General features: G+C 28.1%; 2 protein-coding genes across 2 annotated transcripts in view; one reads left to right on the top strand and one right to left on the bottom strand.

Moving 5' to 3' along the window:
• The window catches only part of LOC113366864 (NF-kappa-B essential modulator-like), a 5917-nt gene extending 3934 nt beyond the window's left edge, over positions 1-1983 (top strand). The window contains exons 2-6 of the mRNA XM_026608513.1: positions 321-420; positions 505-656; positions 731-785; positions 1278-1408; positions 1576-1983. Of these exons, the coding sequence (XP_026464298.1) occupies positions 321-420; positions 505-656; positions 731-785; positions 1278-1397 (427 nt within the window). The 3' untranslated portion in view covers positions 1398-1408; positions 1576-1983. The remainder of the gene's footprint in view (positions 1-320; positions 421-504; positions 657-730; positions 786-1277; positions 1409-1575) is intronic.
• A 3299-nt stretch (positions 1984-5282) lies between these two features.
• LOC113366251 (ion transport peptide-like) lies at positions 5283-46144 on the bottom strand. The gene is made up of 6 exons (XM_026607826.1): positions 46068-46144; positions 44445-44600; positions 10837-10945; positions 9755-9914; positions 7793-8059; positions 5283-5410 (listed from the first exon to the last, which is right to left on the bottom strand). Exons 3-5 carry the CDS (start codon positions 10943-10945, stop codon positions 7939-7941), a joined length of 390 nt encoding a protein of 129 aa, XP_026463611.1. The 5' UTR covers positions 44445-44600; positions 46068-46144; the 3' UTR covers positions 5283-5410; positions 7793-7938.
• Between the last annotated feature and the right edge of the window lie 9251 nt (positions 46145-55395).

Below are 55395 nucleotides of genomic sequence, written 5' to 3'. Positions count from 1 at the left end.
TCAAAAGAATGGTCAGTTTATATATAGTTTGTTTTTGTTTGTAATAACATTTCCTTACTTTAATTTATTTTTAGGATTCTCTCAAAACTTTGCTCAATCAATTTTTCCAAACAATATATAATGATATAATAATTTATTAAAAGAAATGCGTCTATTATACTCCTGTATAATAAACTTAATGAAGATGTTCATCAAAAAGAAATTGAGAAAATGGTAAATTGGTTAAAATTAATTATATTTAATTGAAATTTATGCATAAGTTTTAAGTAGATCAATTCTATTTTGCATAAATTTTCAGAATGCTGACATGTTGAAAAAAGACGACTTCTTCAATTGAAAAGTGATGAAATACTTAAAAAGCAAGAAGAAATAGATAACTTAAAGAAGGATCAACCTGAAATTGATGTTTTAAAACAACAGGTTTATTCAGAGAATATTTTTAAACTGATTATGGGAAGATTTTTTGTTAATTGAAAGGTTTTAATCTATTTATGTTTGATTTAGTTGGATATTTACAAAGAAGACTTTGAAACTGAAAGAAAAGCTAGAGCAACATTGGCTGGAGAAAAAGACAATGCTGTTTCTGACTTACGTAAGCTTCAGCAACGTAATGAAGAACTTCTACAGCGCTTGAAAAATATAGCAGAGCAAAATAAGTTAATGTTCAATCTGATATTTTTGTGTTGTAACATTTCTTTGTTCTTTTTTTGAGAGTGGTAATATTTTTCAGATCAACTGCTGCACCTACTGCACCTCCAAATGACAATTCTTCTTCCTCCACACAGGTGAGATAGCTTACAATAGCTTTAAATAAAATTTTAATGTTTTACAATTAACATGTTATGCACATATGTATTGTATCCTTTATGAAAATGAAAATTATTCTGGAAATTGCTCATTGTCACAAAACTAATTTAACATTTTTTTTCATTTATGGGTGTTCACACATGCTCACAATTTTTCATTAATAATTATTGATTTATAGTTTAAATTTGAATTTTGTTTGATTATATTATGGGAGATAGTATAATGCAAATAACGCCTTGCTGAATAAAAGCCATCTAGAATAAAAGCACTTAATAATCTGAAATCAATCTGTATCTAATACCATCGTGAATTACATGATTAAAATAAGTGTTCATTTTCAATCTTGACTAGCATGAAAAACCACAGAAGCATGCTGAATTAGTTAAACATTTTTGTGAATGTTGTTTCATCTCATTTTATTTTATTTAACATTTATGTTTCTATACAAAATATTTTATTTTCAAACACAGGACAATAAAACTATGTCACCGTCAAACTCTAGTTCTTATAGTTGTCCAATGTGCTTCAATCAGTTTAAAAATTATCACACCCTCCAGAGACATGTAGAAGACTGCGGGGAAGTAGTTTGAACTATAACGAAGTAGGTTCAAATTATTTTAATATACATATGTGCTTGACATGTTTAATAACAGAGTGTAAACTTTATAACTTATCTAGGAATTAGGAATGATAATTTTCTATTGCAAAAGTTAATTATTTTTACATACTTAATATTTATTAATCATTTTTTCATGTTATTTTTGTTAGTTTCAGATGGTTTATCCATGCCCTATATGCCAGTTTGCGTTTTACACAATTCAGGCACTTGAGAATCATGTTGAACGTTGTCTCAATGCTCAAGTGTGAATGTAATCTTAAATCAGCTAACATCAAAATTATCATTTAGTATTAGAGGTAATTAAGAAATATTATATATTTTTATCTTTGTTTTTATATGAATTTGTCAAATGCTGCACTGTTTTATCTAATTCTTTATATTCTTGACTTTTATTCTTTCGTATAAATTATTTGATGGCTGGAAATAATTATGAGAGTAATATTGCTTTTTTTTGAAAGTTGGAAAAGACTTTTTTGATAATTTGGTATGACAGACTTAATGAGAGTGTTTGTGTACTTTTAAAATCAATAATACATATATTTAATTAATCTACAATATGCAGCATATAAAATATCTTTATAAATATATAAATACAGAAAATTGCATAATTGCAATTACCACTTAGAACACATGCATTGAAAATCTAGTTATGTAACATAAAATGATTTCATGTATGTGAGATATTTCTGTAGATAAATTATATTAAATATATTATAATTGATTATATATATATTCTTGTTCCTTTTTTCTTTTTCACTGTCTATAATCTGTTCCTTCAGTATGATTTTACACGTATCTTCAAAAGCTGTTTTTCAAATTTCATGTATTTAATGATATTTTAGGGTTTTTCATTAAGAAGGAAAATTACTACTTACTTTAAGAGGGAAATTTACTTTTCTTCGTTTTTCAAAATTCAATTTCATGCAGAGAATTGGCCTTGGTTTTGAAGAGAATAAGAACAATAGAGTAATGATGTTTTGTTATTTGTGATTGATCATATTTTTTTTTATTTTAAAGACAATTCAATTTTTAATCCGTCTGAGAAAATTTTAAACACGAGGAATGTCTTAAAACAAATGTATTGTGTAACTATCACTATAAAACAAACTGAAATTCAAGGAAGGACCTAAATCTAACTACCTTGGTAGGAAGGGATTGAATCAAGCCGTATCAGTAGGCGATTTGGAGGCAGTTGTAATTCTTTAAGGCTCGAATGAAAGAAGATCATACTTTTTCTATCTATTTTTGAAATTGGAAGGATGGCAAAAACTTTGTAGATAGATATCTTTGAATATTACATAAAAATAAAACGGCAAAAGCTTTTAAAAAATGGATATATATCTTTGAATATTTATAATATTTATAAAATTTATAAAAAATTTGAAGTATATATCCATGAATTTTTAAATATATATAATACCACAACATAGTAATTTGAGTGATTTAATCCCGTCCATTATTCTAAATTTAAATGAATTAAGCCACTTTTAGACGGCCTATAATTTTTTAGGATTATTGTTAAGATCACCAGACAAAGTTTCATCAATCATTTTTTTTTTAACAATTAAGTGAAAAATGGCTTAATTAACTTCCCTTAGAGTAAGTTATAGTAATCGCAAAAAAATCGAAAATAAATTTTTTTTATATATATTTACGTTTCAAAGGTTTCTGAACATTTTGGCATACCTTAGAAAAAATTGATGTATGTGTGTGTGTGTGTATGAGTGTGCGGATACAAATTTTCGTCGACGATTTTGGGAACACCGATCAACCGATTTGAATAATTCAAAAACATTCGATTCGTGTTGATATGGAGACGTGCTGATTAGTTTTTTGGGGAGGCAGATCTAGCCGTTCCGAAGATACGGGGCAAAAAGTGCCAAAAACGGTAACTCGGTTTTAAGAGAACGGTTTGTCCGATTTTAATAATTTAAAAAGCATTTTAATTGTATTGAGAAGATGAAGAAGTCCAGCGGCTACGGACTCTCAATAAAATATAATAAAAATAAGTTAAAAAAATGCCATTTGGCAGTCAAAATGGTTATTGGACATATGTACATCAAATTATTAGATATTTCATAGATTTTAATAATGTGTACACATTTTGTGTAAATTTGTTTGGGTTCCGTACCAAGATTTTAATTACGGTACGGGAAGTTCCAGCAATTTGCTCTAAGGCACGATGCCATGCACCCCACTAGTTTTTTTTTAATTAAGGAAAAAATGGTTAATGATTTTTGGCTAAAGCGGCGGCGTACCTTTTGCACTTTTTGTCAATTATAAAGAAACGGCTCAGCCAATCGCCTTTATATTTCTCTCCAGTTGGTAACAGCACTAAACCGAGTAAATTTTTACGTTATTTAAGAATATTTAAATAGTTTTGTTTCAAATAAAACATCAGTACATGCTCTACCATCCATTGTTGTATATATTTCCAGTATTTAATAGTAATACATAACTTTCTGATCAATACAAATATTTTCGTCTATTTGTAAACTTTATACAAAATACTGATTAAGTGGAATGCTAATAATAAATAATATTACAAAAACCTTATGCAAATAAATATAATAAAATAACGTTTTTATAATAAATCGTAATTCTGTGCATTTAAAATAGATGAGATAGTACAGTGGCGAAATTTTCATTTAAAATTATCTTACATGATTGCCTTTTAAAATACAAAATTTTCGTTTGGAAGATATTTTAATATCTGACAAATAATAATGAATAAAATTACATTTTTGCATCTTTATTTAAAAAAAACTGAATTTTGTGAAATATATAGACTAGTTGTACTGCCTACGATAGGCATTACTGGCTTAGTAGCATTGTGATAGGAGAGAGAACCGTTTTGTTAGTTTAATATGAAGATTTACATAAATTTATTTAATATTTTATGATAATATATTTCTATCTAAATAAATATTATTAAAACTAATCTAAAAGATTAATAAAAAATATAATACAACATATTTACACAATACGCGGAGTGGACTTACTGATCATAAAAGATTCAAAATGTGAATAATAATATAATCGAATACTGCATAAAATTTAGAAAAAATATTTTTTATTAAAATCATAAATCAATAAATATAATTTGTAATTAATCACTAAAAAATGTTATATAAAAATAATAATTTACTGATTATTTTCTTCTTAGTAAATGCACGGAAAATTTCTTATGCTTATAAATAGTTCTCATTAAATACTTGATAATAAATAATTTATAGCGAAGTGAATTGTTCAAATCATGATTAAATGAATGAATTTATTTTAAATGATGTTAATAAATGACCACAATTAAATTTGTTACTGTGGCATTAGTTTTAAAATAATATAAATAGATACTTTAATTTAAATTTTTTAAATATACATATGTTTTGTAAATTAGTGGTTATAGGTATATTTTTATGCATATTTTAGCGTTGATTTTATCAAAAATATTATGAAATTTACCAGGTCAATTATGTTGAAGCTTTTGCACTAATATGATTTAATTAAATATTAATTTTAGTTAATATGATAAATATATAGATATAACCACAAAGCGACTAGAATTTTGAATGCAAATTACAACGATACAAAACGGCAGCATGGCACTATAAATATCTCATTTAAATTTAAAATAATCGAAAGATACATTATATAACTTAGTAAATTATTAAACAAATTGAACTTGGTTGACAGCATGAATTGAACTATTAAGACAATAACAAATATTCCTCGACGACTGTACAAGATTGCACTATTCTATAAAGTTAAATTTAAATTAAAAAAAAAAGACTTGGTCCGATTTTTGTGTATTTTAATAGTGACATGTCCGTGAGTATTTTTAGTTGTTGCATTTGAATATCTTTTTCTTAAACTTATTTTTTCTTCCCAACGTATTGCACCATTTTTGAAAATCTTTCGTCTTCCTCCGTCAGCATCAAAGCTTCCAGGCATCCTTTGAAAAAGCCACTCCCGAAACAGTTCGATCTAATTAATAAAAATACAATTAATATATAATAGACAATATAATTTCCTTGAAAAAGGTCCTGATAAAATTTCTTGAAGGCATCTTTTAAAAATCTTACTGCAAACCATATATTTTTGTAGTCTGACACACAATAAATAATTCAAATGATTTTATTTTTAACGTTATGGAAATAATTTTATTAACTCTAGTCATTTTCTTTTTCAGATACTTTGAAGATTAGAATTGAAGAAATGCTGGTACTAATATAACTTAACCAGTTAACTGTGGTGCGCACACTTTTGTGTCGTCGCAAAAAATCGAGGAAAATTTTGTTTTGAGGTAAGCCACATACAACTATTCAACTTCCCGTAGAATTTTTTTTTTGAAAATGAAAATTTTTGCATTTTCCACATTTTGAAGGTTTCTGAACATTTTGGCATACCTCAGAAAAAATCGATGTGTGTGTGTGTTTATGTATGTATGGATACAATTTTTTATCCACGTTTTCGGGCGCACGGATTAACCGATTTGAATGGTTCAAAAAACATTCGATTCCTATTGATAGGGAAATGTGCTGATTAGCTTTCGGCAAAGGCAGGTCCAGCCGTTACGGAGATACGGAGCAAAGAGTGCAGAAAATAGAAATCGAGTTTTTGAGAGAACGAGCATCTGATTTGAATGATCTAAAATACATTCGATTTGTAATGATTGGGAGAAGTGGTGATTAGTTTTTGGCAAATGCAGGTCTAGTCATTTAGAAGATACAGAGTTAAATGTATAAAAAATGGCAGTTTTTGAGAGAAATAATCATCCGATTTGAATGATTCGAAGAACTTTCTGCTTGTGTTGATGAAATAATTACTTTTGGAAAAAAAATTCGTTTTAAAATTTTTTTTTTGAATATTTGAATTTTAATTCTGGTTAAAGTTCTAAAGCTCACTGATAAACTTTAAGTAAATAATTTTAAATTTTGTAATTCAGTTTATATAATTCTTATAAATATTAGACGATATTACATAATTCAAAATAATCTGTTTGAAAACATTTAATATTCCTCGAACATTTCGTTACGGTACGGGAAGTTCCAGCAATTTGCCTTAAAGCACGATGCCATACACCACTAGTTATTTCATAAATGTTGTAAATTTATTAAAATTTGAGTATATGATCAAAACAAATGCCATCCGAATAGACAATAGCCAAGTAGGTTTTAATTTTAAATAGGCCAATTGGCCAAAATGGACAATAGATTTATGCGTATTGTCATTATACAAAATTCTGCTACTTTTCCATGACGAGTATACTCGTCTATATGCAAAAATCTGGCACTTCTTCATGACGAGTTTATATGTCGATCTCAGTAGAAAATTGGTTGAATTTCAAGCTTAAGAGAAATAATTTTTGGGGAATTAAAAAACAAAGAACAAATTTTGAAAATCTAGCATTATGATCAGACTACATAGTTCTGAAAATATTTTTTTATTGATTTGTTATTTGAAGTTTCAGAGTTTTAAAAAATGCCTTAAATTTTTGAACTTTTTTTCTAAAAACTACATGCAAAAATAGGTAAAAAAGTGCAATCTCTGTGCATTGCAGCAGTCTCCAAAAATATGAGCTGAAAAAATATATTAGCTCTAAAAATTCTTCTCAGTGCGTTAGTCAAAAATACTAAAAACACAAAATTATTTTTAAAAAAACAAAATTTGTGATTTTGTAAAAAAATCGTGTGCAACAAAATCAAAAAGTAATAAAATTTAAAAAAAAACGTGAGTGGTAAAAAAGTAAAATTGTATAAAAAAAATTTTCACAAAAACAAAGTTAGCACCATATAAAATAACACTATTTTAAACATAAGTGTAATTAAAATTTAAAAAAATAAAAGTAAAAATAATATTAATTTATGATGAAGTATTGTGCTAATAAAATTAAAAAAAAAATGTATATAGACCAGTTATTGTAGTAAGTTCACCTCGGAATTCGAGATACCCAGCTGTAAGTCTGTAAATACTTGTATATTGACACCTAAAAGTTGTCTCAAAACCTACATATGGTATTGACCATATCATATGTAGGTTTTGAGAAAACTTTAGTGTGTCAATATACAAGTATTAAAAGACTTGCAGCTGGGTATCTTGAATTCCGAGATTCTTACCTAATTTAAGCTTAATTGACTGGACTAATAAGTAAAACTGCATAAAAATCGACGAAATTTAAAAAAATAGATTACCACAAAAAAGTGGTAGTGTTAGTAATAAATTATGTGGCATCAAAATCAAAAATTGTTGTTATAATTTAAAAAAATTCATTAAAATGGATCAAACTTAAAAATACTAGTTTACTACAGAAATATAATAATAAGTGTAACTATAACTAAAAATAATAATAATAAAAATAATACAAACTTATAAAGAAAACAATACTGATGTCCTTCGTTCATTGTTTTGGTATTGTATGATGATGAGAGTTTGTATTGATTGTGATGATGTGTAAATAATATTTTCTTGGAATCTGGTTTCGGACACATTTGAATTAGTATTTTGAACGTGTCTTAGAAGTCCGGCTCTGCTCCGTGCAATTGCTTAATGTACGTTTGTATCAATTCGATCTCATCGTTGAGTTGAAGTGACTCCATGCATCCTTTGAAGTAATCCGTTGTGAAACATTCTTTCCTGTTCAAATATCACTAAATTAAAGCTATCTTATACAATGTTATAAAGTCAAAAGGAATACGGAGGTATTGCAAATTTTTGTACACCAACAACTCACTTTGAAATTGGTTCCCTACTTAAAAAGTACCTAATTTTCACTGCCTGATTATCTAGGTTGGCTGTTTTAAGTCGAACAAATTATTTTACCCCGTAGGGTAAGTTATAGTAATCGCAAAAAAATCGAAAATGAAATTTTTTATATATCTTTACGTTTCAAAGGTTTCTGAACATTTTTGCATGCCTTAGAAAAAATGGATGTATGTGTGTGTATGCGGTTACAAATTTTCGTCGACGATTTTGCAAACACGATTTAACCGATTTGAATAATTCAAGAAACATTCGATTCCTACTGATAAGCAGACATGCTGATCAAAGGCAGGTATGACAGTTTCTGAGATACGGAGCAAAAAGTGTCAAAAGTTTTTTTTTAATAATTTAGTTTTCGGTATGGGAAGTTCCAGCAATTTGACTTAAGGCATGGTGCCATGCACCACTAGTTAGTACATGTATTTGATTGATGGAACTATGCAAATTAAAAAAAAAACAATTCTGCTTGCAGAAATATCACTTATAACAAAGTAAGTTCATTTTACGTTTAAAAAGAAACTGTTGGAAAAATATTTGGATCAATTTGTATGACAACAGTCTCTAACGGTTAGAGAGAACAACTTCTAATATAATCACTGGTTAGAGTCTAACCAGTGATTATATTAGAAGTTGTTCTCCAGAAATTATTTGAACAGTCTATTTGAATTTAATACTTTTTTGTGTCTTGTATGCAAGGATTAAAATTGTATATTTATTTTGTGCTTTGAAACGCTTACTTTGTTCATTTTTTTTCACAAAAACAGGCATCTTCGTGAATTTGATACCTAACTTCAATCTTTAGGTGCTTTCCTATAGACAAACTTAATATGTGTTGTATTTTAATCTTTATTTTTTAAATATTATTAAATGATTTTTGTATTAATATAATGAAATGTTATATTATTTTTTACTTTACTTGCTTTGATGTAAAAAATCATAATTTACATTGCGTCGTTTCAATTTGCATTGTTTAGGAACTTAAATCGACTCAAAATGAGGTATGGGTGTACATCATTTTCAAGTTACTGCATTTTATAATGCAATATTTTCATTTCTCTTGCCATAAAAACCTAAATTAAATATTTTTTTGTTAATGTAAGCTTTTGCGTGAATCATTGAACTACCTTAAGTCCTCGTAAACTAAATGGGATTAAAAGCATTTTTAAAACTTAAGAAATATATCATGTATTATTAAAATTCATCAAAATTATATAGTAAATTTCTGATAGAAATACTTCTAATTACATGTCTTGTTAATTTATGGATTTCTCCTAATGATTATTATCATATTTTCTCTATTTCAAAACTTCTTTTAATGAAGCAAATGAAATAGATTTGGTAAACAACTAGGAAACTAGATTTAAAAGAGTTAAACAGTGGTGCTTGATTTTTGGTATACTAGTAAAGCACCAATTAAGTTTATATTATCATATGAATTAGGTTGATTCCTCTGTTGTACTTTCTTCAATTCATTCAAAAGGACTTTTCCTAAATCATCCAATTTTTTTTAGTCTTTCACTAAATTTAGGTAGCAAATCTATGGTCGAATTTTTTTTTATTATTACTTACTTGCAAAGGGCATGGAGTTGTGGTTCTCTGAATAAATTGTAGCAATCCTCACATATTCTATCGAGACGAGCGAAGATTCTTTTGTCGTACACGCCTTTGCATTGAATGTCAAAGAACGAACGCTTTAAGATGCTGTGCGGTGAAAAGTCAGATGTCAATGCTGAAAATTATAACAAATTGTAATTAATCATAGACAAGATCGTAGAAATTTATGGACCGATTCTGCCGCATAACAGATAAATGTTATGGCAAGGCTATAAAAAACTTTCCCTACAAATTCGTTCTGGATATTGACAAAAGCCATGTGGTTGCTGTGCAGTCAGGCCGTCAGATAGAAAACCTAACCTAGAAACCGAACAAATGTCAAACAAACGATCTTTGTTAACAGGGTCTTTCCGACTCAGCTTCATAACATGCGAGTGACGTTGCAGTTTGTGTAAAACGTCTGAATGAACAGCAAATACATGGCGTTTTGACGGTATTCAGTACGATTCAATGTATGGAAGTTGGAGCGTAACATGGCCTTGCTATAACATTGGGTTGTTATGAGGCAGAATCGGCCCATTAGTTGGTTCACGTATACAAGTTCTTGAAAAATTGTTAAGCGTTTAGCAAAGTCAAGATGTGTAAATGGAATGCAATGCTACATATTGGTGATGGAAGTAATAAAAAATGGTCGGACCATAAATAGAACTTGATAGCACCAGCGGATGGAAACAAGTTTAGCATTCTTTACTAACTTTGTCATAAATGCACACATTTATGTGGTTGCCTTTAGGTTGGTTGTCTTTAAGTTGGTTGCCTTTAAGTAGGTTGCCTTTAAGTTGCCTGTCTTTAAGTTGGTTGCCTAAATATGCTTCTTGAAATCAACCAAAGTAAATTTCTCGCTGCGCAGATATAGATTTCTAATGTGACTTAACAACTTTTTGTTCTGATTGTTAGACGTCAACAAGACATGCAAATCTTTTAGTATGAGTATGAATGAACTTAGTCGATTATTTAATTAGTGCATAAACACATATTTTGATATTCATCTATTTATAAATATATATTATAAATAGTGTTTCTTCTATTCCAGTTACCTGACTGTTGATAAATTGGTGCATCCTGTGACAAAGGACCTCCGGAAGAATAACGTACCAGAGCGAGGAGCAGTAAGAGCACCCAATAATGCTGACGACCCTGGACCATCTGGAAAAAATTGGACGATTAGTTAAAGGTTTGGCTAGATATAATTTTTTTTTTCCATAATATCGTATTGGCTTTTGTGGATACTCGATATAAAGGGATCAGTTTATCTAGATACAGTTTTATCCAGACAAACCGATTTGATTAGGAAAGGACTGATGTGTTATAAATTTGTTGAGAAATATCATATATTGTATCTACATATTTAGTACAGGTAACCCCCTTATAACACGGGAGTTTCGTTCCCAAAAACGACCGTGTTATATAAAACAAAGGACAAGAACAGGATTTAAAGCAATATTACTGTAACTTTCACCAGATTTTTCAAAAGAGTGTAATTGCATTGTAATTTCTAACAAAAATATTCTCATTATATATTTTCTTGCAATGGTTATTATCATTTACCCTATTTCGAGAGGTATTTCCTAATTTTTGAATTTTTGTTTGTACTTGCTCAAAATTTAGGAAGCGAATCTGTAGTTGAAGATTTTTTTAAGGAGTTTTTTGAAGTATAACTATAATATTTATACTATTAAGATAGATATGTTTGATAATTGTTTTTGAGAAGTAATGGGTGTTAAATGAAATAAATAATGTTTCGTACTTATAACTACGTTTTCAACACAAGAGTTGAAACGAGAGTTTTTTGTCGGCAAAATATCCTCATCTTCTGAGCATCTTCCTGAATTACCTTCAGATCCATGATCTGCTTTTTTGTTTTAAATTGTTTTCGATTGCTTGTTTTATAAATTGTGAACTTTTCTTCTATATTTTAAGCTCATTTCATTTGAAGGATCCTTTTTTAAGAAATATGACCAAAAGTTTGGGTAAGCCTAGGCTTTCATTCTGATAGATCGTAGACGCTCAAATGAAGGATGGTGAATGATGTATCATGGTGAATGATGTAAGCTTTTATTATATTGTTCGGACTTTTTTTCGTTTTATTATATTGGCCAAGAAGGTGACAAACTTCAGGGCCTTAAGCTTTACACGGAATGGTTGCTACCCCTGGTAGAGGAGGTATCGGAGTGTTTTAATTGAACTAGTTGTTCACTTCTAAATAACCAATAATAATCAACCAAGTTTTTTAAATAATCTTTCATTATAACTTAGTAACAAATCAGTGATTGTAATTAGAACTGCAACAAATACATAATATACAAACAAATCAGTGTTTAATACAGTCCACAGCTACAAGGGTTAAATTATAACCCAACAACCTGAAGGAGAGTTTTAATAAATTCTATAACTACGTAGCATATATTTTATATTTTATTAGGGTTCAGCTCAATTCTTAAACCTTTGTAAAGTGAAACCGTGCTAAAGGGGATAGACCCTTAGAGAATGTCCTTCCTTAGCACGGTTTCACTTTAACACGGTTCGCTTGATAAGGGGAATATTTTCAATTTTTGAACCGTGTTATAGCAGTACCGTGTTATACGGAAATTATCTATAATTGACTATGCTTTTGCTGTTTTGCGTTCCTAAGTACATTATATGCATTACTCAGCCTTTCACTCCAATTCTTTGTCTCACAATGTATTTTCCAAAGGGAATTTTTCTCCTAGTTAACCTTGTCCGAAAATCCCGCACGTTGCCTTCCAATCATATTAATCACGATCTATTAATGTCGATTAAAAGTACTTGGCCATAAAACCTAAAGAGTTGATATGTTGCCATTCGCGACTCGTATAAAATGCGACAATAACACATTTTTCAATCCGACAGTAAACAATTATAAATCACATTATAATTATATATCTCTATCTGGTCTATGGTAACATATTTATTTTTAGCATAACTATCGAGAAACGCTCAAATGGGACTTAACGAGCCATTTGAATTCATAATTGATTCGCATTCTGAACTTTGGAGTCACGATAAATGATTGAAAGGATAATGATAGAGTATATGTATTATTTTCTTTCTTGGCGCCTATAATGTCCTATTGTTAACGTCACTATCTCAATTACCTATAATCATAAAATCTTACGTATGGTTTATAAAAAGAATATTTACTCATTCATTATCAATTGCATAATTCACTTGTATTGGCAGTAGTTCGTGTCTTTATTTGAAATGACGGATATGAGAGATGTCTTTGACAATGTGGTTTGGCATGCTAATTTTTTTGAAGTTATTTTATGTATGCCGAGCATGTCCTCGTTACACGAATGTTTTTATATTTACACAGCGATAATAATAAACTTTTTGTAGGACAATAGTTTTCTCTACAAATTGGCTTGAAGTTTTTCGAAAGTATTGTTGATAAACAAGTAAGCAAATGCGCAAATTTGTCAATGTTTCATAGCAAATATGTATGTACATTTATATGTATATATATAGGTAGGGTGCCCCAGATCAGGGTAATAGTATTGATTGTCCTAAAAAAATTAGAAAAAAATTAACTCACTTTGTTTGAAAATTGTGAGCTTTTAAGTGCAACTTAAAGCTTTGGTGATATTATGACCATTTTTCGGTTATTGTAATAAACTTTTAATAATTTTGTTCATTTAAACCGTGGAACCGTGATTGTGAATAACATTTCTAGGACCAAAGTAAAAAAAATACCACAATTGCCCCACAGTTTTCAGAAATTAAGAGTTTGTGTTGAACAATGAATTTAAAATTTTCAAAATCGGTTGACTATGTGAGATGACAAGTATTTGAACTAATTGTGACTAAAATATACTAGTAAAAACATGCCATTTTTAGGTTTTTATTTTTTTATTCGAAATATTTCAATAATAAAATTATAGTATAATTTTACCATTTTACAAACTTGCCAACATACTTTAGTACATTTTATTTTAAAGGAGGGCATCTCTAAGTGGAAGTCTTTTAAGTTTATTTTAATTATTATCTAACAATATGCTAAATATTAGTTAAAATTTCCTAATAAAGAGTAAATTCATTAGATTGCTTACTCTATTTAGATAGTAATTTTAAAGAACTATTTTCGATTGGTTTTGTACCAAATTTATTTATTAATTATTATATTTTCTTCTGCTAAATGGGAATGTCCTTCTGATAATGCAGCTGCATCCAAACAACTTGCTTATACATATATTTATAATAATTTAATCACTTTGATAATGTTTATACAACGACTTTTTACTTCATTCTTTCAATAACTTAACTTAACATCATTATTTCGATAACTTAAGAAAATGTCTAGTAAAATTTTGATGTGGGATATGCACTATTAAATGGCTTAAAATGTTGAAAGCTTTTTACACACATTGTGCCAAGTTCTTAAATTTTGCTTAATTTAAATATAATTTACTCCTACAATTTCTTAAAAAAATGACTTAATTAACAATATGTTTTACTTTAGAGAAATTTCTTTCCATTAAATTTTACTATTAGTACTTTTACAGTACAGGATTTGAAAAGAGTATGGTTTGCGGAAATAAAGTACAAAATCCAGTAAATGATTAATTACAAGTAATTTTACTATTTAGAAGGGTCCCTTATTTGCATAAATGAGTACTATTATTACATTACAGTACAAATAGAGTACAGAACTCAGTAAATTATTAATTACAAGGAATCATATATAGAAGGGTCCTCTTATTTGCATAAAATTATACAAATGAGTACTATAACAGTACAGTACAAATTGAGTACAGAACTCAGTAAATGATTAATTACAAGAAATTATATTATGTACAAGAGTCCACTTATTTGCATAAAATTATACAAATGAGTACTATTACAGTACAGTACAAATAGAGTACAGTATTCAATAAATGAATAATTGCAAGGAATTATATATAGATGGGTCCACCGGCAAAAAAAATATACAAATTAGTACTATTACAGTACAGTACAAATAGAGTACAGAACTCAGTAAATGATTAATTACAAGTAATTTTACTATTTAGAAGGGTCCACTTATTTGCAAAAAGTTATACGAATTAGTACTATTACAGTATAGGATTTGAAAAAAGTACAGTTTGCAGAAATAGGGAACAAAACTCAGTAAATTAAAATAGTTGGTCATTTTGCTCTATAGTCACAATTTGTATTTATATATATATATATATATATATATATATATATATATATATATGAGTGAGTTCTTGAGGGCGATACATCAAACAAAGAAAAGCCAAAGATTTATAAAATAATCTTTATTTCCAAACGTTTCGACATTCAATTTAATGTCATCATCAGTGGATATTACGTTGGTTGGTTAAGGAAATAAAGATTATTTTATAAATCTTTGGCTTTTCTTTGTTTGATGTATCGCCCTCAAGAACTCACTCATATATTTCAACATCAAAATTAACTACTAAATCATATATATATATATATATATATATATATATATATATTATTTTTGAACAGCAATCAGAACCTAATAGTCATAACAAGCTGTTGTGCTGATTTTGACTTTACTAGTCTATTTGGCAGATGGCAACCCAATCAGTTGTTACATCTCTGTATGATATATTATTATTACAATTTCTGTAATAGCAATTCCGGGTAAGGACTATTTTCACTTGGAAACATATTGCTATCTATATGTATTTCCAAGTGAAAATCGTTGTCACTGTTGGCTGACAACAGGCTGCTCGAAGTGGGTATCGAACCCGGAACCTCTGAAACAAGTCCCGTCGCTCTTAATCGCTTACCTACGGGCGAGCTCTTTTATATAAATAATGTTATTATGTTAACCAAAAAGTGAAATTTAGTGGTAGAATTTTGAATTTTGTAAAATAAACCCATATTTTTTATCCAATATCTAACCAGAGCATCTTATTCTTCAACTGACGATTATACTCGTCATTACTCGATTCTGACGACGCAAAACAGTGTGCACATTTTAATGAGTTGGCCATAGTTCACTGGTCAATGATCAAAGTAAAATATGTAATTTTGCCTAAGTTCATCAATAAATATTTTAGAAATAATTCTTTTATGATTCGATTTTGTAAGCCCTGTTCCCAGCGTGGCGAGCCACTAGTCGCCTCTCTCATGATCACACGTGATCGGCCTAGCCGAACTGCTCAATCGGCGCGGAGCAGCGCCAAGCTGTCTGTTGATGAGAATGAACCCAACTCTCGACGTTTTAAACCAGTCAGTCATCCATTAATACATGGCACTGAGACTGCCTTTACATCTATACTACACCATCTACTATCTAGATCTACTTCTACTACATCATGCTAATAATCTCATTGAACATAACGAAGTCCATATGTTTTGCAATTTAGATAAATAATTCCTTTGCTAACACTTCGCAGCTTGTCAGCGTTATGATGTTCTTTAGATCTCTGATGGAATAAATTGATTTTTGCTATTCGCTAATTGATGTCATTGCTTTATACATGCTGTAAAAGGACTGACTAACTTTGAACAGCTTCTCATGGTCTTTAAATAAATTGTATTCTAATTCTTTTTTGGTACGACACGAGCTTGGGTCTTGGCGAAAATTATTTTCTGGTATGTCATGATACAAATTTTTGTCATTTTGTAACGTTCTAAGTTTTTTGGCACAGGCTATTCTAGCTAATTCAAAGATACGGGGCAAAAAGTTCATAAATGGCAACTCAGTTTTTGAGTGAACGGAGCGTCCGGTTTGAATGTTTCAAAAAATATTTCACTTGCATTGATAGAATGAAGAATAGATTAAATTTTTGGGAAGACAGGTCTAGCGGTTTCGGAGATCCAATCAAAAAAGTTAAGAAAAAAACTATTTAGCGGTCAAAATAGTTCACTAAGATTAGCAATGTTTAACCGTTAGACTTTGACGCTGCGAAATCGAATTGGAATAATAAAATTCTAATTTTAAAAACTTGAAATTAAGGTAGGAAAAGTTTCAGTACATTTGCCTTAAGGCACGATGCCATGCATCACTAGTTTATTTTATTTTTTTCTGTGTATAATTATATGAAGTGAACGTCTTCATAAATTGTTATATTAAATTAACAGATGACTTTTAAAAGACTTTTCAGTATTTGTGATACAATTTTAACCTGCTTAATTAGAACTTGTCACATTAGTACTTTTGCAGAAATGCCTAAAAGCTATTTTTACTTGAGATCTTTGTTTTTTAAAGATTTATTTATTTTTACTATTCTACATACTTTACATACATATTTTACGCGGGTTATTGAAGCCATAAATTGTACTGTAACAATTCATGTAATTGATTTCAAAGTTTTTTCTACTTCTTTAATTTTTCAAATATTTTTTCTTTTTTTTCTCATTATATCGATTGTTAATCAAAATATAAATTGGGACTTTGGGGAGTTTTATATACAATAAGATACCATTGTTTTTTTTACATTTTTCATTTTAAACCAGATGTCCATTTTTTAGACTTCGAGTTGGCAATTCTTAACTTACATCAAAGAAAAATTTGTCTCCATTTCTCTCAAAATTGTGCAATTCAGGATTATATGTTCAACTGATTAAATCCCTTCTCCATATTTGAGATATATAATTTCAAATGATAATTCATTATAACTACTGCTTGATATAAAGCTGGCTGAATATTCGAATTAGCAATTCTTAACTCAATTCAAATAAACATATGTCTCTAATTTTCTCATAATTTTGCAATTCATTATTATATGTTCAACTGATTGAATTCCTTCTTCATATATAATTGCGAATAAAAATCCTATGTTATTACTGCTTGATATCAAGTTGGCCTAGGTGGGTATCGAACTTGGAACTAATGGTTTCTGGACGAAGTTTTTAGGGGGAGTCCATTAATCACGTGAGGGGGAGTGGGGTTTGACTAAAAATCTTGAAATATCACGAGGGGGGGGGCAGGGGTATAGTATGATGTCACGTGTATTTATTTGATTTTTCTTTTAAATCAAACATTTTACAATTTTACAATTTTTTCTCGTAACTAAAAATACACGTGATGTTGGTGGGAGGAGGAGGGGGTTTAATTTTGAATATCACCAAGTTACACCAAGGGTTAAGAAGGGGTCAAAAAATCCTTAAAAAATCGATCACTTGATTAATGAACGCTCAAGAAAAATATTGTTTAAAATAAAGTTTATTTTTAAGTATTAGAAAGTCCTGAATATCGCTGACAATAATTGGCGATTGAATTACAGTATTCTTATATACGTACATGGATATAGTAAAAATGAGCTATCTAATAAGTTTTTGTATGAACCTAGATTATTAAACCTAAATTTCAATATTTGCCTCTGTTTACCGCTTTTAATTTACGAAAGCAGTAGGTTGATTACCCAAGCAAAATCTTAATGTGTATTTAAGTAGTTTGTTTTTGCTTTGATGTATATTTAAATACTCTGTTTGGCAAATAAACAGAATAAAGTGTTTTATGGCGATTTAGATGTGTTCGTCGATATAATGGAATGTTGTAGAGTGCCTAGTACGACAAATAAGTCTTTTTTTCGAGTTCATGCTTATGAAGAGTTGATCTGAATTATTGCACAACTTTATAATGATGGTTTCCCACGCTCGGCGTACTCGGTCTTATGCGAGTTTCACATTTCGCTTTTTTTCCATGCGTGATGCTTCGATTTTCATTCCCGATGGAGTAATCATTCCTTTTTGACCAACAATAAATGGTAATAAATTGATTTTATAACAAAGAATTCACTAGAAATTAAATGATTATAAAACATTTCTTCAACAGGGAAAAACGTACATTTCCATATATTTTGGGTAGCTAGTTAGAAAACACTTCCAAGCAATGTAGACAATTTTAATACAATGATTTCACTTTCATACAGTATTGACATATGTTAGTTGATCATATTGAAAACAAAAATAACTACATATTATAGATTTATATAACAGTTATATCAATTTTTTGACAAACAGGCATTTGTAATTGTTGTGATTTTTTTGTTTTCACAGGTTATTTCTTTCAAGGTTTCAAGTCATTTTGAATAGTTTGACTTCAAAATGTCTCTATAAGTGCGTATATGTGAGTCAAAATTTGATCTCAAGTCGACTCTTTCTCAAAAACGGCTGTACTGATTTAAAAACATTTAAAAGCCATTTGATGAAATTCGATAAAAACTCGTTTTGATTGCAGTTAAGGCTAACTTTTCCATCCATTTGTAAAATGAACATTTAAAAATCGTTTGAAAGATATCGTACTCATTAGTTTTGGGTAAAGATCGCCTGAGCCGTTTTGTTGAAATTATTTGTTCATTTTTTGAAAAGATTTTGATGAAACTTTGTATGACGATAGAGTTGGTTTTAACAAACAACCTAAAATATTATAGGCCTACGAAAAGTGGTTTAATTATACAAAATTATCATTGTGTTCAAATTTCAGAACTTCTTCTCCAAAGTTGTTAAAGCTTAATTCTGATCAATTAAATCAATTATTTATTGGGGAAATTTACTATATCAGAAAGTTTTTGCTAGCCTCGTGATAAAAAACCTCTTACCCAATGTTTTCCTCAATTAAAAATGATTTTCTTTGGTATGATTCATATGCATGTGATAGTAATTATTGATTGAAAATGATTAAATAATCATTTAAATGATTAATAGAATATAATTTTTTTCATATAAATGTATAAGTTTCATAAAAAATATCATTTAAATAATCTTTGTAAAAATATAATATAATAGTATATAAGAAATAATAACATGATCAAGAAAATTTAAGAATTTTAAGTGAATATAATTTGGATGAAGACGTTTCACTTTTTAATTCATTGATTATCAATATAATAATTACAATTATCGAATTTTTACTATCTATTTTAAACTCAATCTGTTATATTTTTCCCTAATTTTACATTTATTGTGGATAAAACTATGATCGCTACAATATTTAATTACCATAATTTTATTATTAATAACAGCAATATATAAATAAGATATGAGACAAAATAATGTAATGAATTTGAACAAAGACGTTTTATCTTTTTAGTTCAGAAAGATCTCATTTCGAGTTGACGCTTGTTGGCTCAATTCAAATAAAAATTTGTCTCTATTTTATCCAAAATTTGCAAACTAGTATAAAGCAATCCATAATCTCCTATACCAGGCACCCCTATCTGACTAAGATATGGAAATGTATATATTGCTAAATAAATAAATAGAAAAAAAAAACAGGATTATATGTTCAACTGATTGAATAAGGAATTCACCTCTGTATATCTGAGATGTATAATCCTAAGTGCTAAGTCTATACAACTACTGCTTGATATAAGGCTGACTTTGATATAGGGCTGGTATCCAACCTAGAATCAGATGTAACGTTGGTAGACGAAGTGCTATTTTATAGAAAGTTTTATCTTTTTAATTCTAAAATTTCTTATTTATTAAACTTTATTATATAGTTTGAATTCATTTTGGTATATTTTTTATGTGTTCAATCATATCAAGAATATTGAACACATAAATAAAAATATACCCAAATGAATTTACTATATTATAAAGATTAATGAATAAAAATTAATAAGAACTTTCAGATCGTATTTAATATATAAATTTTACTATAAGGAATAGCAAATATGAAATATTAAGCATAATAACGTTATAACCAAGAATGTTAAAATTTTTAGAGTAGATAGAATTACATAGAATTAGGACAAAGACATTTTACCTCCTTCCTACGGAAAGTTCCCAGTCCATTACTACGTATCATTTAAAATGTTGCTAATAAATCTTTTACCGGTTTATGTATCTATATCCCCATAATGATTTTCTTTGCCGGTCGGCTTTGACAGTTTGTTGGAGAGTCGCAGTTCCTTGGCGAAAATCCAAATAAAACGTTTACTGACAATTCTGGGATAGACGAGATTTTGCTTTCATGTTTAAAAATGGATCCCGGTGTTTTCATTTGAGAAAACTCTGTACATTATCCTCTAATAGTGTCGCAATCTATTTCAAAGAATAGAGAGATTGTACTGAAAATATTTTAAATGCGAACGTACATAAATCGCACAAGGCCACTGAGAAACTAATGAATCATTAAAATAGGAACAGATTTTTTATGGGCTTTTTTATGATGCAATGTGCTCCATATTGAAGTCGTTTTGGAATTATTACGTTGGATTATCAATTTATTTTTTTAATTAAAGTAAGAAAAAATGAAGATAATTATGGCACTAGTTCAAATTTAACTTAAAAGTTGAATTCATCTTACGTTATATAATTGTTTTAATAAACCTATAATTATCAATCATAATTTTGTAATTTAGTTGCAATGTTTTCTTAAAATTTTATAATTTTTGAATTAAAATTGATTGCATATAATTGAACATATTTTCAGTGGAATCAGGCGAAGTTAATATTTTTGATAAATTTGGCCTCTCTGACAATGAGTATTGGTTATCGTTCGCCCTTTAGATAGGCTTAAAAAAATCTAAATTTTCATATATCATCAAAATTAATTATATGAAAGTTTCACAATTTATATTGTATTTAATAAGATTAATTTCGAAATAAAAAATTGTGCTCATGATCACCAAAGTGTTAAGGTAGATCAAGTATTGCACATATACGGAAGCGAAACTGCTCAATCAACAAATTTTGCAAAAATAAATTACAAATTGACACCAATTATACATGAACATAAATTATGTATATAAATATATATGTATGTATATATATATATATATATATATATATATATATATATATATATGATCTATATCTATTTAACACGTTAATCGCTACAAGAATATCAGAAAAATTTTACATGAACCATGGTAACTTTATTAGATAATATAATATAATTGTTGCTATATTGGAGAAAGTTCGCAATATATTTACAAGATAATGAATCAACATATTAGTAATTCTAAAAGTCCAAATCAGTATAAGACTATGTTTTCCGAACATATTATCAGTTTCAACTCTACTTCCAAGACCAAAAATCCTATTATTTTACATAAGGAAAAAATGGTGACCCCAGAATATTAGCTGAATCTGTATTTATCTTTTTAAACCCCCTTTGCGTTAATAAGCGAAATTCTACTCTTTTAGTATATTTATAAACTATTACTATTAATTATATGTTCAAAATTATATTTTTTATTAAGGACGATAAATAAATATGAAATACTAAATTTATCACTTCACAGAAATTTATATTTAATAAACCTTTAATAAATCATTCGAGTAACACTGCTTCAAGTTGTTCGTTAATGGCTTACATATTTAAATTACTGGAAATACTACAAAAAAGATCAATGATAATTTTCTATATAAAAATATGTTTTCATTTTTAAACATTTTCTAAGCTAATTTTTTAAACAAAAAATCCACTTTAATTACTTCTAAGTTTTATTACCTTTAGTAATAAAACTTAGTTTGAGTAAAAACCGACCTAACTTTTTTCTGCATTTATCTCGATTACCATTGTTTTCGGCAGTTTTGTTCACTCGGCAAAAGTAATTCAGTTTTTTAGCGTTTATTACCGGTAGCTTGATGTATTGTGTGCGAATGCAATAAAAATTTATTTATTTTTTTGATCAATTTGTATTTATTCTTCGTCATGTTGAGTTCAAAAATAAAACTACACCTGTATAAAAACTCTCACGTGCTTTACGATTCTTGAGAAGAATGCCAATGGAAGATAGTTGAGATTCGAGATGAAAACATGTTCTTGAAAAACATTTTTCCTGTTGTAATGATAAATTCCTAATGTGTATTACTAATCAAAAGTGTAAGTAGCATTTTGCCTTAAAATTAGGGCAAGTTGCATGGACTTTCCGATACGTAGACATAATTAACCAATAAGAATTGAAATTTAGATATTTAGGTAAAATGTTCAATTGTTTATTTCAAAAATATTGTTTTTCGCTTTTACAAAAAAAAAAAATCGATGCTATTTCCAATTAATGTCTTTCAAAGATAGGTACACTGTAATTAGTAGCTTTTGTTTCATCTCTCTCAAATTGTATTTTATTTAAGGACGTAAACTGTAATCAGTAGCTACCAGCGAATACATCATATGGTATTGACACCCTACGATATGTAGGTTTTGAGACAACTTCTAGGTGTCATTATACAAGTATTTACAGACTTACAGCTGGGTATATCAAATTCCGAGAGTCTTACCTAATTTAAGCTTAAATGACTGGACGAATATTTAATTCTGGTTTAATTTGCCTTAATAATCTCGTTTGAATAATCTCGCGGATCATGTAAACCCGTCCTTATTTCTCTTGCGTAGGCCATAAATCATTTCACGGCATGGAAAACATATTTGTAACATTATCTTCATATCACACCATTTTAAAAGCTCGCGCTTATATATGATATGATGCAGTTGTTTTTTATTGCAATAAGCACTAGATGAGAAATAGGTCGTGTCAAATATCAATCGTCTACTATCAACTCATCTACATATATTGTTTAACAATCTACGTAATAACTGACTGAATGACGAAACTGCTAAAGTCGAGCCTCCTTCGAAAAAAATTAATACTTTATCATATAATTTTATCCAGCATAATGCTTTGTAGACTTGTGCAGCGTTTCTCAAAACTAAATGATGATGATCAAATTATTTATATAGATTATCTTTGTTTTTCATCGTTTAATATATACTGCTGCTTTTAAAATATCTGAGAATAATTAAATTATCATCAAAGCTTCCTAATAACATTTAAATTGATTATTGCCGATAAGTAATTTCTGAGCCTAGAGGTGATAAAGTGTAATCCATAGTCAACTATTCTCTTTGTGATGACATTATTATTAGAAATTTCTAATCGTGATGTAATATAAATATGTAAGGTTATTTTCACTTGAAATAATATTTAGATCTATATTTTACAAGTGATGTTTGATATCCAGATGTCCGGGAAGGGAATAGAACCTGGAACTTTCTGTTTGCAAGACCTAAGCCTTTACCACATTTACCATATTTGTATATTGTATATTTTTGAAGTAAGACTTCTTTAGGCGCGACTAGGGTGTAAATTCGTACAAATGCGACGGAAGTGCGTTACGGCAGATAAGATAAGATAAGAGTCGAGTGCCAATTATTCGCCATTCGCTCTCGATGATATCATTTCTATACGGGTCGATTGTGATTAGTCGTCGCGTATGTGAATAGAGATCTGTCGTTGTATGCGTACCGGCGTCCTGAATAAAATGCGCACATGCAAATTACAAACCTGTATTTCTCCACTTATTTTTTTTAGTTTTTATTAAAATTATCATTAACCAAAAAATGTGTATATTTATATAATCCATTTATACAATGCGCGGTTGTTTGGATCCCATAATTATATCTCCTCATAAATCACATTTTATGAATCACTTGTCTGTCTAATTATTTTACGTCGATATTTAAAGCATTTTTTTAGTTACGGAAAATTACAACTTTTTATCGATGCGACATCCTCTAAAACAAAAATATGACCTTATCTACTTCTAAGTTTAAACTTCTTATCAGGAAGAGTAGTGTTTTTAACACTTGTACTTCTTTGAAATGAAGACGAAAAATTTTTTCGAAGAAGTTAAAAACTACAGACATATAAAAGATAAGGTAGCAGACGCAAAAGATTGAGAGAATACTAAAAAATAAATGAAAATATTTTTTTTATTTTTATCTAGTATAATTAAAGTTTATGAATTTTTCTAAATACTACTGACAAAGATAAAATAAACAGAAAAGTGCAAATCCAGAAGATTTTAATAAGGCGTCGTACTAAAAAGCGGTGATATATCAGAAACTTTTTTTGTTTACTCAAACTATCAAATTGAGTCAAAGTAACTAGACTTCTTGTACCAAATGTTGGTCTTTATCGTAGATCTGTGGTAAAGGCTTTGGTCTTGCAACCTAAGGTTTCAGATTCGATATCCACCTAGAATTGATATTTAGCAGAAGTGACATCGGTTTTCACTTATAAATATAGATTTTTAGAAGGTTTATCAATTTGATCATTATATTCGAGAATCCAAAAACTTTTATTGTTACTTATTTCCGTTAATTTTAAAACGTAACAGGTTTTATAAAGTAAAGTTCTAAAAAAATGAACATCAATCTAATTTAAACATATTAATTTAGCTATGCTTGTAAAATTTTATTTGCACCTTATAAAAGTAAGGTTTAAAAGATATTGGTTTACAAATAATTAACGAAAAATGCACTTGAAATATTTTAATGAAATATTACACTTGAAAAAAAAAGTTATATGATCTTTTGTGTTTCGAGTTACTTGTTTGAATCAGCTGTAACTTTAGTAAAGTTCACATGAGTACCTATATTATTTTTCATGAATTGATAGAGAATTAAAAAATTAAAAATAAAATGATATAAATTTTCTAATATTTTAATTAATATATGTAAAGCAGCAAAATCGCCAGAAAATGAAATAACAAGTAAATTTCCACACTTGATCATTGGAGTCATTATTCAGCACTTCATAAGGAATTTAAATATTATTACATAATATTAAAGAACATGCAATTTAAAATATTTCTATTAGTTATGTAAAGCATCCAATTCGCAAAAAATAAAGTAAAAAGTAAATTTCGATACATAATCCTTGAGTCCATTCAGCAGTTCATGTTATGAAGAAGAGAACAAAGATCTTAAAATATTTCTTATTAAATTTTATTTATTCAATTTATTGTGAAGTTAATATTCATTGTGTTGCTTGAAACATAAGAACATAACAAAAAATATAATAATTACAAAAATAAAAAAAATTATAACAATGTCAACTATCAATGGATTTGGATTATTGATTTGGAGGCACAAAATAGAAATCATTAAATTTCTTGTCGTGAGTTCAAACCCTGTTCTGGACAACCTGACATCGGACAGCAGCGATGTCCATTTTCACTTGAAAATGTAGATCAAAAACATGCTTTCAATTGAAAATAAGCTAATTTATGGCACTGTTGGCAATGGAAAATTTCTCACACTATTTTTCCCTGAATCGAGTTGGAAAAGTTCGAGTTCAGGAAAGTTTAACTAAGCTCGCGGACCTGCCCTAGGGCAGCATATATATATATATATATATATATATATATATATATATATATATATATATATATATATATATATATATATGAATATAGTTAAATCTTTGAGGAAGACCACAAGACATATCAGAATGACTTTGCAAATGTCGCAGTAATTGCTTATTCTAAACTATTGAATTAGTTTTAATTATTGGCAATTACACGAATACATTCTGAAGTAATTAAGCATTCACTTCTGGACATGCGATAGTTTTTCCAGCTAAATCTTATGACATAACTCTATTACTTTATCAAACTTTTCATACGTCATTGGAAAATTGTGTTACTTGCGGAAAATGCAAAAAAACCTATATGATTCATAATGAAAATTGACCTGGATGGAATGAATCATTGTAAAAATTAACCTTGTTGATTTTATTAAAATGAATAGTGCTTATTTAGTATTTTTGCGTTTTGAAAATCATGATTATGATTACTCATTAATAAATGTTGCCAAATAAATGATTTTATATTATGATGATTGTTTTCTACCCATTTGTAGTAATGTATTTATTTTTATATAAAAAATTACGAAGTTTTTAAATAGTTATCAATAAATTTCAGATGTTTTTATTATCTATTACATAACTAGTTTCTCAAGTAATGAAGTCTAAATTTCATATTATCATTTTCTACGAAAAACAAATAGCAATCAACCTGTGTTGACTTTGCGTAAGATATTGACACTATGTTAATATTACGTTGATAACTTATTTTTAAGTTGAATTTTTGTTAAAATAATTTTAAAAGTACACATCACACTTAAAATTATCTATTTGTGTACGGAATGCAAACTCTTTTATGATTTGCGCATACAAAACAGTGAAAAAAATAAGCTCAGGCAAATATTTGATACTAATGAGATGGTAATTGAAGATCATGTTGATTGTGATGGTTAATTTAGTGGAAACAGTTTTTGCTAAATAGCTGGATCGACCTGATAAATAAAATGAATTTTTTTTAGGAAATGAAATAGTAGTTTTAAATAATATTTATAGCATTTTATGCTTATAATTCTACATGGTGAGCTGCAGTCGTGATCTTTTTTATACTCTACATTACAAAAAAATCAACTTCATTGTAGATCAAGATATAGTAAGACATTAAGATCATATGAAAAATACTTTTCTTTGTTTTTTTTATTAATAAAAAAATTCTTTTACATCAAATATTTATGTATGTATTTTTTCGACGATTCGTGATTATTTGCTGCAATTTATTTAATTTGAACAATGACAATGTTTGATGAGTTATCGAGAAAGGCATTTTTAGACGAATAAGAAGTTAATATTTTCAGCAAAATTTTGACCTTTAGTTCACGTTTTCCTAACAAGCAGATAGATCGATTTGAAAACTTTGAGAGACACAAAAAAACTGTATTAATAATTTTCTTTATTAGATTTACGAGTCGATCAGCCAAGCCATTTTTTTTCGAATTGGCAGAATTTACTGTAAAATTGTTTCTCAACGTTTTCGCCAAAAATCTTGAACATATTTTGAAAATTTAAAAAATGTTCGAAATATATTGACCAATTGTAAACCTTTGAAAAACAAAAAACTGTATAAATATTCTCATTTATTAGATTTGCGAAACAATCAGGCAATTTAGAATCAGCAGAATTTAATGTAGAATTGTTTTTTACAATTTTCGTCAAAAAATCTTGAACCTGTTTTGAAAATTTAAAAACTGTTCGAAATATATCATTTGGGAATCGTGATGATTAGTTTTTGGTAAAGATCGGTCGGGTCGTTTTTTATAATTGATTTTAGATTTCAATGAAAATTTGCATAGTAATTCATAGTTAATAGAGATCCCGGTTTTAACGAACATTCTAAGCCCTACAAAAAGTGGTTTTATCATAAAAAAATATTTCAAAGTTGCTAAATCTCGACAGTTGGATTATTTACCTTTGCTGCGAAGATCATGAATTTTCCTTAAATCAAAATGCCACTTACATCTAGTTCAATAAATGTTTCAAGTTACTTATAAGTACAATTGATAAACCTAAATATTCTGTATCTTTTTGAATGAAGATGTAATCAGAGGAAATATTTTAACTGCAATTAGGTTCTTAAACATTTTTAGCATTAAATTGAAACTTTGAAATTTTACTCTTGAATCAATTTTTATTTTAAATATTTTTTTAGCATCTTTATATTAAGTGATCTTGGAGAACAATTATCTCAAACTCGAAGGTGCAATAGAAAGTCAAATAAAGAGACATGAGGTTGGGTAGCTAAACACGTCATGTTAAACAGTTATTTACCCAAGATAAGTAGTTATTTGCTCAACAAATATAATTTACTTAATTTCAATTTGATTTCATTTATTTACAAAACAATTATCACTTCGAGCAAATAATGTTTTCGTCTTCGTAAAAAGTTCCACCCGCGAATGGAATGAGAATTACAATTTCTTGTGAAAAATTAATGGAAATTTTTAATTTGTAATTTTAATTCAAATTCGACACTGTTCTTTGAATATTTGCCTCATATTTCAACAGGCGAGAACAGATGTTACACATTGTCATATCCGGTTCTCAAACCTACTTATAGCATAGAAATCTTGTGTTGTGTTTGGCGTAAGAATATTTGTCGCTCCTTAAGTTTAGATTCGTTCTTTGCTCAAAGAAACACAGACAGATCGATTGAAATATGCACCAATATTTATATGAACTTTTATGAGACAGGTATTTAAATCGAGAACTGGCGAAAAAATCTATGAATCCTTCTTATTTCATGCATTTTTTTATGATAAAGGGTAGGGCGGGGTACAAAGGTCCAATGACTGAAGCGAGTTAGTATGGATCATAACTATCATGAAAAAAATATAACACTTAGCTTAAAAATTCTGAGCTTTCAAGTGCAACCTAGAGCTTTAGTAAAAATGTGACAATTTTTCGGTTATTCTGTTTTTATAAACTATAGTTTGACTGGTCTTTTTACCATAGTGGTAAATAACATTTTTCGGTCAAAAATAATAATACAATTGTTCAAAGTTTTCAAAAACTTATGACTTTGTGTTGTATTATGAATTTCAATTCATCAAGTTCGAGAAACCTGCATTAAAAAAAATGCACTAAAGTGTGTTGGCATCATTAATCAAGAGTTGGCCCATTTAATCAAAATTGTAAAATGGTAAAATACTTGATAGTTTCATAATAAAAAATTAGAGTAAAAAAATTAAAACCTAAAAACAGCATGCTTTTTGTAATGCTTTTTACTTAGGTTAAGGGGCTTGACGTTGGGTTGTAGGACACCCCGTATAGTTGCTGAAAAATGCACAATTGAATTAAATGTTAGCTGACATTACATACTAACCATATACTAACTAAATACAAAAATATTTCTTATTTTAGTCTTCATACTTAAGTAGTATTAGTTGAAAGCAGTGAATAGGTTAATTTGAAGAACCTTGTTCTGGAATCTGGAATTTTAGTGCGGATTTTTAAAATGAAAATACACACAGATAAAAAACATAAATGACTAATTTAGATAATCAGCTTGTATTTTTGAGTTAGCTCCTAGAACAAGTTTAAGCACTTTGGTATCCATGGATGAATTTCACGTATTTTAAGGTTCAATTTCAAAATGCGTACCCAAAATAAATACATAACTGATATTTTGTTAGAGTACAAAAAGTATTATAGTTGGCTATCAAAATGAAGAATTATTTATATTTTTGTAATACATCAAACAAACTTCATAAAAATCCAAAGAAGATATACAATTTAGTTAAAATTTATTTTTATGCGCTCTTCTTATTACCTCTATAATAGCAGCTTTATCATCAAAACAGATGTATGCTTAAGAATTATTAAAAATAAAATATAATTTTTTAGAATTTAACATTTAAACGTTTATTTACTTATATATTCATATTTGTTACTCACATTTTCACACCAATTCATGAATCAATGTTATATCTCCATATTTACTCATCAGTTCATTCATGAATATTTTACATTTACGCATTAGACACATCTATATATTTATCCATTTAACTTGTTCATTCATATTCAGAATTCACATTTATATGTAGAATTTAAATATCATTGACACATTCACACATTCATTCATTATATGCTGATAGAAAATGTTTTATTAACAAAATAAAAAAATACTTTAAACGTTGGAATTGAATCGACAGGATATCAAAATAATTCAGTTTAACATTTTTGTTGGGTTCATTTTAATTATCTGATAATTATTATAATTTTGTATTTTAATAATTTATAATTTTTTTATTTAAATATTATTTGGGATTTGTGTTTCATATAAAAAGAGCCATGTATCAATAGATCATCCCTTAGACACATTATCTACATAGCCTCTTTTATGATAATTAATTTGATATATAACAAACTCTGAAAGAGTTTTGCAACTTTAGATACAAATTGAACAAAAAGTTTAAAATAATTCAGAGACAATACTTTTGTTGATTATTGATAGTTATTATCTCTATTATATATTTTTAATTAATTCATTTTTGATTCAAATATTATTTGGGCATGTGTTCCATTCAAATAGAGCCATGAATAAAAGTATGTTACCTAAGTTAGTACTCTTTAAGAAAATTAGCAGAAGCTCAGAGACGATTGCGTAACTTTTGAGCTTTTAATGTATCTGATAAATATTGTATGACAAAAGTGCTATTTCTTTTTACACATTTTCTCTTACTATTCAAAAAATAGGACAAAATCTGTTACACCCGAAGGAAAAGTTTCGAATTAGCTCGTAACAGATAATAGAATTTTTCGCGCAATCCAAAAACAACATTGCGATCTGTGTCATTGCCATTAATTGGCTGTGCGGAATAGTTCATTAATTTGCGTATATTGTGCGCATTATTTTGACAATGATCCAAAGAGCGTTCTAATTGATATGCATCATTCACGCACGAGACAGGGATTGCAAACATAAGGCAGCCGTGCCAATAATAGAAATATGATTTTTGTTGAAAAGTGTCAGATCTCTCAAAAAAATATGAGCATTAGTTTATGGTATTTATTTTTAGATAATATCTTTGAACCAAATTAATTTTAAAAAGTGGTGCATGGCATCGTGCGTTAAGGCAAATTGCTGGAACTTCCCGTACCAACAATTAAATTTTTTTAAAAAAGATAAAAATTTTTTGAAACTTGAAAAAAAAATAGATTTTTGAGATTATTAAAATTACCACTTTTGAAAAATTTGATTTTTCTTATACTTTTAAATATTTTGGACATTTTAAACTTTTTTTCAAAGCAAACGTGATACGTTAGCTGCGCAGAAACGAAATATCGATGCGCGTGAGCGCTGCGTTGCAGTATAACGGATAAACATTGGTACGAAACTCATAGAAATGTAAACAAAATTTGTTCTTATTGTTAAAATATGTGATAATTTAATATGCATATGTTTAATGATCATTTTTGTCCGCCAAATGGCATTTTTTTAATTTTTTATTAGATTTCCGAAACCGATAAAGATACCCCTGCCTACCCAAAAATTTCATGCAAGTCATCCTATCAATAGGAATCAATGTTTTTTGAATCATTGAAATTAGTTGATTCGTGTTCTCGAAATAGTGGACGAAAAATTGCATCCGTTCATAAATACACACACACGTACACACACACTCAAACATACACATACACATACATTCATTTTTTCTAAAATATGCCAAAATGTTCAGAAACCTTTGAAATGGAATGAAAAATCAAAATTTTCATTTTCGATTTTTTTGCGATTACTATAACTCACCCTTCGGTAAAGTTAATAAAACAAGATTCAGCAAATCGTCTATTATTTACTGGACATTCTCTCTTGTATTTTTATTATATTGACTTTAAATCTTATAACGTAACTTGATGTTTATTGACTCTTTGGCAATATTCTAATTAAATATAATAATGTTAAAGTATGTTAAATTATCTAAAATTCCAACTTTCGCAAGTATGTCTAATAATAAATTTAACTGCAAAATATATTTGCTATTCTAAATTGCTATTCAATGCCAAAATTTTTAGATGCATTTTACTCACATGGATTAATTACTTGAGTTTCAGCTTTTTGCTGGATACAAATATAGGAAAAAATTTTATAAGTTCATTTATGATTGTCTCTTTTATATTATATAACAAAATGTTAGATTAAAATACAGTGCAAAGCAAATAAGTATAAATAGAGCTTTACCACTTAAAATGGTTCCAACTTGTAATTTTCGCTAATTAAAATAAGTCTACTAATTCTAATACAAATGACTAATTGCCTTAGAATTTGTTTTTGGGCGTATGACGTGATTTGCCGAAAGTTTTCTTTGAATCTATGTATTTGTTTGATGCGGACCACTTCAAAGGACTTTTTTGAGTGCTCTTCTAGGAAAATCAGTCGTGTTGTTTTAATGTCGGATTATTTTAGAATTATGTGGGAAATTCAGGAAATAGAAGTAATTAATTACGTCATTTGTTGCGCCCACATCTTAAGAAAATGCTATATGAGCAAGGTGGAAGAATTGTAATGGATTTATGTAGATTCTTGGATTTTTAGTGTCGAAGATTTAATTATGCAGATGCCTTCATTAAATTGAATAGTTAATTTTGTAGTTATAAATACCTGAGTTATTCAGGGTAATAAATTCTTCGCAAACTCCTACATACGATGGAAAAAATAGTTTAGTCAATCAGCTAAATTATGGATCAATCAATCAATCTGATCAATCTGATACGTGTTTTATATGATTTGATATCACCATTTTTCTTAATCATTTTATGAAAAAAAATGCTGTATTTTTTCATATAGACATTTAAAAACAATGTAAACTACTTAGACACTATTTTATTTGTTCAATTTATACTAAATTGAAAATTCTATAAAGACAATATTAAAGGTTTTTATGGTCAATTTTTGTGTGTTTCAAGAGTATTTTATTTGCTGAATTTGTTCCAAATTGAAAATTCAACAGTGAAATGTGAAATGGTTTCGTTTTTAGCAACATTTATGATTCTATTGTTGCTATTTAGATCTATATATATTTGAAAGTCATATATAGTAGAAGTTCATGAGTAAAAAAATCTATGGGATAGATTTTGCAAAAAATGAGGTGATCAGGAAAAATTGTGTACACAATTTGGAAAAATTCAGTTAATTGACTAAGAAATTGGAATCGAAATTATCACAAACTTATGGGTATTTTAACAAAAAAAATTGAGAAGAATATCCATAAACTTAGACATTGATGCTACAATGTCAAACAAAATTAACAAAAAAAATCAATATAAACTATAAGAGATCTTACGTCCAGTTTAACTTCGTCCTGTGTGATTCAAGAATGAAGGGCTCAATAATATTTCTTATTATGTTTAGTTCGGACCTGTTTTTTATAAAGGCAATCATGTAAATGATGAAATTTCGTTGAGCGATTACAACATACATATATGTTATTTATAACTTGTATTGAGCTTGATATATGATAGATGTTGCCATTCTAATTTACATTCGCTCCAATAATAACTATAACACATAACCACTAATTATCGGTGGCATTATTACAAGGAAAGCAATTATTCACAAGATCATTTACTTTTAAATAATAGGAAGAAAAAAGAACTTATGTACCCTGTATCAATGGTGGCAATGATAATAGATTTTTACCATTGTACTAATCATTTTATTTAATAAGTATGCATAATTAAGGCCATGTAATTAGTTTTTACGCTTTGAAATAAGTTATTAAGAAAAAATATTAATCCAAATTCTAACAAAATAGAGGAAACTAATGGGTTTTCAAGAGACTGCTATTTTCTCTGTGATCAATAGAAACAAAATTACAGCATTTTTTAAAACGTATTGTATAGAAAAGGCTTGATTTTCTCAAAATTTGGCAATTTTCTAGGAATGTTTCCTATATTTTCTATAATTAATTTTGAATAGTTGAATGATGACACGTATCAAGTCTAAACACGTAAAAAGGAATTATTTCAATTAATAATGAAATTATTAATTTTACCCAATCTTTAACTTTACGCAATTTTTAACTCTCCGCCTTCCTTGAACTCTTCCATCCACGTTACTTTTTAATAGTAATTAACAGAGCAATATATTATTCGTTTTTTTTAAAGAAAAAATTTTCCAAACGCAACGGCTTGTTTCAAGAATGAGAAAGATGCACATGTCAGATACATAAATCAGATTACAATGACATCCGACAGAAGTGTTATCAATATGAGATAATTGACGCCAATAAATATTTCATTGACTTCTCGTTTTTTTTAAGGCTGACCTGTGAGATCTGGAGAACGCTCCGAGAACATTTTGCCATTCACATATTTTTTATCAACTTGAAGTATTTTTAGCTTAAAACGCAAATATTTTATAATTTATAGCGATATGGAAATATCGAGCGATATTGTGTAACGTAATATAAATATAAATATAGATTTTGCTTGTATGTTGATATTTTCAAGATGCTGAATGTTATGATATGTAGTATCAGCGAATTTTTGATGCGTGGATGATAGACAGATATGAATTCAGAAATTCTTGGAAAACATTAGACGAATCATATGAGTTTATTTAATTTAAATGCAGGTAAATAAATCAAACTTAAATGTAGGTAAATAAATAAAATTAGGTAAATAAAATGCAAGTTGAATTAGTTCGACGGAGCGTTTATCCACTACAATCTATTTTTATTGAAAAAATTTTAATTTTCTTTCAAATAATTTTTGGCACATTTTTTTATGTAATTTAAATTGTGATTTATTTTTATATTATTACAAAATCTATAAATATCTTTCTACAATTTTTATAAACGATATAATATTATAGATTGAACCAGGTATATGTGGCATTTTGCATAAGGCAAGTTGCAATAACTTTCCGATATGTGTGATAATTGTGACAATACAATTTAGATTTTTTTTTATTATAATGAAACTACTTTTCGTAATCAAATAATATTTTAAGACTTCGTAAAAACCATGAACTATCATCATACAAATTTTCATCAATATCGTTAAATACGAGAAAACGGCCCGGCTGATTTTTACCAAAAAGTAGTGGTGCATGGCATCGCCTCAAGGCAAACAGCTTTAAGTTCCTGTATTATATTAAAAGTGTATAAATTGAAAAAATATATATTAATTTTGAAATAAAAATAAAAATTGAATTATTTTTTAAAATTTGAATTTTTTCATATTTTGAAACTTTCTGAAAAATAATTTTGAAGTCTAGCGGATAAACATTAGTACAGAACCAACAGAAATGTAAACAAAATTTATGCTCATTATTAAAATCTCTATAAAGTATCTGTTTATTTGATGTCCATGTAAATGTCTAATGATCATTTTTGACCCAAATGGCATATTTTTTACTTTTTTCATTGAATCTCCGAAATCGCTAGACCTGTCTATCTAAAAATTTGATGAGTTTTCAAAATCGGTTCAGAGTGTTTGGCGCACATAGTGAAAAATTTTGCACTTAAGCGCTAATTATAAAAAAGGCTCGACCGATTTTCGAAAAAATTTAACCAACACAAATTCTTAAAAAGTTTCATCAAATGACTTTTAAATTTTTGAAATCAATGCAGCCGTTTCTGATATTTTCCAATTTTGGTATCAGAATGAAACGTACATAAAACAAACTAGTAAAATGGATTTGCATCATAGAATGTCTAACATTTGTTATTTTTTAAATTATAAAAATGTTAATATTCATTTATTAGTAGATTTTCGCCTACAGCTGCTTTTTGGAAAAATGCTTAAGTTTACCGAAAACATCAACGAGTTTAATTTAATATTAGTTGACATGTGTACATATCCATCTGGCAAATATTTATATATATATATATATATATATATATATATATATATATATAAAATGTTAAAAATATCACAAGACGAACTTTCACAAAGCTATTTTTAACTGAAATTTGTCCCTGAGAATCAATTAGTAGCATGTAAATAGATTCGGTTTAATTGAAATTTGCTCAACTCAATTTTTCCAACATCAAAGCCATTTATTCCGTTCATTAACGCAAATTATTTATATCTAAATTTTTAACAATGAATGCAGCATGGTAATAGAAAATTTTCTGTACGCAAAATTTACGGACTGAGCTTTTATGTATGTTATTAATAATGATAGATAAGAATCTGATTTTAACAATGGGGATGTACCTAAGTATTAAAATTATTTTTTATCGATCGCAATCGACGTTGTGCTGTTAATTTTAATTACCCGGATGTGATTCGGACATGCGATCATTCGTGATGAATCAATGCCAACCTATTGTATCAGTATTTCAGTTATTCGCCTTCGATTTTACTGGGAAAATCCCTCAGGGGCATATTTTTGCTCTTAGGTCATTCGCTTACTTCATCCGAAGGGCTATCAGAGCATCATCATAGCCATCGTCTCGAAATTTGCACGCAGTTTCTGTTTTCACAGTTTCACAATTCACCAAGGACCTTTGTCTAGCGAGCTTGCCAGAATTTAAATTCACATTTTATCACTTCCTGATATGATAAATTAACATATCTATTTCATTTGAGGACGTTGTGGTTTTCTAGTGTATTTATGTAATGTAAATGTGCTCATGATTTTCTTGAGGTCAGATAATGGCTGAAGTTTTTATCTGTTGAATTGGAAGGACATTTCTAATGGCACGCACTTTCCAATACTAATTTGTAATCGACTGAATTTATAAAAAATAATATATATAAATATATAGATATATATATATATATATATATATGTTTGTATAAGGCGGACTAATGATCCGCGGGCAAAAAGATTCATCACCGATATCTCAAAAACTAGTGAAGTTAAGAATTTTTTTACAACAAGAATTAGAATAGGAGGGAACAGTAGGAAGTAGGGGGAAAAAGATGTATAACCAAAAATAAATGGCAATGTTTGATAATCTATTTTAAAAATATTTTTATTTGTTGTTAGTTTTTTTCATTGTGAGCACTGTTGTTTAGTTTCCGAGACCTAAATATAATTTTAAGTATATCTTATTTGATTGTTTTATGAGATGAATTGCAATTCAAGTTAGATTCAACAGATATTCTTTCATAATTTCTATAATAACTCACATGTACATGGGGTAAAAAGGAGCAACAGGACTTCAACCCTGACAAAGTTGAGATAATGGCTGAATCTTTTACTTGTTAAATTGGAACATTTCTACTATCATACACTTTCAGTACTTAGACTAAAGATTTAGATTGAGATAAATGGATTTGTATTAAATAGCCAAAACGTTCAAATTGAAAAAAATAGATACTTATTTATTTATACGTTTCGACACTCGATTTGTGTCAACATTCAGCTAAAATAAAGCAAAATGAATAAATACATTAACAACTATATAATCTATCTACGCTCTACAGGTCGTGTTAATGTAGCGAGCTGAGTCAATACAGCAATGGAAACTTGTTCGAATAAATATACTTCATCTTTATCTCTTTGAACCCTATATTAAAATCAGTATAGTTTAGCTGTTATGACGACTGTCACTACCGTACCCAGTCTTCCCTACATTTTTTGTTTCTCAATAAAAAACATACATCATAGATGAATCAAGTGACTTATGAAAATTGAATTGATAGCCCAAAACGTTGAAAAATTAAAAAAATAAAAATTATACAGACAAAAGTTTTATATATAAATATTTCTTTTTGCAGTCAAATTTTCGAAATAAAAAACCATAAATTCAATTCTTTGGAATTGTGTGAGTGTCTTTATTCTGCAGTTCATATCAGGAATACAGTTTTGGAATTAGACAATGACGACAAAATAGAATTTAAATAAAATTAAAAAAATATTAATAAAATCAAGTAGTTTGTTACATCATTTCTCTGTTCAAAATAGTCGACATGGTCGATGGTTTTCACTTTTACTATTTTTCAAAAAAAACTTTGTTACATACTGAACCAATATAATGTAGCCAGGACCATTACATTTATTATTGAATTTTATTTCTCTGATACAATATTAAAATGAATTTTATTTACAATGTCTAATTAATTGTATCATTTATTTAAATTTTAATTTAATTTTTAATTTAAATAATTGTATCATTTATAAAATTGTTTGGGAAACAAGATTTCTTAACATACATCACAATGATTTATGGTGTTGCATCGTAACCGTGATATTAAAAGAGAAAGGTTACTGCATGATGCCTTGGTTAATTTGAAGGATTATTGAGTATAATGATTCAGTTACTCATTTTTTCAACTTTGGCGAGAAAACGACAAATTTGAAAAGAAGTTACTGAAGTAAGTCAAACTCATATGCCCAAAATCCATTACTAATCACAATTATCTCATATGACAAAATTTTTAAGATCTTCCAGAAATTTATTTTGCAGTATATATATAAATATATTTTATACACACACACACACATATATATATATATATATATATATATAAATATATATAATTTATTGTCCCAATGCATTTCTAATTAAGGCGTAGTTCATATTCGAATGTTCCAACGTAGAACATTTCCATGACATGATTTTTTACAATAGTTTCATTGTTGCATATATTTTCCTATGTGTTAGATTAGAATTAGAAGAATGCCTCTTTCATAGGCTGAATATAAAAAAGTGCTTACAATGAGTTTTATAAACATAATGTAAATACCTGCTTCACTTTCAAATATCATTAAAATTCTTGAACGTAGGACCGAATCCGAGCACTAGTAGATCATTAAACTCATCTATCTATTGATTTTGGTTGTGTTAGTAATTTATTTTTTCACTTTCGAAGACGAAACGAAAATAAGTAAGAGTTGTTTTCAAGTTTAATGTGTTTAATTAATCGATTCTATCAGACTAGTTTATATTTCAACGAACGGTGCTCGATTTTCATTCAGCGGAGTGCTCTAGATCTCGAAATTTATAATTTTCACAAAATATCTAACATTTATTAAAAAACATAGAGAAAAATTTTGTATTGTATTTTATTTTATAATTTAAGCACTTCTGAAATAAATTAATTGACCATTTTTCTAAAAAAAATGACAATTTATTATATTATTATATTACTGACTACTTCTATTCTCAATGTTACATGTTCTGAATTGTGAGTTCAAATAATTATGAAAATGAGGTTCAATTTATATTTATGGGCATTTGCAACAACTAAGAGCTTGCTTGCATTACTGCTTTTTTCTAGTAATTATATAGTACAACTAACTGTAAAAGTCTATTTTTGCATTAAGGACGGTTTGAAGTTAGTGGAACTATAGTAAGATAATTGACGCAGGATGATAATCAACTATTCTGCCAGATAAAAAGAAATCTGTTTTAAAATTTTGTTTTAAATTTTTGTTTAGGTGATGTTGGTAACTAATTTGATTAGTTTATAATAGGAAGATTATGGAAATTTGAGCGTTATTTTTAAAATGATTACTCTAAAATATAATACATATATACAAAGTATTAAAGTAAAAGGTCAAAGTTTTTTTGAATTGTAATGAGATCTTAACTAGGTCGTTTTTAGAAGGTAACCCAACGGTTTGTCTATCTAAGTTTGATAGATGTTTGTCATAAGATTTTTTTAAATTCTTAATGATACATTTGATTCAGCAATGCCGGGTAAGGACTATTTTCGTATTGCGCACAATCTATTTTTCAAAACTTCAAGCAAATTCTAAACCACTCATCGTAGGTCTATAATATTTTAAGGTAGTCGGTTTGACTATTAACTCTATCACCTTTTGAAGTTTCACCAAAATCCAAGAAGATTAAACCTGGGGTTCTCTTTGTTAGAAAAAAGTTTAGATCTTTATTTTATTATCTGCACCTATTTTATATGGAACATCAGCAAATTTTTAGCAGTAGAGGGAAGTCGCCGAGTGCCGGACATCTAAGGTTATTTATAAATAAATCAAAAAATATTTTATGAAATGTTTATTAAATTATGACTCATGTTAGACAATAAAGTTAGAGATCAAGCTAAATTAACAAAAACGCAACCTTTGCTAAAAATAATTAATACTATCAATCAAACTTTGGTAACAAGCAATATGATTTTACAAAGTGGCACCTAGTACCGGACATTTCAAAATAACCAGTATTGAACAAATAGGTAGCTATCTTCACACTCTGGAGTATCTGCACATTTGTGTTTGACGAATATTCTTAGATATTGCAAATAAAAAAATCACTATTTATCCACCCTTTTGGCTGGGCCACACCGATGCTCTCAGCTGGAGCATTCATAATAGGATTTTCATTCTTTGACTAGGAAATGCGAAAAATGGGGGTATGTAGTGACCCTTAGTAGTCATACAGAACAAAATTAAATAATTAGAATAAATTACGTCAACTCTCACAAGAAATATCAATATGTTTACCGTCCGGCGCTAAGAGACAACTTAGTGTCTCAGTTGAGGTTAGAAAGATGTTTTGATCTTTATTTTAATATCTGCACCTAATCAGCAAATTTTTGGTAATACTTAGAATGCCTAAATCGACTATCAATCCAGTAATTGGACATCTGGGTATGATGGTATCATGTGTAACCGACAACACAATATTTATATTTCCTTTAGTAGGTAAAATATGGTTTATCAAAAAATGAACAGGATTTGGTTTGTCTTGAACGTGATAAAGGAAAGTAGATAATATTCGAAATTAGATAGAAAAATGGAACCGCTTTTATATTATACAGTTGGCAGATGTGAAACTATATTCTGCACTGGCGTGACCAGATTTAAGAGTCCTTTTACCATAACTCAGTATCTCAGTATCTTTATCCGAATATCAGAAGGATGGTCGCCGAGAGAGTGCAAGGTTTAATTTAGTCATACGCGCATTATCGTATATAACCTGGTAATTCGCGATGCTGCGTCCTTAAGTCATCGAAGCTAATCGCAAGAGCTCCCGCTAAAATTAAACATTTCGCGTCTGCAAACGCTTTAAATATTGCGTACTTCGACCAATTTATAACCAACAAGTGTGTCTGGACGGCCTAATAGACTACGGCGCGATTATTATTATTGTTATTATTAATAATAATATACGCTTTGCAGTTGGAGCCTTGCGATGCATTCGCTGCGCGCTCGACTGAAGCGATAGAAGTCGATTCTTGGCTTGGCTTGGGGGGCACGCGATATCGGTATTGGTGTTATGTAATAATATTTATAGATTTGTGTAAATTTTCAAAATAACAACAATTTATTTACTAGATGATGCAGAATGATATACGATAAACGGCAACTTCGTTTTTTTGTAAGGATGTGATACTTTGTATAAAACGTATACACACACATGTGTATTTCGTAAAAAGTGAATTTATTCAATTTTTAAATAATTAAAAACGTGTATAAATATATAAAACATGTTTGTCCGTCTTTACGATAAGTACATTCCATATCCCTAAAACTTTGAAGAAAAAACATAAAAAATTAAGTGATTTTTTTAAAAAAATTAGGCCTTGGATCAGAAAATATTATATACTAATATACATAAATAAAAATTTGAATTATTTTTTGCAAGATAATTGAATGCGAATATAGAAAATGCTAATTTTCTATTACTACCTCTTACAAATTACACAATGTAATTTAAATTTAACAAATGAGAGTCGTATCTTTATTACTTTATTTGGGCAAACGTTTTATGTTAAGAATATAGTTCATTTTAATCAAGTAAAAGTAAAGAAGATGAAGATTTTGAAGTATCTTTATTTTTCCCGACGTGAGTTTATTCAATTTTAAAATATTGAACAAAATGTGGAACATCCATATCCCAAAAACGTTGAAGGAACAAAAGGAAAAAACAGGCCCTTAGTTCGGAAAATTAAAAAAAAAAAACTATTATACATAATTATAAATGCAAATTATTTTTACGAAATTAATGAATACGTATGATTATGTAAAATGTTAAGCTATTATTACTACTTCTTACAAATTACATAAACTGAGAGTCGTTACTTTATTTGGGATTACTTTATTTGGGAAGATTACTTTATTTGAGGAAGCATTTTTGATTATAAATAGTTGATTGATTGAAATGTAAAATAAAATTTTGAAAGTCATAACATCAAGTAAAAATAAAGAACATAAAAATTTTAAAATATTTTTATTTTTGCAGACGTTTCAGCATACAATTGCCATAATCATCATAATTAAATACAGTATCGGAATTTGTCTTTGGTAGATCGGTTTCTCTGTGTTTTTGGAAAGAGATTATTTAAAAAAATTGTCACTGATACTTGTAGTATTACGTGAAAATTGCATTACACTTAGAACTTAAGGACTATAATAGATAAATTAGATGGCCAAATTTTAATGCACCAAAAAGTGCAATAGAAAGCTTTTTAATAAGAAAAAATCATAATGCTTGGAAAGATTTGCTAGTTCGCAGTTGAAGATTTTTTATTTTGTTAAAAGGGAAAATTGTTTATTTAACACTAAGTTATATTTGTTGTCATTTTTTTATATATACACTGAAAATGTCATAGACATATATGTCGAAACGCCTGAAAAAATAAAGATATACCTTACAAATTGTATCTTCGATTTTTTACTTTGTGTTATGCTCTCCAGTTTTTTTATTTATTTATTCATGCATATATATATATATATATATATATATATATATTATGTAGACTAGGTGAATATTATAGGCAGGCAGTAATATTTCATTCAACTCTGAAATACTGTATCTGTCTATATCTTAATTACGTATTTCTGTAACCTCATAAATTATTAGTTATATATATATATATATATATATATATATATATATATATATATATATGTATGTATATATATACATAAATATATATTTGCATTAAGTGCGAAATTCCATGTCATATACCACCCAATAAATATTGATGACTATATAACGATAAACTATACAATGGCTAATATAATAGACAATCGCAACTATAATTTATTAACAAGACAAAACCTTTGTTTAATTAAAGACAAAAATTTATGATATTTGCAAATTATTTTATAAGTTTTGTAGAATTGTATACATGCCTAGATTCAAAAATACCATTTTATAGTAAACGATGCATAGGTAAAAAATATCATGATATTATTTCTTTTTTTTAGTTTATTTTTATTTGAATTTATTTTTTAAATTTATCATTATTTTTAACTAAATATAAAGCGTAGATAAATCGACATCAACTTTAATCAATTATAATTATTTTTATAAATTTCCCTAAAATTCATGTTGAATCGCATTTTCTATGCTTGATGCATCAAATAAGAAACATAAAATTTAGTTTTATAAATAATCTATTAATAAATACTTGAATTCATCTAAATTTAGCAATTAATTTCAGTTACAGATTATGAAATTAGAAAAAATTTGAAATACAGTAAATTTTTTTAGTAGTTCGAAAAGTAAGCAAATTCTAATTGGATTCTAGCTTTTATGCTACGGCTTCCAACGTAATTCTAATATGATTCTTTTAACAATATTAATCACCATCTTTCCTCTGACTAAAATCCAAACTTTACAAAATAATGATTGTGATATATATTATATATTGTTTATGCATATTTTATGTTTGATTAATGAATTCAATTTAGTTTCACATTTTTTTGAACATGTATTTTTTATATGTATAAAAAAATAATCACTTGAGAAGTTGCATCAGTCGGCGACAAATTCCAAATTAGAATATTACATTGTAATATTAAATGGTTTTCATTTTTAAATAGCTTAAAGATACGATAAATTGTATTAAATGCTAATATAATTTCAATGAATGAATTAGATCATTTTATACATTTTTTTTTTTTTTATTAAAATCTTTATAGGCTTGTAATAGTCAAAAAGTTTAAATGATGTGGATTTATCAGAAGCTTTGCTTATATATTCAGTTTAAAATAATATTATTTTAAAAAATTAGTTTGAATAAAAATAAATTTAAAGAAAAAATAAATAATATGGATTTTTTACCTTCCCATTATTTACTATATAATGGTATTTTTGAATTCATGGTTTGAAGATTGAATTATTGATGGTTTACAGATTTTTGCCACACGTTTGGTAATTTTGTGTAATTTTATATGCTATATAAATTCGTCAAATATGTAGCATAATTTCAAATGTATCACGAGAAATAGTAATTGGTTAATTTTTATTACATTATATTATAATAATAATAAATGTCCCTGCTCATAGTAGTTAGAATAACGACGATTAAATCTGTTTTGTACGGACGTTTATTACACTTTCCTTTTTTATCACTAGAATAAGATATGTTTACATATGTATGTGAGTCCGACTCATATGTGAACATTAGTGAAAACGAAATCTATCACGACCGAAAGCTCTTTGAGCCATTGAGCTTTTGAAATAGAGCTTTGAAACATTTTGGTCTTCAGCATATTTAAAAGAGTAATTTGATAAAATAATAATTGTTAATAAAATATTAATAATAAAATTTACTTCTTAATTTATCACTTGAAAATTTAACACATATCGTGCAAAACTCTCTAGAGAGCTTTTATCCTTTTACCATGTTCGAGTGCAGATAGGTTAGTTATAGTTTTTCTACTAACTAGAGTTACTTACATTAAGATTATCAACTTCTGTAAAACTTTTTTTACAATTGTGTGTCCAATAATAAATCTTATGCACTTTCAAACACTGAATATAAATAATGTTTATTTTTCACAAGCTAAAAGTTCTTTGTTATCTCACAATTTTCGCGTTGTCACTTCGCTCACACTAAAAATAAAGATATAATAAAATATTTGTACCAAAAAATTGTCATGAAGAATTGGAATAGTAATTAACAATTAATTAAAATATCATAGACAATATTTTTGCAACGTATAAAAATAGATTTAAAATTTAAACCGAAATTTGAAATATTTTTTTATACTTTAATACTTGTTCATGTAACTTTATTTATACGAATTCATGTATTTCATTTGATAGTTCTAAATTTGTTAATACATATATCTATAATTCGAATTCAATGTGATGTGCTTTGAACGAAAAATTCACATAGAAACAAAAATATTTTTTTGAAAATACATTATTTATTTTTGATGATTTGGAACTAAGGATGTCCATCTTCAGGTTCTTCAACAAGCAACAACGATTTTTAAAAAATTCTAGTAAGCAAGGATCTAACAGTTTTTTTATTTTTTTTATTTGCTTCATAAACCTAGTACATTTAACCACTCACAAGTTTTATACTTTTTTTCTCTCTTTAACTAATAACTTATTTTTAAGGACCATTTTTTATATCTATATCATTTTTTTTAATTAATAATTTAATTTTTTTATTAATTTAACTCTATAATTATAACAAACATATTTTTATAGTTTTCAAACCATTTTTACTATGTATGATCCTTCATATCAAACGTTTCGGTTAAACTGAGATATACAAAATATATTAAAATTATTAAAAAATAATAAAATTCATAATAATAAACTATTAAATGGAACTCAATCAGTATCTTTAATTTTAAATATTTTTTAAAAAGAATGCATAATTGACAAAAAGCCTGAAGATGGCATATAAATCAATTCCGAAACGTAGGAAAAGATAGCGTTTTTTCAAAATATATTTTTGATTTTATTTTTTTTAGAAGCACAACATATATATATATATATATATACATATATATTAAAAATAATTTGCAGTCCATGCGTCAATTTAAAAAAAAAAATAGAAACAATTTTTTATTCTACATTTCGACACTTGATGTGTCTCATCATTCAGCCAAACCAAAAAAAAAGAAAAAAAAAACAGGAAAAATTTAAAAAACACAAAAAAATAAAAGCACTGATAATTGTTTAAATAAAACACACATGACTAATAAAAATTGAAAACAAAAACTAAAAAAGAGGACAAAGTTTATAGTTCGGTGCTCAAGCAGAAGTGGGATGAAAAAAACTGAAAGTAATTTTTTGTGTTGTTCCTGGTTTCACTGTTGAATGATGACACACATCAAGTGTCGAAACGTATAATAAAAAATTGTTTAAGAAATAGATAAATTGTTTCTATATTAACTTTTTTTCATTCGACGACTGCAAATTATTTAAAACATATTTTAACTTTATTGAAATTAAAATTTTAAATTTATTATTATAATACTAGTTAGACATTTTTTTTTCAAATTATGCCTTATATATTTCATTTATCACATTAACCACTTTTGGAAAATTTCGAATACATACAATATATCAACTATATTCACGTCAAATCCGGTAAATGAATCGTAAATTCGTTGCACAGTATATGTATCGCGAATATGTATCTTTTTATTATGATTGTTTGTTCGGAATCGGCGATAGTATTCAAGTTAGTTCGAAGCACAAGACGATCGTAATAATAAGAAGCAGAGCGCATGATAGCTTAAGCCGTACTAATTCACAATCTTCACACTACATGCACAGCCGACGCTTATGCACGAATACAGGGACACCCTGTGGCATACAAGCACTGAAACTTAAGTCCATGTGGGGACCAACACAGCCGCACGACTATAATACTATATGCCATTGGCGTACGAGGTAAAGGACTTCAATTTATTTCAATTGATTTTTTTGTATTTTATTTTTGCTTCCATTGTCTATCGAATAAGGTTCTATTTTTATCATTAGGTGAAAATTTTTCGAAGCGCCTTCTAAAAAATATTCTGGAAATTGATATGGTTTTGTTCTTCATTAACTTCCCGTAGGGCAAGTTATAGTAATCGCAAAAAAATCGAAAATGAAATTTTGTGTATATCTTAACGTTTCAAAACCTTCTGAACATTTTGGCATACCTTAAAAAAATGGATGTATGTGTGTGTGTGTGTGTGTGGGTGTGTGTATGTGTGTGTGTGCGCGTATGTGTGTGTGTACCGATGCAAATTTTCGTCGGCGATTTCGGGAACAAGGATCAACCGATTTGAATGATTTAAATAACATTCGATTCGTATTGATAAGGAGACGTGCTGATTAGTTTTTGGCTTAGGCAGGTCTAATCGTTCCGAAGATACGGGGCAAAAAGTGCCAAAAACGTTAATTCTGTTTTTAAGAGAACGGAGCGTCCGATTTTAATAATTTGAAAATCATTTTACTTGTATTGACAAGATGAAGAACTGATTAAAATTTTGGGAAGGCGGGTCCAGCGGTTATGGACTCTCAATGAAAATAATTTAAAAGAATGTCATTTGGCGGTCAAAAATGTTTATTGGACTGGACATATGTACATCAAATTATCAGATATTTTATAGAGATTTTCATAATGTGTACACATTTTGTGTAAATTTTTTGGGTTCCAAACCAAGATTTTTAATTACGGTACGGGAAGTTCCAGCAATTTGCCTTAAGGCGATGCCATACACCACTAGTTTAGTTTTTTAATGTTGCTTGCATTGTCTTTTTAACGAGGTTTTATTTTTATTATTAAGTGAAAATTTTTCGAAGAGTTTTCTAGAAAATATTCTGGCAATTGACATGGTTTTATTCTCCATTTGATTATCTTCCTCGAGTGCGCCTATGCTATGCTTAATTGGCGATGCCAGTGCAATAGATCTTAAAGATCTCAGAAAGACCAGGGTTGGCAAATTGATAAGTGTGCGAAGATCTAGAATTCTAGATAAGTGATTTTTTTTCTAATATTTCTAAAATTATTTATATTTTATTAATGTTTTCTAACACAGCAAATTTAAGTCAAATATTATTATATATTTTCTGAAGTTTTTATTAAATATTATTTTGATGGTAAACTGTTAAGAGTGTGAAGATCTAAATAGGTGATTTTTCTATAATATTTTTAACATTACTAATATTTTATTAATATTTTCAAAGTTAACAAATTTAAATTAAAATATGCTCTTATTATATATTTTCTGAAGTCTTTAGTAAATATCATTTTGTTAGAATCAAGTATTTGAAACTAAGCATTACCTTGCACGCGTTTGAAGGTAACAGAAGTTTATTTATATTAATTTTAATGCACTACAAAAGTTTATGTTTAAAATCCGGTTTGCTCATTTCAGATTTTTTCGCAAACATCAAGTCATTCTGAATCGTTTATAGACCAAAATTGGTAAAATTATATGTTTATGTATGTTTGTTTGTAAATATGTGAGCTGAAATTTGATTCTTATTCGACGTTTTCCCACAAGGATTTCAAAAATTTAAAAGCCATTTGATGTAACTCGATAAGGACACGCGCTGATTAGCATTTTGCGCAACGATCGGTCAAGCCGTTTTTTTATAATTAGCAGATAAGTGCAAAAGTTCTTGTCCACGTTTTTACCAAAATTTCTGAACCGATTTAAAAAATTAAAAAACTCTGTGAAATATTTCAGTTGGATTTCGAACTGATTAGTTTTTGGTAAAGATGATTTAGGCTGTTTTTTTTTGGCAATTTGTGAATGATCTTAATGAAACTTTGTATAGTAATAGAGTACCTGATCTTAACGAGCATCCTATGATAATATAGGCCAACGAAAAGTGATTTAAATAAGAACTTATCAAAATTGAGAGTAAAGGGGTTAACATTTAAAAATTCTATCGTTATAAGTTGCTAAATCTCAATTCTCATTTCTTCTAATTGATTCCTGATTCATCTTTAGTAAAATTACACTTATACCTTGCTCACATTATATTGTTACTAATGTATTTACAATCCACCAAAGACAAACTTTAATACAATCAATCAACTAAGAAAGCTCTTAATTTTCAAGAGATATATATATATAAATTCAGAAAAACTGCGTAGTTATTAATTAAAGATGTGAAGAGAAGAGTTAATTGATTTGTGACTGATTTTTGTGGTATAGATATAACATTGACACAAAAAATCGCGGCAATCTGATGAAAATATTCATTAAAATTACATGCCTATAAAAATTTTCTTTCAAGATTTTGAGATATTTTTTGTTTATTACTAGTGTTCACCAGATATAATTACTTATAAATAAAATTTGTATAAACTTGGATTCAATTACCTATTTTATCCAAGATTTGGACCAACAAGATTTAGACCAACCTATTCTATTCTTCTAGAACAGACTAAACTTTGTCAAGATACTATAAATGAATTTAGAAAACTTTGAACTTTGGTTTGAACAAATTGATTCAAGTTAAAGCCAATGATTAAATGCATAATTTCTTTTTAAATGACGAATAATTTCTTACTTCGAGGGTATCTTCCACTTCGAATCTTCATAATAATTTTATTTCTCTTCCTATTTTATTGCTGTGTCATAGGTATGATTTTATCTGGCCATTGCTAATTGTGTATTCAGAATAAGTGATCGTGATAATTAGCACTTGGTAAATTCCACTCTATAGCATCTAAATTAGGTAGTCATAATTCTATAAATCTAATGCAATAATATGACGTCAAACACTTATGTTTTGGATCATCTTTTATTTTCATTTATAGTTATTTTCTGAATATTCCCAAAATCATTTATAGCCATTTCATAAATTTTACTACTAGTTCTTATTATAACTAATACCGAGCTTTGGCTTGGAACCATTTATTTTTCTTTGTGAAATGTTTGGTCCAAAATATTTTCATTTGATATAAATTCTTCATAAAGCTTATGAAGCCTGACTGAATAAATAAATTACTAGAAATATATACAAAAATAGATTTTTATAGGTTTTTCATTAGTTTCTTTATTCTATGCGTATAACAAACATACAATATCGAAAATGTGAATAGATTTAATTAGAATTTGATCTCGTATGGCGGAAGAAGATTGATGATAGACAATTCTTAGTATTAGATCATAGATCTTTGGTTTTGCATATTTAATTTGCGTCAATACTAATTTAAACATGAATTTAGTTCGAGCTCTAAGTTCTGGTTAATTTTGAACCGTACATTCAATGCGTCAAACTGGCGCCTTTTATCTTGAATATTTTTTATATCAATTTCGTTCTGTTTGTCATAAATAAGAAGTGGGTTTTCCCGATTCTTCCAGGTTAATCCTATGATGTCGGTTTCTTTTTTGAGAAAAGGTAATGCCAATGAGGCTTTCTGCAACGGCCAAAAAATATGTCCAGTTCATAAAAAATATGAACCATTCATTTGTAATCTCATCCTTGTGGTTTGCCGATTTATCGACGTAATTTATTTTATAGGAATTTTATTACACCGACAACAGGAAATAATTACATGCCATCGATTTCGTTTTGGGAAATTCCTTTAATAAATGTTTCTGTATTTATTATTTCCGGGGAGAATTTGCGATTTTTATGAACCATTCAAAATATCGTCCGATCCTGAAATTTCGGTACGAATATATTTATTTCTTCAATTACAGTTCAATTAAAGAAAACTTAATAAATAATGTTTTTATTTAGAGACAAACTACAATAGTACATTCTATTTTAATGTTGAGGTGATGTCATAATTTATCTTCCAAATATACATTGTTACCCCCAGAATTATTCATTATTTATGAGTTGGTTTTTGATCCATTTAGAAGATTCTATCAAATTTTAATAACTTTCAAAAGTAGTTAAAATTGCGTTTCAAGTGGCAATTCTAATCAGTTTTTTTAAACAAATATATCTTTAGATCCACTGATTATATTTCTACTAATTAAAGCTAGACAGATGCTTAAACTATTCATCTACCGAATCAAGTAAAAATAATTCCAAAACTATTGTTCATTATAACACCACAATTTTCTACAAAAAGTGTGGTGTTATATATAACTTACCCCGTTTTTGAGGCAAGTAGAAACGACCAAAAACCACAATAATGTCTCAGATAATTTATTCTCAACATTATAAAAAAAAAAAATAATATATATATATATATATATATAACACTTAAAATTTGCGATAATAAGAATGCAGCCTAAATTTTATGTTAGATCAATCTTATATCACCTATCAAAAATGACGCACCTGCACAATTCTGTTTTCTGCATCGGCTTGTGGGACAGTAGCTATTATGACAATATTATGCAGGGCGGTTTTATCGAGACAAAAAGGTATTTTAATATGGTTTAGGATCCTATTGTTACTATTTACCCTTTTACAATAAGCCGGCACTCCTATATAAATTCGTAGATGTACTTATTTAAAAAAAAAACTAGGCAACTTCTGCAATGGGCATATTTGCTTACTATTCTAGTCTTAAATGTAATCAACTCATGTTGACTTGACATCAAACTAGGTTAAAACAATTAGTTTGCAGTACTTTCCTTACATTTTGCATAGATATTATTTAATTAAAAGGCATGATTTTCTACATGAACGAACAAAAAACATGTTACATTTCACCCATTCATACTTCTTTTAAATTTTTACGTCTCTACTATATATTTATGCTTGCCTTAGATAACAAAAAAATTATTCAACTGACCTGGAACATTTAATTAGTTTGTTATACTTAAACCTGTACATCATGTGATCCGTACCATAGCACTTTCGTGTAAAAAGTTTTTCGACGACAAAAGCACATTAAGTTTGCATCCGGGGCAGATATCGTTCGAAATTACCGCTCTCCGACACTGATGTCCACAATTCACAACACAAGGTAAAATATTTAGTGATATATAGTATTTTAATATCACAAGGTTAGATCATTCAATGGTAAAACATTTAGTGATAAATAGTATTTAATATCACCAGGTTAGATCATTCAATGGTAAAACATTTAGTGATAAATAGTATTTAAATATCACCAGGTTAGATTATTCAATGTTTTGAATAAAAACTAGTGCAATTATAAGGTCACCAAGTCCATGTCCTCAAAGTCACCACTTGTAATGGATTTAGTTAGTGAATATTAGTAAGGCTATCATTTTAATCTGTAAAATTGAATAAAATTACAAAATTTCACTGATCCTTGAGAATTGTTAAGTAGATAGATGAATTTTGATTGAAATATTTTGGTTAATCTATTAATAGAATGTGTCAGACTGCAAGTAGTGTGCGATTATCTTGTTAGCGTGTTCAAAAACACCGGTAATGGTTGTGAAGCGTCTCCTGATCTAGTTAGAATATATTAAATTAAATGCTTCAAGAAACATTAATCAGGTTATAAGTGATATATCATAGAACTTATAGAAAAAGTGTGGTATTCGAAAATATATCGGTCACTCGATGAGAGCTCCTAAGTGATAAAATTCGTCGCCATGTTGAATTCCGTAACGCTGGACAGGATGTGACTCATTAGAGACATTGCCGCTCGTTCTGCAGCGGAATACATGATTTTTGGCACAATTGTCTAACACAGTGGCACATGATGGCACTTTTTCACGTTGCTGGGTTGCACAGATTCTCATATGGTCTTAATAACGTCATTTCGGCACGCTTTTTGCGATTGACGCACGACCGGGCACGCGTTTTGCTTTTATGACCACGTCGCACTGTTAACCGACATTTTACAGTCTGCGCTTCATGCGCCCGCCGCGACAGCACCGAGATTCACTTGCTGCGGTCCTCCGAGCTGCAACGCGCCTCGCAAAGTGTGCATCGCGATAGAAGACATAAAACTTCAATGAAACTTATATAATCATTATTATCAGTAATAATTAACGATTATTTATTTTATTATTTAACTTTCCGCAGAGTAAGTTATTGTAATCGTCCAAAATTGATATTGAAATTTTTTGCATATCTTCACGTTTGAGAAGATTCTGAACATTTTGGCATTCTTTAGAAAAAATTGATGTATGTGTGTGTTGTGTGGATACAATTTTTCGTCCACAATTTCAGGCACACAAAACAACCGATTTGAAATTATAAAAATGATATAAAGTATTTTATTCTAACTCCGCTTGATTAGGTTTTGTTTATTTACTTTTCATGTAAACATATATTAAAGTTTGTCGACCGATGAATAAGCTCTTATCTCTTGTCTATAAAATACTAATAATAAAAGTTACATTTATTTGAAAATATTTGTTATTCTCCGAACATTTCATTACGGTACGCAAAGTTCCAGCAATTTGCCACTATTAGATATTAGATTATTTATTTATTAGTTTTTTATTAGTTATTTTAGGTTCATTGCTTTTTTTCATATTTTTTTCTCTGTGTATATTTTTCTTTTTTATATAGGATAGGGTTGGGGCACAAAAAACTCCAATTTGGCTTTAAGTAATTCTATTGTCTAAACCGAATGAACTACATCACAACACATAACAAGTTTCAAACAAATAATAATCAAACTATGTTCAGTAAAATTCCCAATGAATCCTAATTATACAAATGTATTCGTCTACCATTTTTCTAACATTTGTCATCCCCAAAATTTGTCATCCAAGAGGCAAACAAAACTAATGTCTTATTTTTAGTTTTGAAGGGATTTTACTATATAATAGCTACATTATCAAACAATGCGAAATATAAATTCCATGAGTAAATTTAAAAAAAAATACTGTGTATAACCTTGGTCAAGTATTTCGTCAAAAATATTCATCATCAGAGTTGGAGTAACTATTTATTTAATGTATCTCTTGTAAAATTGCTCTTTTAAACTTAATTTTTATTTACAATTTTTTTATTGCTTACACCATTGCCAAGGAAAAGTCAGCCAAAGTTCAGTTGGTCATTTTTACCCCATCTATGTGTAAGATTTTTATAGAAGTTATAGAAAAAAATCTGTTGTATCTAACTTAAAAATAACAATACATTTTATAAAACAATTAAAAAAACTAAATAAAACTAACAACGAAAAGAAATATTTTAGTTGTGAATTTTCTGATAGTGACGTTGTAATAATCAAGGTAAAGGTTGGTTTTACATCTTTTGCCTTCTGCTTTCAAATATTAAAATACATGGGTATATCCATGAATACATTAAATTCTAATATTGTCCAGGGGTTTATCTTTATTGGGAATACGCTTCACTTGTTTTTAATAATAATAATTTTGCCCGCTGCTTTCAAATATTAAAATACATGATATATCCTTGAATACATCAAATTCTAATATTGTCTAGGGCTCTAGGGGTATATCTTTATTGGGAATACACTTGACTTGTTTCTAGTAGTAATAATGAAAATTATGTTTAGGTAATCATTCGGCCAATAAAAAGTAAATCATTACATGTATTTAAAATTTTAATGAATTAAACAATAGGTTATAATTCTAAGATTGATTAATTTGACTGTTTCGTTTGTGAATTAAGATCTCCAAAATTTGGTTTCATCAAAAATCGGTCAAGTAGTTTAAGAGTTTAATGACCGAACACGAACATAAAAATCATATATTATAATGAAAAATGGCTAAAAGTTGCATTCAAATTTGCAAAATTTATATAGCAAGATTTAAGGGTAGTTTTTGTCAACTAGTTTAACCAGGTAAAATACCAAATATTTTTCCTAATTTCTAACATTGTCAAGTACATTATTTAAAAAAGTTTAAATACATGTGAACAAAGTTATCCATTGAAGAATCTGTGGTCTTCTATTAAGTACCATGGTGAAGTATGGGTATGCGAACTATAACTATCTGCTAATTTATATGATCCAATCCAAAGCGCACAAATGTTTTTACTGACAGGGCTCGACAGCATGTCATTTTAATGTTTTACATCTTTATTTATGACTGATAATTATGTGTGGTATAAATTAATTAATTTAAGAATATTTTTTCACTCCAAATAGATCCACCTATTTCATAATAGTTGCTTCAACGAAATTACCATCTTCAAGCATAATCTTCAGCGCTTGATATTAACTATACAATTTGATCATGACGAACTTTCTTTCGGGGAATTGTTATAAAGTTTATGGGATGAAAAAAAAATACGGATGCTGCTTCAAATTCCTCGATAATTACATCTATGTGAATTCTTTAGAAATTCGCCTTTTTACTCGTGCAATCCGAGAACATTCCACAGCATCATTTTTGAAAAGCAGAATAATAAATCTTATTGGAACATGGTAGTAAGACAGATAATTTATTTTACTTCACTTTTTTGTATCACGTTTTAAAGTTTTTTTGAGGACCAAAATTTTGAATATTCGAATTGTTATGTAATTTTTATCTATTGCATCAAATTATAAGATTCGAAATGCTAGATAATGATAGGTTGCCATGGAGCAGGAGCGTGACCTGAGTTAAACTACAGCCTGATTCTGGAAGAATTGTGTGAGACATTTCCTATTGCCATTTCACACCGCAGTTCCCGAAATGGACTATTTTTAATTGGGCACATATTGTTTGATCTATATATTCAAGTAAAAATTGATATCTCTACTCATATAAGGTTATCCAGAGGATTCGGATTCACGGCCCTGTTTACACAAGACAGTGAGCTTAACCGTTACGCCATGGAATATTCACTTCTAGATGAGAAACAATAGCCGAATATTTTATAATTAACATTCAAAATGTGATATTCAATCATAGAACCTGATCAATTTGCCTGTTCTCCGTTTTCATCTGAATTCTCCTAACTTACCAATCGAAATAATAGAAAGTTAGTCTTGTGATCAGTTAAGAGCAATCAACAATTGGATCATCGAGTATATGTCATCTGTATTTTATTTTATCACTTATAACCACATCTTGTCCATAGTTTGCCCTTG

This window comes from Ctenocephalides felis, unplaced genomic scaffold (assembly GCF_003426905.1).
Source record: "Ctenocephalides felis isolate EL2017-DRISC unplaced genomic scaffold, ASM342690v1 CF-g0.4_SCAFFOLD_01170, whole genome shotgun sequence".
NCBI classification, from domain to species: Eukaryota; Metazoa; Arthropoda; class Insecta; order Siphonaptera; family Pulicidae; genus Ctenocephalides; species Ctenocephalides felis.
This window is presented reverse-complemented; position numbering and strand designations above follow the sequence as displayed.

What these genes read in the sequence shown, in the direction of transcription:
- LOC113366251 (XM_026607826.1), bottom strand. Translation starts at nt 10,945, where the DNA reads ATGGTCCAGGGTCGTCAGCATTATTGGGTGCTCTTACTGCTCCTCGCT. An exon ending in ACCAATTTATCAACAGTCAG is followed by an intron (nt 9,915 to 10,836) that starts GTAACTGGAATA and finishes TATAATTTTCAG; the next exon opens with CATTGACATCTGACTTTTCA. An exon ending in CAACTCCATGCCCTTTGCAA is followed by an intron (nt 8,060 to 9,754) that starts GTAAGTAATAAT and finishes ATATTTGAACAG; the next exon opens with GAAAGAATGTTTCACAACGG.